This window comes from Lycium barbarum, chromosome 9 (assembly GCF_019175385.1).
Source record: "Lycium barbarum isolate Lr01 chromosome 9, ASM1917538v2, whole genome shotgun sequence".
Taxonomy (NCBI): Eukaryota; Viridiplantae; Streptophyta; class Magnoliopsida; order Solanales; family Solanaceae; genus Lycium; species Lycium barbarum.
In genome coordinates, this window is record NC_083345.1 from 44,703,801 (window position 1) to 44,775,889 (window position 72,089).

Consider the following 72,089-nt stretch of genomic DNA (forward strand, 5'->3'; position numbering starts at 1 on the left):
CTTCCTCCATCAGCATAAAACGTCCATTTTTCATCAACCAAACATATGCCTCTTCACTCACTTCCCTTAGCAGCTCCATTTTTGTAACCCATTTTCTTTGTTGATGCTGCATCGCAGCTCCCCACATCAATTTGTTTACAGTGCAATTTCCAAACTTTGTTTGCAAATTAGCCTTTAATGCCTTAAGCAATATCAATGGTAAGCATGTGGAGGCTGCCACCCTTCCAGAGTACGCATATTGTGCAATATGCCTTTATGACGATCCGATAGGACACATATGCCCTGACGACCCTTAATAACATGAGTTTTTAGATGAGTCAAGAACATCCCCCATGTCTCGTTGCTCTTGTTGGCGGCAATTGCAAAAGCAAAAGGGAATATTGATCCATTGGCATCCATACCTACTGCAATTAGGAGCTTAATGTCATATCAGCCATATACATGCGTCCCATCTATCGATATCACATTCCGGAAGTGAGCAAAACCATCAATACTTGGTTTGAATGCCCAAAAGACTAAGTATAAAATTCTGCCCTCTAAAAGCTGCCACTGTTGGATTAGCATGTTTTAGAGCAGTCATATACCCCGGCAACGCCTGAAAAGAGGATTCCCAAGTTCCAAAGATCATCTCAAAAACACGTCTACGCCCGAGAAATCCCTTTCTCTTGCTTATGATTTTACCATATTTGGAGTGGACCATGCTAATACAAGTTTTGATAAGGCATCCTACATAAGTTTAAACAAATAACATTTAGCAATGATATTTTAATTGCTATAAGATATATAATGTAAACGGTCAGATAAGTTACCTTGGAGTTTCCTCAATGTGTTTAAGTAACACATGAGCAATCATGTTTATATCTAAATTAAAATGATCTGCTCGACTTTGTCCCATATCGCAAGTGTGCTTTGGGTGGAATTTTGTGATTTCCCACAGACCATCAGACTTAACAATTCCCCGAAGCAACCACCGACAGCCTTGAGTATGTCGCTTACAAATCAGCCTCCATACTGATTTGTTTGAGTCATCAACCTTAAACTCCCTTATATCTTTTATACAATACATTCTGATAGCCCGTTGCAACATCTTTTTTGATGTGAACTGCATTCCCTTTGCAAGGACACATTCATCAGTCATGGGATTTTTTTGTTCAATCCACGTTTTTTGGAAACTTTGATCATCATCTCTTGTGAAGACAAATGCATCCTCACGATCTTGTAGACTGTCAAGATATGGAATATAGTCAGAATGCCACTGCATTGGACTGTCAGGAATTGGATTTTCCGCCATCGGAGGTGGTACGTGGTGGTGAGTTGGTTCTGGTTGGTTCTGGGGGCTAAAATGCATATCTTCTTCATCATCGGTTACCTCTGCATTATTAGCTGGTTCATCGCCATCACTCTCTGATGTATCCACATAACTTGGACAATCAGCTCCATCTAAGAAAGGCCTCCTCCTACACGATAAAAAGCATATGTTAAATTCCAAATTCAAATATATTAACCTACACATATTGAGAAAGAGCATGGTGTGGAGAATGATCAACTCCACCAAACTGAAAGGACTGCCTTTCATCCACAGTTGGTACTACTGGCGAGTTTTGATAATAATCAGCTGCACCGAACTGAGAATTATTATAATAATCAGCTCCACTAAACTGAGAATTATTATAATAATCAGCTCCACTTAACTGAGAGTTTTGATAATAATGAGTTGCTCCACTAAATTGAGATGATTGCCCAATATTACTCGTATCAGGTCTATAGCCCCTACAAAGATTTAAAAATGGTTATTTACCAATACATACAATAAACACGTGTTACAGCACAAAATAATAATATAAGAATGCATATTTACCAAGTTTGATTTAATTGTTGGGTAAGATTTTCCAGCGGCACCTGGCCACTCAAAATACCTCCGTAAGAACTAAAATTTCCATACGTGTTAGCTTGACTGGGCTGTTCTTGCGGGACCTCTCGGGGTATCTTTTCAACATACATCTCAAGAACATTAAGGGCGACTAAATGTTTTAATTCTTCTGGCGCATTCAAATAATCCCTCAAAGAATCATCACTGATATAATGCCTACTATAAAGCACTATACCATGGGAAACTGATTGTGGATATCTGCCTGTTATAGAAATTTCATACTCATCTGGACTAACCTTCATTTTTTCATATATGTAAGTGACTAGTGATTTATAAGACAATTCAAGTGAACATTTAACATGAACGTTTGATCTTTTATTGTAACGAACTGCACTATTGTCATCAAGGATAATACCATCCCAATGTATTGAAACCTTAACTGGTGGAATATCTTGAGCCATTTTTGGTAGGAAGTTTGATTTTTTTTTTGAATGACTTAAGAGACTTAAACTTATGAAATGGATGAGTTTTTACCTCGTCCAACATTATTCTTAAATAGATTCATATTGATCCCTATTGTGCATTGAAACGTTGCGTAATATGAATTAAACTCAAATAAACGGTCAAAAAATACAACATTGTATTATCAAATCGGTCCTTTACGTGTCATAAAAAAGCTGAAATTGGCATGCATGATGTGTTGTCAAATCATGTTCTATTACGCATTGAAACGTTGCGTAATATGAATTAAATTCAAATAAACGGTCAAAAAATGCAGCATTGTATTGTCAAATCGGTCCTTTACGTGTCATAAAAAAGCTAAAATTGGCATGCATGATGTGTTGTCAAATCATGTTCTATTGCGCATTAAAACGTTGCCTAATATGAATTAAATTCAAATAAAAGGTCAAAAAATGCAGCATTGTATTGTCAAATCGGTCCTTTACGTGTCATAAAAAAACTGAAATTGGCATGCATGATGTGTTGTCAAATCATGTTCTATTGCGCATTGAAACATTGTGTAATATGAATTAAATTCAAATAAACATTGTGTAATATGATTAACAAACAACTAGTATTCACTTTAAAACGAGTTATCATGACATTCTACACCCAATTTGGTAATCTTGATTCTATTACATGTTTTACCCCAGCAAACATATTTGAAGCAATGGGTAGGACATTGGAACTAGATGATGATGATTTTCATTACTCAAATAACCCTAACAAAATATTCAGTCAAGAATACAATAAAACAATGAGAGATGAGTGGAATTGGCGTGTTAGGGAGGCTGAAGCACTAGAGCAAAAGTTAGCTTCAGTAGGGCTTAAACGCCCAAAAAAGGGTGTTATGTCAATGCCTCGCGGAACTCCACAAGAGTTTAATTTTGCTCTTAATCATTTTCGCGAAGAGAATAATCGAATGCAAATACGTTACCATAGGGTAGAATATGGTATACAGTATAGCACAAGATTTAGATTCAAGTGGGATTCGGACTGTGAAATGTCCGATGAAGATTAGTATTTTTCTTATAATAAGGTAAGTAGGTAGGGTCATAAAGACCCCCCCCCCCCCCTCCCCGAGGGTACTTGGGGGTTGCAACTATATAAGTAGCCCTTTTTTTGTTATTAGACTACAACGTATTCAATGTCGAGTAGTAGAAACTCAGCTTGGTCTTTACTCCTTCCAAAAGAACCAAATAGCAGTGATGATGAGAGTTCAAATCATAGCAGTTTTTCGAGTGATACAAGTGATTTCAAACTAGACGAGCTAAATCCCCACCTTGTTATAGAGCGTAATGATGATTTCTGCAGTGTTAAATATTCAGATCCGCGAGAATATTATTGCGGTTTACGCCGAGAATGGTCACATCGGATTGCCGAATCAGAACATCTTGTTCGTGACTTGAAAAATCTCAACGCTCCAATCCCAACAAGGTACTCAATAACCATGCCTCGAGTAGGTCCAACAACTTGCGAGCTTGCCATACAAAGGATTAGAAAAGAAAACAACAGAATGCTGGCAAGATGTTGTAGATTTTACATGCTAAAGTTGGTCGAAGAACAAGCATCATCAACCGGTAAAGAACTAACATCTCCTGAAAAAAAATGTGTGTTAAAAGACCGCCAATATCGTTCTGAGGACGATATTGAAGACTTCTATTCTGATGACGATTAGGGTCTATTTAGGCTCACTGTCTTAGATTATGGGTCATTTAAGTTTCGGACTAAGGCTGTTAATTTGTATTTTTATTTTATAATGAAGTCATAAATTTGAATTAGTTTGGAATGTTTTTAATTCTTCAAAGTTTATTGTTAAAGTCTATTATTAATTGACAATTTAACAAAGAAACACAAATAAATTAGTACAGAAAGGGTGCGGATTACATTATAGGGGAAAAGGTACAACTAGTAAAAAACATAATCCATAGAAATATTAAACTTAATAAACAAAATACATATAAATAATGAACAACAACAAGATAGCACAAATAATCTTCCACAATTTAAGTTTTTCTTTCAAAGCTATTTTCTCGCGTTGAGCGCCTCTAAGTTTAGCCTCAGCAAAATTCATATTTTTTCGGAACCGGTGAGCAAGACCTCCAAAAGTTCAACTTTTTCTTCAGCTTCCACAAACTTAAATTGCGGTCCAACTTAGCGGTATCTCTAGAGATACGTGAAGTCGCGATATCTCTATTAAAAAGTGGATTTTTTAACTTCGCCGCCACCGTTTTATCCACGTGAATGCTATCTTTCCACCGAAAGTGTTTGCAACCACCCATATCCTATAAATATTACAAGAAAATCAGTTTTTTAAAGTAAAATATATGGATAACGTGAAAAAAAAACACTAAAAAATGTAAAAACACTTACTTCGGGCACTTTACAACGCCAAAAACGGCGACCCGGATTATCTTGGGTCTTTGATGTTTTTAGTTTACAGTAATAACTGCATTCACAAATATCGGGTTGTATAGCAAACTTTGAAATTTCAAAACTTTGAGACATGTTTTTGGGAGTGCAAAAGTGTGTTGAAAGGGTGAAAATGGAGGAAATGAAAGAGAAGAGTATGCTGGAAATGGGAGGGGTTTTTGGTAGGGGTTTCATGCACAGAATCTGTGCGTGAAGCCTAGTTTAGTTCTTTTTTTTTAATAGGTTAGTTTGGTTCCAATTTTTTTTTTTTTTTTTTGAGTTACAAAAGTGCCGGGCTCTGTTATACAACTTCAATCTGACATTTAAAAAAATATCACATGTATTTTTACGTCTATTGTTATTTTATCTAATTCGTTCCTCTTGTGACAATATTTTATATAGAGTTTACACTGGACAAAATTAAAAAATATTATTATTTTTCCTAATATTGGTATTTGAAATCAATGATAATTCTGATTATTAATTTTTCCCTTATTTTAACTACGTCAGAAGTTATAAAATGAGGAGTTTAAAATTGAATAAAATTTACCTTTTGTAGATTTTTTCTAATTTGAACTGTGTAAATAATCAGTATACCTGCCATATGTTTTATGTAATTTTTTCAATAAATGTTCTTGTAGAATGGTAATCTAATCATTCCCTTCATATTGGACTATTATTTGTACCAAAAAAAAAAAAAAGTAGTGTTAGTGAATAACTTATTTCCCGCCGGCATAGCACAATTTACTTATCGTATTGATTTTCTTTATCTGAAGTAAAATATTATTTCTATATTTTTATATTGCTAAAAATATAGCCTATGGAAGAAAGAAAATATCATATCATTGAGAACTAAACTATATTTTACTTTGGCTGTTGATACGTTGCTTTTCCTAATCTTTTGTCCTTTTTATATGAGACTAGCAATACATGCCTGTGCGATGCACGGACCGAACATGTCTATTCACTTTAATTAAATAGTTTTTAAGGTTTGTATTCTGAAAATAACTTTTAAAAATATTCTAATTGTTATTATATATAGCAACATATACAAAATTTATTTTATGTACCATCACTTTAGTTATAAAGGGCGGTGCATGGCCCATGTAACATATGAAAGCGATGCGAAGGGCGGTGCGCAGCCCGTGCATCATATGAAAGGCGGTGCTCAGCCTTATGCAGAAATTACAAAGGGCGGTGCATGACCCATGTAACATATGAAAGCGATGCGAAGGGCGGTGCGCAGCCCGTGCATCGTATGAAAGGCGGTGCTCAACCTTATGCAGAAATTACAAAGGGCGGTGCATGACCCATGTAACATATGAAAGCGATGCGAAGGGCGGTGCGCAACCCGTGCATCGTATGAAAGGCGGTGCTCAGCCTTATGCAGAAATTACAAAGGGCGGTGCATGGCCCATGTAACATATGAAAGCGATGCGAAGGGCGGTGCGCAGCCCGTGCATCGTATGAAAGGCGGTGCTCAGCCTTATGCAGAAATTACAAAGGGCGGTGCATGGCCCATGTAACATATGAAAGCGATGCGAAGGGCGGTGCTCAGCCTTATGCAGAAATGACAAAGGGCGGTGCATGGCCCATGTAACATATGAAAGCGATGCGAAGGGCGGTGCGCAGCCCGTGCATCATATGAAAGGCGGTGCGCAGCCTTATGCAGATGCAGTGCAATGCGGCCGCGAGCATACGCAAGGGCATTTGAAAACAATAAAGCAATGCAGGTGTGGAGGGTAACGCCTTTGCTTCGGCGCGAATGAAGTGCAGAAGGTAAGGTCCTTGGGCCATGAAATGGTGCCTTTAGGCGATGAGAATGATGCCTTTAGACTATGACGCCCTCGGTGTCCTATTGTGGGGCTGGACGAGCCAATGCAGTGTCCTACTGTGGGGCTGGCCGAGCCCGTGCCTTTTCTCTCGAAATGCGCCATTGGTGGAATTTTTGAGGGCCCCCTCAAAAATTCTGTCCTAGTTTAGAAAACAAACAAAGATTTGCATACTTCCCGCGAAATTCGATGTGCACTTGCGGGTTTTTTTTTTTTTAAGCTACTCAAAATGTTCTCCCAATTTCATGCTTCAGTGAAAAAAAAAATACGAGGATCTTTCATGGTAAGAGTAGGGCTGGGCGTTCGGTATTCGGTATTCGGTTCGGTATTTTTAAAGTTCGGGTTCGGTAATTCGGTATTCGGTAATTGAAAGTATATACCAAATACCGAACTTTCAAACTTCGGTTCGGTATTTCGGGAATCGGTAAATCAAATTTCGGTTCGGTACGGTATTCGGTAATACCATTTTTTTGCTAGCAGCTACATTCATTCATCATGTGCAAGAGTTCACATCACAATTTTAGAACAATTTTAATCAAGTTTAAAAGAACAATTTTAGAAAATCATGCCACAGTCATCGTCAAACATAAGATACTTATAGCATTCTAAAATCTAAGCTTTCTCCTCACAGCCCCAGCAGGAAGCAAGATTTTATTATATAGCACAACTGCACAAGAATATACAATCCTATATCTATCAGTAATGAAGTGTCGATCAAATATGTTCAGACACGAGCTTAGAAATATGATAAAAGAAGCCGCAAGTACTGTAAGCTCTGTATTACATTCCACCTAATCTTCTCAAAGGTGTTTGAACCATAGTCAATGCTATAAAACTACAGTGTGTTGATAATATCTTCGACAGTAATTTTTATCAAAGATAGCCTCAAGTCCAAATTAGATACTGTACTAAAGTCATACCAGGCCTACTGATGGAACGGCAGAAGATAACTCAAACTTGTAAGCTGGACCTGCCAGATCAAGTTATGAATTTACCTACAAATTCCAATCACACAAAAGAAAAACAGAAGGATTGGCACGTCTGAAAGTGGAGTAACAATCAAGAAATTATCAATAACATAAAAAAAAAAATACACACACATTCAGATCAGTAATCAAATGAAAATTCAGATCATTGATCATAAGCAGCACTATCTTGGGGCTGATCAGTCGTACAATATTGGTATTTAATTTCGGTATTCGGTATTTACTGAATTACCGAACGGTATAATTGTAAATACCGAATACCGATCCCGAAATATAAATTTTTATAGTTCAGTACCGAATACCGAACCGAATTCCCGAATACCGAAATACTGAAATAGCCGGTTCGGTTCGGTAATTCGGTTTTCGGTATTTTATGCCCAGCCCTAGGTAAGACCAGATGTCGATACCTCGTAGAGTTAGTAACAACACAACAACATTGAACTATATTTACTGTGCAACGATAAAAAAACAAAATTAAGAAAAATAGCAAAATCATGAGAGCAAAATCTAGCAAAAATGATTTTTTTTTTTTAATAACAATGATTTATATAACATGCCTCAACTTCAATTGGTACGAACAATTAGTATTGTGCATAAGAATTCGCCATTATTTATTGTCCAACAAACCAAGATCGACTTATTGGTAATTTCTATAGCTTCAAGTGGTACCTCAGACATACCTAAGGATCGACAAGATTGGTTCATTTTGCTTCAAACAAGGATTATGAACTATACCTATTCTCATGTTTCAAGTGCCCTCACCAGAAAGAAAGTCACTTTTCACACATATTCAGTATTTTTGAACTTTGGGACATCTAGAGAAGTACACTCAAACTCAGAAAGATGTTCAATGCTTGCAATTGTAATACCATAAGCTTGGCCGTCATGTAAGTATCCACTAATGAGAAAAACTTTAGCATAGAATCACGTAGGGCTTGTTATGGTGTTGTAATGTAGGCTTGGGAAAAGGGTAGGATATTATTTGGGTAAGGAGTGACTAATCCTTCCCTAAGCGTTGCACTATGTCTGTGCTCAGTATTTGTGTGCTCTGACACTTTGTTTTATTGTCCCTTTCTTTTGTACTTGTGCGACCTCTTTTGCAAGTTAAAGCCCTTTTTTTTTTTAGTTTAGGGTTGCATGCCCGCAACTCTCTGGGATTAAGGGAATTGACCTGGGTTGCATGCCCGAGGTCTTGATAGTAATTTCAGGTTGTATGCCTGAGCGTGAAAAAAATAAAAAGAAATAACGGGTTGTATGTCCGAGATTCTGAATGACTAAGTTTTTTTTTATTTTTTGTGAGCTCTTTCTTGCTTTAGAGGTCGTTCTTAGCCTTTGTTTTTCTGGGACGGTCGAATTCCCCTTTTTTTTTTTTTTTTTTTTTTTTGAAGCTTCAGCTCAAATCTCTATCCGCAGTTGCACGTTTTTTAGTACGCTCAGGGAGGTTGGGCCAAGAGAGAGATAGTGCATGTGAGCACTCAGAAATGGTATAGGCTTATGATGTGGTGGTAAAAGAAAAGGCTTCAGGCTCAAAGGGGTAATGCTAGGGATAATGTCATTGGTAGGCTAGAAAGGCTCAAACGGGTCAAAGAAGGCCTACGATCCTTTTCTATGCTGAGTGTTACTCATAATTTCGCCTCAACAGACATTCAGGTCAAGTTCTAGATCACAATGCAATGCAATTGAACGCTATCTAAAGCTCACCACACAATGCATATGAAACAATGAGATGGGTTTTGTTCTTGTCTTACAAGCATGCAAGAGAATTTTTCAAGTGTCACTTAAAATGTGAATGAGAGGTACCAAAAGAATCTATAGTTTACCACGAAGTCAGTCCTCCCCATCATATTGATTGTTACTTGTTTCTTTCCTATGCACATTCCTAACTGTGTTGGTACCAACCAAGTCAAAAATATGAATCTAAAAAAAATATTTTTGTATTTTTTGAATAGGGGTACCGAACCCAAAAAGGGTTGCCTACGTATCTCATCTTTGATGAGAATCAGGTGCGCGTAGTTCGTTCAGATAAGATAGAAAGAAAGAAATAAAATATTTTTGTGATTTTTCAAAAATAAAGTTTTTTTTTTTTGTGATTTTTTGAATAATGATTTTTTTTTTTGTGATTTTTTGAATAATGAATAATGAATACCGAACCCAAAAGGGTTGCCTACGTATCTCATCAAAGAAGAGAATCAGGTGTGCGTAGTTCTTGCAGAAAGGATAGAAAGAAATAAAATATTTTTGTGATTTTTTTTTCAAAATAAAGTTTTTTTTTATGAATAATGAATACCGAACCCAAAAGGGCTGCCTACGTATCTCATCAAAGAAGAGAATCAGGTGTGCGTAGTTCTTTCTGATAGGGTATAAAATGCATGATTGAAGAAAAAACATTTTACAAAATGCAGGGTTCAACGCAAGTCAACTAAAAAATAGTTAGATAAAGTGCTAAGGTAGTGCAAAGCAAATAACAACAATATTTATTTAAAAACAAAACATGTAACAAATAAAGAGTATGTGAAAAATGAAAAAAATGTTCGAAATAAAAGATAAAATTCAACCTAGCTAAAAATAACTGCAAAAATGGGATGTACAGTAACCTAGGAATTCTAAGAGTTGGTTTTCCTATGACACAAGGCTCCCGAGCGGACTACTCGAGTGAGAAGGCTACGCGGTCCCCGTTACTCGGGCACCCCGCGCATACGCCAACTCTCCTAAAATTTGAATTCTTCGAAAAAAAATCGCGGGTGCGCAAAACACACCTCGTGTGTACGTGTGATAGTGTGAGTTTTCCAGAAGTGGAGGAAATATGAACGGCATGCCATTTTATATAAACCGATAACACATATAAATATTAATATAAAACCACCAAAAGATAGCAATCAAAGAGAAACAGTAAAAGCAAGATGCATAATTTACAATAAAGTAAAAAATGAGTATGGTAAATAAAACTTGCTAGTAAAAAAGGCAATAATACAGTGTATGAAATTAAAAGCAGATATGTACGTAAACAAATAAGGGAACAAGGGAAAGGATATACATGACGAATAAATACAGGCAATTAAAATAAAGAAAAATTCAAATAAAGACAACATACCTCGAATAACAAATTGAGTCCATATGGTTAGAACCTAAGTGTCCCCAGCAGAGTCGCCATGTTGTTGCACCCCATTTTTACCAAAGGCTAAACAAAGCACAACTTATGGAGCTCTGAAATAATTAATTATGTACAGAGCCGCCACCTAGCATTTAAGGTATACTAGGGTACCTATAAATTATTAACATATACAGCTTAACATGGTCTACGAAAATAAGTGAGATTCTAGGTAAGTGTTCAAATTATTCCGAAGGGAAGGTATTAGGCATCCTTCAGAATCCACAAATGTGGTTCCCGGTTGGACCAATTTAACTATACGAGAGATGTGTAAAAGGTTTTATTATTTACAAAAATTAATAGAATTTAGACTAAAGAATAATATGAATATTCACATAAATAATCATGCAATACGTATTTTATACATATGTGATATAATAATTATTATAAAAAAAAGTTATGTGCAACTTAGAAGCTTGGGTATGTGACAAAGGTATAAAAAAAATGGGCATGAAATTATTTTGCACTCGAAGTGAGTTAACTAATTTAACTAACTAAGTATGTACGCTTAATCAATTAATTATGAGAGTATATTCTAAAGCCTAAATATTGAGGCAAATCACCCTATTTATTTAATTAAGTGTGCTAAGCTATTGAATTAAAACTTTAGCAAAACATGATAACTATAAGAATATTAGCTACAAAAAATAATAACTGTCTAATATTAATTTGTCTAAAACACATAAAATTTAAATTACCTAAGCGGATCATAAATAAATACCACTAACCTACACCCTAAAAAAGTAAAGTTTCACTATATTTTATGCTTGCATAATTTAAGAATGCAAAAAATATAAACAAAGAAATTAAGAGGCTATTTGAACTTCTTTTGAGTGTCATCTTCCAAAAATAACTTCGGATACCTGCATGAGACTTAATAAAAAATGTTAGTAAGAGAATAAATAATTATCAGATAAATTAAAAAATAATGAATAAACTTAAAATAAAAATCCGTCTTTGTACATGAAAAGCCTTGGAAATCGACGGAAATTTCTTCATCGGCCATTCGAATTTAGTATTCACCCAAATTATTTTAACAAAAGCGATAAAAGGAGTAACGATGTCAACAACATTGTCGGGCAGCGAGCTCATAGCTAGTCAGCTAAGAAAGATTAAACACAGTGCCAATGGCCACCGAAGTAGTATTTTCCGGCACAAAACCATCATGATACTATCAAAATAAATGTAAATAAAATACCATCTAAAATCGTAAAGCGGAGGAGCAACAGTGGTGCTAATGAAACAGCAAAACAAAACAGAAACAATAGCATATCCTATAACGTGATAACAAATCGAAAAATAAGAAAAGGTAGCAACAAAAAAAAATTGAAAAAAAATAGTTGTGGCAATGGTGCTAGAGAACAACAGAAGCAAACAATGGTAAAACTAAAGAAAATGACACCTATTAATGCCCAAAAAAATGAATCTGACCATAAACCATACACAATAGCAACATGAAACATCAACAGTTAATGTCGAACAAAAAAAAAAAAATCAGTCAAGAAGATAAATAGAGCTCAATATATTGTTGTTAATGGAGTTTCCCGATCAGATATGAGTCTGTGACCAACCATGTCATTTTCCGGTGTAAATCAGTGGAGAAAAACAATATAAAAATACAAACACATATATACTAAATGCATGGAATGAACAACATGGCTTGATTCCAATCAGCTTTGCACGTTTTTTCGGTGGAATCTTTCAAAAATTATAAACACAAAAATAAAAATATGAGGAGAAAGAAATGAGGTGGAGCAGTTGGTGGTGTTATTTGTTGGTTCGCGTCAATGGAGAGAGACAGGAAGACGAAGTAGCGGGGAAGAGGGCTGTGATATCATTGTGGCTGTGTGAGGGTGGTTTAGGTGCGTCGCCAGAGCTCGAAGCTTCGGCGTGGAGAGGCGGCGGCGGCGATTTTGTAAGAGAGAAGGGAGAGAAGAAAAATTAGGTTTAGAAGAGAGAGAGAAAAAAAAATTGTGTTGTTCTTGTGTGTGTATGTGTGTAATATATGTGTAGAATATGAAAAATTAAATGAACCCCCTTTTTTCTTATAATATAAATAAACACCCCCCTTTTAGCCCCTTATTTCTTTTAACTAATCAAAACCTAACTCATCATCTCAAATGTTAACTTTTTAAAAAAAAATGTGACGAGACCTCAACTTGACCGAATTTTGCTCTGCATTTAAAAATTAATTGCTCTAATTTTCTCTGCACTGTCGGGTTGTACTAAAATATAGTTGATTAATACATATATAAATAATAATGTAAGTATGAAATATAAATATTAATATATAGGATAAAAAAAAATGTATTGCTATAAAATTAAGAAACAATTAATTGCACAAAAATGGTAGTATTACGCTGTACATGTGCAAAATAATGATTCTTGAAAAATGACAATAAATTGAGGAAATTCCTAAAATAAGAATAATCATCAATAAATTGTTAAAAAAATGTGTAAAAAATGTATTTCGTGCTCTTTAACGAATCAGGGCCCCCCAAAACGTTAATTTTAAGCACGTCGAGCCAAAATTAGGTGTCAATAATAATAATAATAATAATAATAATAATAATGTGAAATATATCCTATTTGAGAACTAGTTATGTGAATGTATCCTCTTTCGTACTTCATCACTATGTGATCCATTTTCAGACAATTTACACATTGTTAACGACAACATAAAGGATCAACAGTTAGTGTGTGTCTATGTGAGAGAGAAAGGGGGAAAAAAAAAGAATATCCCAAATCATTTTAGTTGACACAAATATTTATAATATGTTATCCCCTATCTGTATTTTGATGAAAACAAAGAAATGTGAGCCTAATTATTCTGGATCTTTCTCGATCTAATTCTTGTTTTGTTATTGAGGACAAATCTGCTTTCTAGGTGAGGTAACTATGGTTTATTTATTTTGGGGTTTTCAAGATATCTAAAATAATTGAGCCACTATACTGTGTTTGCATGTAAATGGGGTTTTCTTGAAAACAGGTTTTATTGGTTTCTTGAAGCTAAATTTTGGTACGAGTTTGAATTTTGATGAGATGGGGTTGTTGAATATGGGCTTTTTGCTGTGAAGAGTGTATAAATTAAAGGTGAGAGCCTATTTTCAATAAATTGTTGAAAAAATATAAAAATGTGTAAAAAATATATTTCGTGCTCTTTAACGAATCAGGGCCCCCCAAAACGTTAATTTTAAGCACGTCGAGCCAAAATTAGGTGTCAACAATCACTAAACCCTTCTTCTTATTCTTCATTTCAAGAAATCCATCAACCCATTTTCTTCCTCCATTAACACACACACATTCAACCCATTTTCTTCCTCCATTAACACACACACACATTCAACCCATTTTCTTCCTCCATTAACAACACACATTCAACCTATTTTCTTCCTCCATTAACACATACACATTCAATTTCTTTCATCAATCATAAATATCTTTTCAAGAAATCAACCAACCCATATTCTTCCTCCATTAATACACATACATTCAACCATTTTCTTCCTCTATTAACACACACACATTCAACCCATTTTCTTCCTCCATTAACACATACACATTCAACCCGTTTTTCTTCAAAATAAACAATAAAGAAACTGCACGAACTGCCCTTCAAATGGATTGGTTGCTCAAAAATATTTATTGCATGAACTGCCCTTCATTGTTTATATTGTTTATTTCTTCAAAATAAACAATGAAGAGATTGCATGAACTGCCCTTCAAATGGACTGGTTGCCCTTCAATGTGTGTGTGTTAATGGAGGAAGAAAATGAGTTGAATGTGTGTGTGTTAATGGAGGAAGAAAATGGGTTGGTTGATTTCTTGAAAAGATATGTATGATTGACGATAAAATTGAATGTGTGTGTGTTAATGGAGGAAGAAAATGGGTTGAATGTGTGTGTGTGTGTGTTAATGGAGGAAGAATATGAGTTGATTGATTTCTTGAAAATAAGCTTTTTATGATTGATGATGAAATTGAATATGTGTGTGTTAATGGAGGAAAATCGATTGATTGATTTCTTGAAACGAAGAAGAAGAAGAAGAAGACGACGACGACGTGGCAGTGACGTGGTGCCAATGTGGCGGAGAGTGTGCAACACTCTCCACTGTGCAACTGGGCATCAAATTTTGATTGTGCCACGTCAGCCGAAAAATGGTACAAAAATATAGAAAAATAAGGCCAGGGGGGGTAATAGGTCGCCCGCAAAGGTTGGGTGCGTCATAATTAATCCGAGTATACGTTAAGGGGGGGGGGGGGTTATGTATTTTCCCGTAAATAAGTAAAGTATTAACAATGAAGGAAAACGGGGATAAAAGTCACTCCCTCCCTTTACTTTTACTTGTCGACGTTAACATATCAAGTAAAAAAAGTTCTTCTTCTTATTTTACCCTTTACATTAATTATTCATTTTCAAATCATTTTCTAAGGCTATTGAGACTATATATACCAATAAATATGGATATTATGATAAATATATACTTTATTTATTAATTCTCAAAGAACGTGAAAAGTCAAAAGTGAACAAGTTATGTGTAGGAGAGTTAAGATAACTTTTGGTACAAATTTGCATTGCTATTGTTCATCCTCTCTTCACGTTTAAAGTATTGACAAAGAAGGAAAACGGGGATAAAAGTCACACCATCTGTTTACTTTTACTTGTCCACGTCGACATATCAAGAGAATGAAACTAATATGGTAATTATTAATTAGTATGAAACTTCAATTATGTTGATTGTGTATAAATATAACGACTATGCATATATTATAGGCACATATTTGTATAAATGTCATCCTTTTTCTTGTATTCCTTTATTTATCATGGGGACCATCAAGTAAGGCAACGCAAGAAGAGTGAGGAGAATCATGCAGAAGGGGCTGGCCATTAATTTTCATGGAATTAATAAGTGAATATTTGTGTGTTCTTATTATTAATTTTACCCTTTAATTACTCATTTTCAAATTATTTTCGAAGGCTACTGAGACTTACACCAATAAATATGAATATTATGCTAAAATATATACTTTTTTCTATCCCATATTACTTGTCACTTTCCCTTTTGTACGCCCCTTAAGAAACCATAAGTAAAAGATATATTTTACTATCTTACCTCTATTTCTCTCCAATAAATACATTCTAATCAAAATTGACTATTTTCAAGAACATTTATTCCTAAGGGTAAGATGGGGAAAATTTAATTAATTTTATCTTATAATTTTATCTTGGTTTTGTAAATGAACAAGTAATTTGGACATATATTTTTAGTAATATTACCAAGTAATATGGGATAGAGAGGATAAGATGTGAAAGATTTAATTAATTTTATCTTGGTTCTGTAAATGAACAAGTAATTTGGACATACATTTTTAGTAATGTTGAGTACTTCATTTATGAACAAGTAAAAGTGCACGGACGAAATAAATATGTGTCGGACAATTAAAATTGAAGTGCATACTTCTATACATGAGCAGAGAATAAATATTCAGTAAAAAAGTAATTTAGTAATGTAGCCAACTAATATGGAATGGAGAAAGTATTTCATTTATTAATTCTTAAAGAACTTGAAAAGTCAAAAGTCAACAAGTATAAGTGAACGGAGGAAATAAATGTGTCGGAGAATTAAATTTGAAGTGCATACGTGTATACATGAGAAGAGACAAATATTCAGCACTGTGACATATGACCACGTGGGATAAAAAAGTAGTTGGTTAAAATGTACAATTTATATAGCTTGTGGTACAAATTTCTATTACTGTGCTAGTCTTCTCTTCACACTTAGATACATTAGAAATAGAAAAGAAGAAAAATATAGAATAGAAAAATAGACATATATTTTTAGTAATGTGGCCAAGTAATATGGACGAAGGGAGTACTTCATTTGTATTAATACTTAAAGAACGTGAAAAGTTAAGTATAATAATGTGGCTAAGTAATATGAGACGAAGAGAGTACTTCATTTATTAATTCTTAAAGAACGTGAAAAGTCAAGTAATGTGGCCAAGAAATATGGGATGGAAGGAGTATTTCATTTGTTAATTTTTAAATAACGTGAAAAGCCAAAAGTGAACAAGTAAAAGTGCACGAAGAAAATAAATATGTGTCGAATAATTAAAATTGAAGTGCATATATGTATACATGGGAAGAAAATAAATATTCAGCAAAAACGTAAAAAGTCAAAAGTGAACAAGTAAAAGTGCACGAAGAAAATAAATATGTGTCGGATTATTAAAATTGAAGTGCATACATGTATACATGAGAAGAAAATAAATATTCAGCAAAAACGTAAAAAGTCAAGAGTGAACAAGTAAAAATGCATGGGAGAAATAAATATGTGTCAAAGAATTAAAATAGAAATGCACACGTGTATACAAGAGAAGAGAATAAATATTCAGTACCATGGCATATATGCACGTGGGATTTATTAATTCTTAAAGAATGCGAAAAGTCAAAAGTGAACAAATTAAAGTGCACGGAGAAAATAAATTTGTGTAGAAGAATTAAAATTGAACTGCATATGTCTATAAATGAGAAGAGAATAAATATTCAGCTAGAACACGAAAAGTCAAAAGTGAATAAGTAAAACTGCACGGAGGAAATAAATGTGTCGGAGAATTAAATTTGAAGTGCATACGTCTATACATGAGAAAGAAATAAATATTAAGTACTATGACATATGTCTACGTAAGATATAAAAATAATTGGATAAAATATATAAGTTATATAGTTTATGGTACAAACATTCACTATCTGTACAATTTATGAAGCTCATGATACAAGCTGAAGGAGCGATGTTCGTCCCTCCTCCACGCTTATATATAATAGAAAAATTTGCAATTTTTGAGTGGGTTCTCTCGCATGTGCCTATTTTTACTCCTGTGCAGAAAAAGTTTTATAGACATTTGAGCATATTTGGGACATTTCTCATGGAAAAAAGCGTACGAAGTTTTGGGAATGATAAAAAATCATTGAACAACTAAAAATTAAGTACTTTTTATCATCAACTAGGTTTAACTCATTGATAAGTGCGCACACATTTTACTACTTAATATACTTAAGAATGTGAGGATTTTGTCGTGCTCACATCCTCACGTCATCGTATAGAATTCTTACATTTGTTTATTGACTGATTTGATTTGTTCTTGCTAAATTTCATTTGTTTATTTTTGCTCTCATTATCAATGAGACCACTTTCACATGGGCTTTTATAATTAGCGTGTTGTTTGATTTTTTTCAAAAATCTCTTCTTGTTGCTTATTAGTTTATCCCTTTGATCTGTATTATATGTTGTTTTAATTTTTATATTTAGTTTAAAATAATTAATTATTTATATAATCAAGCATGTATTATTATTTTTTCAAATTTACCTTTATTTCGATAAGTGAATAATTTCAAAAGCAAGAAATAGTATTCAATTGAAAGTATTTAATTAAGGATTAATTTAGTCAAAAGATTTCTTACTTTTTAGGGGTGCCAAACTAAAAACACCATATAATATGAATCGGGTGAAGTACCTTTAAAATTATTTGTCCTTACACCAGTACAATTTAGGTAACATTAGAGCCAAATTTTCTTTTTTCAACTGAAACATTTATGACGTCTTACTTTACATTTAAGCATTTCTCACATCATATGTTCCTCTATTAGTTTAAACCTCCAACATGTTGCTTATTTAGTAATATTGTATGTGATTACAAATACAAAAAGTAAAAATTATTGGATGGTATTGTATAGTGTTAAAGATGAAGGTAGCATTACCAGTCAAATTCAAAATTAAATTATATTCATAATCTCTTGTTTGATTAACTAAAAACTAATTATATGAAAAACTAAATTGATTCTTGAGGCTCATTTTAATGAATTTAGGTTGTTTCTTGAATTTCATCTAAAAGTAAGGTTAAAACCCACATCTAACTAGAATAAAGCCTCGAAACATAAAATAAATGAGTGAAAATTTAATAAATAGTTAAAGATATCTATCTATAAATAAAAATCGCATTCTCACAAAATCATAAAAATACTAAATGATCTTCATGTAGTTGTAATTATCATGCTCTATCATGTTTATAGAATATCGAATCACTTGCGTCCCTTTGATATTTGCTAAGTTTCCTACCAAATTTGCTTCCTCATAAATAATTTTTTCTTTAAAAATTATACAATTATTATGAAAACTTATCAATAAAATATATTTAACCTACAATTACATTAAATTAATTATGTAGCAGACAAATGTAACATAAATTATACTTATTTGATAAAATTAGCGTGCTATTTTTATATTTTAAATTTGGGCCCGAGCTTAGCACGGGCCTCCCGCAACTAGTTATATATATAAGCACGACGTGCCTTCGCAAATTATCCTTCGTATTTTACCCTTTAAAAGTTGATTTCACACTAGACAACATTAATTGGTTTATTATCTAATTAAATTAGTTTTAAAGTCATAACTATAAGAAAATAATTAGATGATGTATTTTTTTAATGTGAAATCTATCTCACGTGAAAAATAATTGATCAATGTTTTGTATAAAGGATTAGGGATAAGAAAATGGTGTATTTATGTAATTGGCCGCATGCAAATAACATACTTTAGAAAGAAATTGTAGGTTGAATAATACAACTGTCGATCTGAAAATTTATAAGGACGACTAATAATTATTTAATTCAGATGCCAGTCTGTCTTCTAAGGTTGAATAGAATAGGGACATAAATTTGAGCACTCTCGTAAAATGAGGAAAATCACTACAAAAAATTAAGAATTAACAACTGACAAGTTATGTAGCTAAACAATAAAATCCATCGCTAAATTCAATTTTGCTCTTTTTCAAATTCCTCACATTAGTAAATTTATTTTTCAAATTGACAAAATTCTTAAATATATAGATATGTTAAATAAGAAAGAAATTAGAAATAAAGCAAAATCAATTATAGTATAACGTTAAATGTCAAATTGTAATGCAAATTTAAAGCAACAAAGATGAAATAGTAGAAAACAAAATATATATTCTAAATGAATTGTCATTATATTTTTTTGTTACATTTATTATAATGAAAACTATTAATATTCTTTTATATATTAAGTTGCTTCACTACTAACATAAATTATGACGGAAAGTTAAATAGTAAAATTCGTCGTTAATTTGATTTAGCCATAGATTAATAACGAATTATCAAAAAACAAATTTAACTACGAGCAATTTATCAACGGATTACTGACAAAGTTGGTAGCAAAATCCAAATTATTTTCGTAATGTTTGTTGTCAAATAAGATACGCGTTTTGGTTATGTATATATATATATATATATATATATATATATATATAGAGGGAGATAGATAAGTTTGAAAAGTGTTCTTTTTGGTTAGGTATTATTTTTATTAGGTTGAAAGTGCAGTTATAAAAGTAGAATTAAACAAAATTTGGTGAGGTGCATATTAGGGTTTAACGCGGAGGCCGAAAGTATAGAGAACGCATCACACATCAGAGCAGAGGGGAGGTAGAGAGAGACAGAGAGAGGGATGGGGAAGAAGAAATCAAAGAGTTCAAGGAAAGGGAAGAAAGAATGGAGAGCCAACATAAGTACTGAGGATATTGAAGATTTCTTTGATAATTCCACTAAAGATGCTCTTTCTGGCGGTTCTCTCGCTCAACTTCCCAGTGATTCTCTCTTTTACGTCGACAAATCCACTGGTAAACTATTATTTCTCATCTATGCTATTGGCTGGATAACTAGATTGCTGCACATGTCAAAAATGTTTCTTTCTTTAAAAGTAATTTTAGCCTTCCTTTGGTAGGATCTATTAGGCTAAATAATACATGTGTTAGGTTTGCTGTTTGGTACACTTTTCAACCTATGTATAACTAATACACCACATAGCAAACATGATATTACCAATACCAAGACTTGGTAAAAAAAGTCAATTTTGAGAGCAGATTGAATGTTCATGTCAGTTTTAGACTTGCAGAAATGTTTGAGGAACAGGTCAATGGGTCACGTCCAATTATTTGGTGTAATATGAAGCCTGGCGAAATTTGGGAGATAAGTAACTGACATTTTAGTATTAGTAGAGGGAAGTTTAGAATCGCCTTAAGTACTATATTGCTGGAATATCTAGCAGTTGATGTTCATGATGGCCGCAATTTCCTTCTCCCTTTACTGCAGTTACGTCGTTTGTTGTTGGTGAATCCTTCTTTAGGATTAAGTGACAAGTTTATGTCTATGATCCAGATCTTTCTGTCAAACGGAAAATTGAAAAAAAGCGGGAGAAAGTACTTCGATATGAAAGTATGCTACAAAGGAATGCCTTTGTTGAAGCTGTACCTTCTTCAACTGTGAAAAAGTCCAAGAAGAAAAGTAAAGAAGGTCAGATAGCCAAAGATACTACTGCTCAACCGGGTAAAAAGGTTGTTTGCTCTCTTTAAATGCTCAATTCACTAATTGCAAAATGTTATGGCCGCTGCTTTCTTGCCATAATGCCCTTCCCTCAATAGGGGAAAAATCTATTCATTTGAGTGCACATCCCTAATGGATCCTCATTGTTTATCTCTTCTTAATTTTGTGTGATTAGGATCTGGCTGGTGGAGACTCTGGCATGGTTGACATTTGGGATGATAAAGGTGTCCTTTTGATTAGAGCCTTTCTGTTTCTTTCACTTCTTTAGTAAAATGGCTTTTCTAATACAACTTTCATTGTTGTAGGTGAACTGGTCATCAAAACCAAAAAGGTAGACTGTTTTCTCCTTCCTATATTTGAATTTTTTAATCCCCACCATAATTTTAGTGTCCTTATACATGAAAAACATATTTGAAAAATCAGCTGAATTTTGTCCTTATAAGTTGTGATGCAATATCTGCTATAGGTTTTATTAGTGTACCTGCCTTTTTCTAACTATGTTCGTGATTGATGCATAGTTGATTAATTGATTGATTCAGGCATTCAGCTAGTTTCCTGTTCACTCAACACATTCTCAACACTTTATTTGACGAATTACATTATGTAGATACAATAATCTGCAACAGATACAAGATTTCATCGAAAAAGATAACAGGCATCCAAAAAGAAAATCTAACTTGGATTGTTTTTCATTTTGCTCATTCCTCGACTTGGCAGTTTGAAATCCTTCCTTTCAGCATCATTGATGCTCTAGGCTGTCTAAAGATCTTGATCAAAAACTGTGATGCTTTTTTGGATTGGGGTTGCATTTTAGGGATTTGGTTTACTGTACTTTCAGCGGCTGGGTTGGGTTGGGTGGTGACACAAGCTCGTTTTGGTTGCATTACTAAGATGTTATAAAACCAGGATTAAAACAACTAAAATGACCAAAATAACTGTCATTTAGTAAGCCATTATCTAAAAGTAAACAAAACACATTTAATCCTACAATATAATTCATGCTTTATTAATCCCTGCATTACAATCCTTGTATTTCTATCCCTAAGATACAATCCCTGCACAACTTGTCTCTAAACCAAATGACCTCTTGGTGCATATTGTTTGTACCTCCATGTCTTCTTCTTCCTCGATCCATTTCTTCAGTATCGCAGTAAACTTATGACTTCCTAGAACAATTTTGCATCAGTGTACTTTTCAAAAAGGGAAAAGACAAATTTGCATGGTATATGTAATCAATTTAATATGCATTGCCTGCGACAGAAGCCGAAAACTACTGTTATACCTGCTGTGGAAGTTGAGCCTCCAGGATGCTCATTCAATCCGCCGTCCGAAAGTCATCAGGTAAAATTTATGTCTGTATGTCATATTTTGCTATTACCAAGCTCCTAGTCCCTGCAATTAATAACTCACTCTGTATCTTCTCAATTCAGGATGCATTAGCTTGTGCTGTTGCAGATGAAATGCAGAAAATTTATAGAAATGAATTGGGGCCGGAGCCTATTCCATTGGTTGTTCCTGGAGAAGCAGTTAATGAAGAAGATGTGAGTTTAAGCTGTTACTGTCTTGTTAGTACCTTGACCATGGCCCTTGCATATGCTTTATGGGCTATGTTTTCTTATACTCGGTGTATGTATGAACTGAATATTCATTTGCCTCAGATGTATTTCCTTGAAGCGGACAGTGGGAGTGATGTGGAGAATGAAAATCTATTGGAAGACGGAAACACAGATCTGGAGAAAAGGTAAGCTTCTGTTTGTTGCTTGTCTGTCGTGATAGTTTTACCTATTGAAATGTGTTCTTTTCTTTGCTAGGTCAGTATTCAAGAGTATTTAAAACTGTATTACTTAATAATCCAGCCATCAAACTTTGAACTATGTAATTTACTCATCTGTGTATATTCATAGTTGTGGCCTCCCCTTAAAATAGTGAATAGGGGTTTCTTTGACAATCTTTAGGCTTTTGTCTTCAGAGAAATAAAATGTGACAATTAGATGCGTTTAATCTACATGATTAATTATGCTGACAGTAAAATTAATTACATTCCAATCTCTGGACACTGGTTACACCCAATTAGCTGTAAGTCCTAACTTTTTTACTATTAATTTTACAAGGATAACATGAGTTGTCGTGTCCTCGTTTTTATACTGGCTCACAATTGTCTTTCTATTTTCAATTCCTCATCAAGATCACTAGAAATGCAGTTTCGTTTATTTATGTGGCTTTGCCTGTTTAATAGTTTTAACAAAGTTTTAAGCTGATGGATGTTTATGAGGTCAAATGCAATATATCTACCTCAATCACTGATGGTCTAAGACCTCATGCTCCCTTTGTCCTTATTTATTTGAACCCTCTTTTGCCCTATTCTGTTTGGTTTACTTTTTGGGAGTTCTTATTTCCAGCATTAGTAGCTTTTATTTTCTTCCAACATTTGTAGCTAATGCAGAAGTTCGACTTATTTTTATAAATGAGCAATACTGCAAATAGGGAAAAAAATGGATTCAGTTTTTGTGGGGTGGAACTTGAGCTAGTGGAGAAGTTCTTATTTCCAACATTTGGAACTTTATTTTTTCCAATATTTGTAGCTTACATGGAAGCTTGCATTAGTTTTTTCTGGAGGTGAGATATAGTAAATTGTGATGATAAAATGGTGCTGGAAGTCTGGAACTAGAAAATGATTGATTCAGTTTTTTTTTTTTTTTTTTTTTGGGGAGTATTTTAGAATTTGAGCATCGAATCCAAGAATTTTTAATTCAATGACTGACTAGGTGAAGACCCTTATAGAAACTTTGGAAACTTTTTGAGCAGACAATATGAGACACTGTATAGCGTATATCTCTAACAGTGTCCCACTCATTTAATTTGGTTGGAGGTTTCATAGGTGACAGAAGGTCAGAATTACGGATGAAGAAATGGATTTATCAAAAGTTTATGATATCATGTAAAAAAAAAAAATCATTTAACCCAATACCTTAAGGCGAAGGATAGAGTTGCTCAAGAGTCTTTCCCCTTTGGAAATTCTTTCCTTTGTATTTAGTTTATGAGGAAAGCCTGTGATGAGCTCTTAAATGCCCGAATGGAACATCCTTTTTTTTTTTGGGTTAAAGATGCTGAATGAGTGCATTGTATATCACTAACATTTGGTTGCTTATGTTCAGTTAAAATCATGTATAATCATATTAATAATGTGAAGTGGTTTGATCCTTCCTTAATCTAGCTGAGTTAAATTGTGAAACTGTGTCCCGGGTAAGCGTGATAGCTAATAGGGAAGTTGTTTTCGTCCGACTTCGTATCTGTTTCTTTTGGTGGTAATGATCCTAATCTCGTAATGATGATCAGTTGTAGAGTGATCAATGTTCAAGATCTTCTTTTGTGTAAGTCAGTTACGTGTCTGACAATTTGCAGTGCATTAAGTTTAGCTTCCTTGGCAATCCATGTTACGTTTAGTGCATTATCACAAGTGGTCAGGTCTTACCTTCTTTTATTATTTTAATAATAAATGAAATTACACATCATTAATTTAAGCTATATACAGATCTCGAAAGCCCAAAATGCTGACACAAGTTGATAAGAATCGACGGGCTAGACGCAAAGAAAAATTGAAAGCAGAAACTGAAGCCACAAAAGCAAAGCAGCTCTCCAAAGAGATTGACAGGTTTGCTATTTACTTAGAATATCATTTTTCTGGTTAAATAGAATTTGCCTTTCTTATAGATTCTGATCTGTTTTGTGCCTGCAGCTTACCGGATATAATTCAAGAAATAGAGAAAGAGGAAGAAGAAAAACAGAAAAGACATCTGCGTCGTGTTACTGCTAAGAAAGAAAAACTAAAATCTTGTCCACCATGTTTGGGAAAGCGCAAGTATGTGCTGTTTCATTTTGAAGTGAGGCTTAACTAGAAAAAAATGACTTTCTAGAACATCAGATTTCAAAGAGATCTTTATGGTTATAACTCTTAAAAATGTTTCAACTTCCAGCTTGGGGTTTGAAAGAATGCTGATTGCCTGATCTGAGCAATGAGAGTCGTTTTTCTTGTGCTTTTGCTTTATTTTCTGCAATAACTTTTGATGTTGACAAAAAGATAAATGTCATCTGTCATTTCAGGTTCGAGCCTACTCCTGCTCAGGTCTTATTGTCTGAAGAGATTACTGGTTCCCTCCGTAAACTGAAGGTTGCGTTCCTAATTTCGAATTTGTCCAAATTGGTTCTTGTCGCATTTATTTCAAGGTCTTTTCTCTTATGTGATTTGCTTTCTATTTCGAACAGGGGTGTTGCACCCTTGCAAGAGATCGGTTTAAAAGCCTGGAGAAAAGGGGACTAGTTGTTCCTTCTAAAAAGAGTAGCAGGTTAGTAAAGCTTGCTTGTTTGGAATTTAAGCCAGGCTTTCTGGTCTGCTCGCTTATTATTTGAAATTAAAGTATTTCCAGCCCATCACACTCGCACTGCATGTTGTCTTGAAGTGGGGTGTCCACCATGCAACACTCACACTATTGTGGATTGTTCTCTTCTATTTTTGTTTAAATTTTTTGATAGTGAGCTTTGTGCATGTTCCTTTATGGCATCATAGTTGATCATAAAATTAGATAATATACCTTGGGGCTAGGAAAATCACCAAGAATTGTTGCCTCCCCGTATCCTTGCTGAATTTGGCTACTTGAATATTCTGTCATTTCAATGTAATATTAAAGCTTGTCTTTTTTTTTTTTTCTGTAAAAAAGAAAAGTAATGATGACAATTCATCAACTTCCCTTGCTTAAGGGTGTCAAGTGGGCCGGGCCAGCCCGAACCTGGCCCGGCCCAAGCCCACTAATAGGTGTAAGGGGCTGGGCTAGGTGGGTTTTATTAGGGGGCTGGGCCGGACAAGGTGGACAGCCCACCAGCCCGGCCCACCATAAGCTTGGGTGATGGCCCACCGGGGCACCGGCCCGGCCCAGCCCGTCCCACGTCAAATTAAAAAAAAAAGATAAGTATTACATTTATTACTAATAATAAGTATTTTAAGAACATTGTATCCCAATAAAATAGTTGTAGCTATAATTGTGGGATTCTTAAAATTTTGGAAGCAAATATATGAAATATTTATTAATTATTCAAACCATAGTTAGAATCTTACTTTAGTTAATTAAAACTTAACCATTAATTTTAACTCATGTAATGTGTCTCTTATTCAAGTAAGAACTTGAGAAAAATGGAGACAATAAAAATGAAGAGGAATCGAATTCGTTAATATTTAATTGCTACTAAATGAAAAATAATTTACCTCTGAAATTGCTGATGCGTGAAATGAATCAAATACCCCTTTTAAGTTACTATCTTGCTGTTGGCTTACACAAGTTCAAAAATATTTCAATAGGTTATACAGTATACTATATAATAATATAAACTATTAGTTATATATATAATAATATATTAATATAATCTTATTAGTTTCAAATATTTTATATATAATAATAATTAAATATTTTTTAGCATATTGAAATGTCTCCACCGATGATGGAGACGTGACAATGTGCACATGACATTAGGACTTAGGATCAGATGAGATAATTAAATTAAGAACTTTGGTTTTGTATCAAAACTAAACCAAGCCCGGCCCACTTAACTTACGGCCCGGCCCACTTGACACCCCTACTTGCTTTAGGTTTTAAGTAACAGAACTTTTTTTCTTTTTCTTTTTCCAACTATGCAATTATGCAATACTGTTTCAAAAGAAACATGCATCATCAAAATATTTCTTGCTAATTGTTTCTGGGATGGGATGTCTGCAGGAAATAGTCATCAGAGTTAATTGCGGGATTACATGGATAAATTGTTTTCATGATTGCTCTGATATCACCCTGTGCCCTTGGATGAGAGACGCTCTAGACAGCAACGTCTTGGTTTATGTCAAGCCGATCAGATACCCAGGATCTGTTCCCACTAATGCAAATTTGGAGTGGGAGAGCTGACTGCTCTTAATATTAGCAAACGAGATGTAAATCTGTTTATTTTACTGATGCATGGTTTATCACACCGAATATTTTATAGTCATGGTTATCATTTGCTTTGGGAGCAAAATTTTGGAGACGATAATTGACGACTAAATTTGGCAATGAGCAAATACTAATATATTTGGAGGTAGAAGAGTGGTCTTTTATGACTTCATCATTACAAAATTTGGCAGTTTCCCATGCCTGTACTCTTACGTCTTTCGCCTTGATGAGCCAAATTGATTTTCTCAGTCAGCATTGTTGTCATTAAAAGGACTTTCTCATAATTGAGATGAAATGAAAAGAGATCACCAGTCATAGGATCATTCCTTTCTGATCACTGCTGGCGTGATGATTCTCTGAATGTAGGGGCCAAGTGGCTTGTTACAATGAAACACTTATATCAAAAGATTGAGCTTTGCAAGTCACAGAACCAATATTATAGCTTATCATTTGGTTGCTTAGTGCAAATTACTGTTCTGTATATATTACTGTTCTGTCGTTCACTTATGCAAATGTGATGTGCTGTCGAGAGAGTTTGTAACTTGAAGACTTCGGCATCAACCTAAAAAAAAGGGGCAATCAGTGCAAATTACTGTTCTGTATATATTACTGTTCTGTCGTTCGCTTATGCAAATGTGATGTGCTGTCGAGAGAGTTTGTAACTTGAAGACTTCAGCATCAACCTAAAAAAAAGGGGCAATCCGGTGAATTAAGTTTCCGCTATGCGTGGTGTCCGGGGAAGGGTTGGACTATAAGAGTATATCGTATGCAGTTTTATCTTGCATTTTTTTTCTCGGCTTGAACTCGTAACCAGGAAATCACATGGCATCAATATACAACTTGATAAATTTGGGGGGCACATAACACCAGCAAGATGGGTTCGTTTCTGAGGAAGAAATATGTCATGGCAATATGAATTATCAACTAGTTAAAAATCGAATGAATGTGGATGTCTCTTCAGTAACCTTTTTGGTAATTCTTGTATCAATTACATAAACTTATTAATTCTCATAATTTAGGAGAACACTCTGTTTTCTATAAATAGGAAGGCATATTCTTATGAAAGATATAATTAAAAGACAATGTAAAATATAATTCTGTCTTTCTATTCTTGTGATCTTTAATAGCAATATTCTTGTTGCTTGTTTGTCATTATAGCATTTTTTCAGCTACTATATATAAGGGACAACAAAAGGGCTTTTGTAGTCCTCACAAAACTTTCTAAAAAATTATTAAATTTTTCAATTAATTACTTCTAGGCCTGATCTTATTTTTTAAAGTCAAATTTATTTTCTGTTCTTATGGTCTACTTTTTAAAAGCTGTCGAACAGTCTGCCTTATTTACCTGTTTTTTATCCGGTATCCGGTACCTGCATTAGAGCTCGCCTAATTCAGATTCGCGTCGCATAAGGCCCAATCGGGGGAAGCGCTCCCTACCAAGGATTTTTCATACCCAGGCTTGAACCTGAGACCCTAGTTAATGGAGGAACAACCCCATCCGCTGCACTTTATTTTCCCCGTTACTCTCTTCTATTGATCTTATCTATTAACCTAAAAAAATAGTTATTTCTTAGCTAGATATTCTTGCTCCTTGTTGCTCTTTGTTTTCTTCTCTTTCATTTGTTGCTTATTATAGATTTTTACATATAAACATTTATTTTACTTTATATTTGTATTATGAAATTTGAGAATTTCTGAAAATTCTTTTACTCATATGTAGGCATTTTTTTTACTTTATATTTATAATACTTTAATGAGCTCATATGTGTTTACTAAGATTAGTACAAAAATGATTTTCAAATAGTTTTAAAAATTATTAAATGATGCCATATAATGTCAAAAATGAAGACAATATTATCAGTCAAGATCGGGTTATCTTTAAAATCTTTGGTTTGGTTAACTAAAATTAATCTTTTAAACACAAAATGAGTTTAAAGTAGGGTGGAATTAGAGTGTCAGCTACCGATTTGATCAGATTCAGTAGCACTTTGGTTCAAATTTTGTATTTGTCTTAAAAGTTCATTAATTATGTATAAATTATTAATTTAGAACTAAATAACTTAAAATATTAGGATTCGAAACTCATACATTTCAAATTATGGCTCCGCATTTAATTTGAAGTAAATAATTTCATCAAAATGAAAGTTAAGATAGTAAAGGAGTGAAATAAAATTTTTGCTTTTATATATTGAAAATATACTTATTTGAAGTTTAATTATTACCAACATAAATTATATTTCTTTAATTAAAATATTACTTTTTATATTTGGAATTCCTGGACCTCGTGAAACTAGTGTTATCAACGCGTGGCTTCAACCATTCCCTTTTTTTGATGTTGAACCTACTTCATATAGTATGTCTTTATAATTCTATTCCGACTTCTTGTTTTTTTAATGATATACTATACGTCTACAAAATAAAACGCTTTTACGTCAATTTTATACCAGTTTCGAAAGAAGAAAGAAGAAAAGAAAAAGATGGAGGAAAGATGAGAGGGAATCACAATTTAAAATTTGAATATGTAAGGCTAATATATATGATTCTTTTTGAAATTTCGAAAACAAATTTAATAATTTCAAAGTTATTGCAATAAATTCTGAAGTCCTTACAAAAACTATCATGTTTTATTACATTGGAACTGTTACATCCCGTGTTTTCATGCGTTGGAAAGTGTACGAGTTAAATGATATTAGTAATGGACATGAGGTTATCCCCCAAGGTTATAGGTGGTTAGATTGATGGTACAAATGTGTTGTAAATATCAGAAGTTAAACAAATAGAAGAAAATAAGTTTCATCGAGGTTTAAAATTTATTTGAGTGAAATATGGTCCAAGCTATGATATTCCGTATTTTTGGACTAGGAAAGTGAACCGTCCAACATGAGGAAATTTATCCGAATCCGGAGAATTTGGTTATATTTAAGCATGAAAAACAAGAACTTGGTATATGTGAGGAATGAAGTCCAAAAATAATTTGGGTCTTAACAAGTGTAACGACGGTGATTGGAAATTATATTTTATGTATGGCAAACGAGGCTGTGGACTAGTGTTATATTACATGGTCATGATAATGGGTATATGAAGTATATAAAAAAAAATGATTACTATTTAAGTGAATTGAGATCAAGAAATTAATCATGCGGATAAATCATTAAGTGTTGGATTTTAACGGGATATTATTAAGTTGACTATCAAATTATGGATGGGCATCCACGTTGGGGCCATGGAAATGGGGGGAACTGGTACATATTATGAGGAAGTAGGTGGCATCTTTATCAAAGAATGTATTTTTTATATATGTAATGATTAAGTTTTGACTCCATTATTATCCAAAAAAAAAAGAAAAGAAGGGATGGTGCATTTAAGATCTGACTTGGGGGACAAAATGGAATTAAGTAGACATTAAATTGGACAAGTATTAAAGTACACCTTTCCACGTGGGCTCATTTCATGAAATAAAGGAGATGACTAATATATATGTCTGTACACACGGATGAAAATGTTTTGTTTCCTTTAGAATTAAAATGGCACCATTGAGTGTAATAATTAAGGTGGGCCCACTTTGATTTAAAAGTGGTCACATTGATGTCTTATGTAAATTTAAAAGGCACGTACCAGCAAGAAACAAATACAAACACTTTTACATTTCAGATGGTTCTTTCTTCCACTTTGGGAAATTTTACATAAACTTTAAGTAAATTCCTTGAGCATGAACGTTTCCAGCAATTTAACCTCGGGGGGAGGTTGTTTTGAAGAGGAAACGTGACTAGCGATATAAGGTAAGAATTTTCCTACTCTTGATATATTTAAATTCATCTCGGTCATAGCTATATTATGAGATGAGAACTACGAAATTAATTGCGAAAAATCGGATAAATTGTTGTTGTTATGATGTGGACTGTTTGGTGGTTGTTATAAATTGTTTGGTGTGCTGGAATATCGTGGGATTGGCTGTAGTTGTTGTTGTTATATTATGGATATACGGAAATAAAGAAGTGTACACAAGTATTGGCATTCGAATGTATATTGGGCTGTTTTGGGAGTAATTTAAGAATGGATTTAATCCTAGTTTGATATGAAATTGTTGGTATTGTTGTTGTTGGTATTTTGATTGATGTTTGGCTAAGTTGGAATTTCGAGGATTGTTAAGTTTACAGGGAAAATGCTGCCCAATTTTCTCTAGAATTTACGACGCGTTCTTATAATCGATTAACTAATGTTAATACGAATTCTCCCGTGAAGGTAACGACGTGACATTGGGAGAGAGCAAGTGAACGATAACATAGCTAAACGACAAAGGTATGTGAAGCTAGTCCTTTCTTTCTAATGGCATGAATCTTATAGCATAAGTTTTTTTCCTCTTCATGAGTTCCTATTTTCCGGAAAGCTAGAGGCCTAAGTCCATAAATGTCTATATAAGATAAGAGATAAGAGATATGATACGATGATGCCATATTGATAATGATGCTATTTATTTCTTACACCCACCTTATGTACTAATTCCTTCAAGGTGAGGCAGAATGTCAATAATTGCTCCATAATGAAATCGGGGGATCACGACCGTACGTCACTCCGACAGAGTACAGTTGATCTTGAGTCTTATGCATGTACTATGATAAGCATATTATTACAAGTATTTTTTTATGAGCATGTCATGATCATATTACACCGCGCCTAGTTGGCCGGGCAGTCACCGCCAAGGCGGGCAGCTATACGGATACACCATGACCTTTTGGCATGGGCAGACACCACTAGTGGGCGGCATGAGATGGTACCCCGGACGCGGGAGGCCTGGACGCGGGCTAATATTATTGATTATCACACCGTTCCGATATGGACGGGCAGCTTGCATATTATGCATATATGAGATTATGATGAGTATGAGTAAGACAGCATGCATTACTTCTTTTATGATTGTCATTCAGATTCAGATGTTTCATATTGATGTTCACATTATATTATCACTGTCTTTCTTCATTGTTTATGCCTCTCATACTCAGTACAATGTTCGTACTGACGTCCGTTTTCTTTGGACGCTGTGTTCATGCCTACAGGTAGACAGGGAGGTGAGCTTGGTCCAGACCCTTAGTAGCTGTCAGCTGATTGAGAGCACTCCATTGTCCGGAGGTGCTTATGATTCTTCTTTTGGTATATATGCATATTTTGGGCACGACGGAGTCTTGTTCCGTCTATATGTTTAGTATGTCAGTAGAGGCTCGTAGATACGCAGTGTGGGTCAGATGGTCTCACAAGATGTTATTATTATGTATATATTATTTTGATGACCGAGAGACAAATGTATATAAGTATTTATGTTTCTATATAAAATATGATTTTCCTACAATTCGTGTATAAAATTGGTAAAAGAGCACTAAATGAGTAAGATGAGTATTAGAGCGAGTGGTGCTCGGTGGCTAGCCCCGGGTACCCGTCACGGTCCCTAGCTGGGTCGTGACAGGAACAACTACAATGACTATCAAAATTGTTGCAAAAACTGCTAACGTTATTGTTATTATTGCAAGATTTCAAAGTGGATAATTATTATTACTCCCCCGTCCCAATTTAAGTGTGTTACTTTCCTTTTTAGTATGTCTCAAAAAGAGTGTATCTTTTTATATTTAGTAAGTTGACAATTCAAATATCTTACATGATAAATTTATAAATACAAGATTCAAATGACATTTTAGCACATTATACACATCGCTAATTTAGGATCACAATATTTAACACTCTCTTTATTTCTTAAATTCCGTATCTAATTATACTAACACACTTAAAATTAATAGATTTCAAAGAGGAGGAGGAGAGTGGCATCTATACTAATAATAGTCACTTCTGAATTGGAGTCTCAATTTTTTTATTTTTTTTATGACTCCCTTATAATTTAAAACTTTGTAATGAGCCATAGTCCCCCAACGCGAGGGGACTTCACTATACAGCAACTCTGACAGGGGTTGAGTATTCTTTGGGCTTGCAATATGCGTACGGTAGCAGCGCGACTCAGCCCTGTACGTTCTATTCCTCAAATTATGATATTAATCAATTCCCTTTTCTTGTTTTCACTTGTTAATGTTAATGCAGTATTTATGGAGGAGAAGGCCTATAAATTTACAACCCATAAGGTTTTCTACTTCCAGCTTTGGTAGAGGTAACAATTATATATGGGTTTTAGGGCTACGCCTCAGTTACTTCATATTTCCACTTCTTCAATTAGACTTATTTATTCAAGATTCTTTTTAGATGTATTTATTGACCATGAGCCGAGCAGTTGAGCAGATATACCAGGCAAAAATGTTACTATCTTAGTTTGACTAGACACATAGTTTAAGAAATAAAGAAAAACTTTTGAATCTTGTTGTTATCAACTCGCCATGTAAGATGTTTGAATTGTCAAGATGCACTCTTTTTGGGACATAGCAAAAAGGAAAGTAACACACTTAAATTGGGACGGACGGAGTATTCCTGATTTTTATTCTTGAAACTGGAATCTTGTTACTTCTTCAGTGTTTCTCTAGCTGTTTCTTAATTGGTACTCCCTCTGGTTCTAAATAAGTGTCCACTTTAGCGTCTAACACACCCCTTAAGAAAATACTGACTCCTGAAAAAAAATAAATAATAGACATTTTGACTAAACTGCCTTTAATTGATAAGATTCTTGATTATTTATTGCATTGAGTACATAAGGGAAAATTTGAAAAAATAAAGTTAATTCCTTCTTGATTATGTAAGTGGACACTTATGTTGAACCAAAATAAAAAGGCTAAGTGGACCCTTATTTTGAACCGGAGGAGTAATATCTGGTTACAATTTGTACAATGATGCTATTCTTGTGCGTTTATACCACTGGAATGGTTTAAGATTTATTTTGTGTGATCTTGTAGATGAACAGTCAATAGAGCAAGAAGCTGAAAGAAAAGTAGGATGGCTCTTAAAATTAATATTTGCTGGGACTGCTACGTTTATTGGGTATCAGATTTTCCCATACATGGGTAAGGTCTCATTTCTATGGTTAAAATGAATCAATTATACCATATTTGTTTTCCTGCCTTTGTCTGATTGGTCTTTGGCATACTAATGTCTTATTTACATAGGAGACAATCTGATGCAGCAGTCTGTCTCACTTCTACAAGTCAAGGATCCTTTATTTAAAAGAATGGGCGCATCCAGATTAGCTCGTTTTGCGATAGATGGTATGCTTTGCGTCATAATATTTGGACATTGAGACGTTATGTATACGCAGTTCTTTAATGGGTTAAAGTAGTGCACAATATCAGGAATTTGATGTTATTAGTAATTGGTGCAGATATGTCTTTGATTTAGGAGTAGTAAGGAGTTATCACTAAGCTTTAAGGCTGGTGGAAAGATATAGCAGTAAACAAAAACTATAATTGGTATCTGAAAGCCAAAGCAACAATTCTATGAGTTGCGAATTCAGTGATCACCCTTTTGTGTTGTTAGGAGCTCATTTAAATTTAACTGGTACTGTTAACTTCTGTGTATCCTCTTTTATATTAATAATCTACACGCTGGACAATTTTGTGGAGCCGAGTCTCTTTCATCTGGATGCTTTCCCCATTCTTCATGATTTACTTACTGCCTAACCTTCCTTGGAGACTTAAAGGTAATGGAGCTCCCTACTGGTTAATTGTACAAAATTAGGAAATTCGTTTCATTGTCCCAATATAAGATGAGAGAGACTACTATAGTATCTTAGATTTTAGTATCCTAGTCAACCTGTATTTGATTGCTGATCTTTTTCCTGGTACTATAACGAGGCAGCTGTGTTTCGTAAATAGCATTTTGCTGGTCTTTAAATATCTAAAACATTATACAACTTAATAGGATCTGCACACTGCTTTATTTCTATATGATATCTAGTAACTGACCAATGACGTAGTTTACAGTTTTTGCTCAAAGTGCAATATTTGAAGTTTGTAGTCAAAGCATATTCGACAGCTGTTTGGACCAATCGTGACATTTGTTAGATTCTTATCAGTGTATCTTTTATCCTTGTGCTTTGTTGTTTCTTAGACGAAAGAAGGATGAAAATAGTTGAGATTGGTGGGGCTCAAAAGCTTTTGAACATGTTAGAGTCTGCCAGAGATGATCGGACGAGGAAGGAAGCCTTGAAGGCTCTTTTTGCGATATCAAAATCAGGTCTGGCTTCAAATTTATCTGCTATTTGTGTAATGCTGTAATCATGATGCTCAAACTATATGGGGATAAGCTAGTATATGTAGGAATGCTCAAGCTGCTATTTATAAAAGTTGAAGAATAAGCAAGGACTTATTTGACAATTATGCGGACATTCGTTTTACAGTAACAAGTCATTGATCTGTCTATTTTCTTCTCTCTTTGCAAATCCAAATAAAAGAATAGTGAGCTTGATACCATTATAAAATTATTACCGCTGGTATTTACACCACTTAGTTATCTGTTAGCTTGGTGTCCCAAAGTGGATATGTTTAGCTACTTTTATTAGGATTCTGATTGTGTAATTAACTATACACTTACCAAAGTTCTATATACTGTAATTACTATAAATCCCAACCAAGCTTGCAGGAATAATCGAGCTTCTCTTTTCTATCATTATCCCTACTCTTTATCTTAGAATAACACTAGGGAAATGCCCGTGCTTAGCGCGGCAGTAACAAATCTCATTAAAATTGTGAAGTAATATTTTCCTAATATTCTAATATTAAGAGTAAAAATACATAAATTCATGTAAAAGCTTAAAAAGCTGATGAAAAAATACATCCAAAGTTTAACTTCTAGTGGTATATGCGTGCGTGTAAGGTTAAAAGTTATTTGGTCTGAATTATAAATATAAAGTACTTGGAAATATTATGTGCAAATTTCAAGAAACCTGAATGAATGATTTGAGAAGAGTATTACTCTCGATTTATTTTATCTTCTTTATATTCTCCACTCATAACATTTGTTTAAAAAAAAAAAAAAATTTCTTTCTCAATATTAATTGATCTCTTTTATAATAACCAAATATAGCTTCTTCTATTTTTTTTTTTTTTTAACATTTGTATTCCATCCAAAAGTATCAACATTTTTTTGAATGTTGATGTGAAACTTCACAGGTAAAGCCACCAAAAACAGTGGCCAGGAGGTAATGATGCTAGTTACAACTTACACATTGCCTAGAAAATCTACCAAATCACCTACTTCCCCCACTATATCTTGTTTACACCAAAAATAAAAGAAACTAAGACACTTCATTTTAACTATCTGGATGGAGTTAGCTTTATCTTTAAATTATCTTGAGTTTCTTTCCTTCCAAATTGACCACCAAATACAAGCTGGAATGGATTGCCACCAATCTTCCTTCGCCTTCCTTCTTCCAATGTCTTTCCAGTTGCATAGGAGTTCTAGAGTTGATCTTGGTAACACCCACTTCACCCCTAGGATACAAAAGAACATGTGCCACAAATGTGCAGTTATCCGACAATGTAGGAATAAATGCTCATTTGTTTCTGCATCTTTCCCACAAAGTAGGCATCTTGAGCATATATGAAGACCTCTTCTTTGTAGAGCCTCTTGTGTTAGACCAGCCCACTTCAAAACTAACCAAACAAAAGTAGAAACCTTATATGGAATTTTAACTTTCCAAATAAGTTTCCATGGCTAAACCAGAGATGGATTTACAACCTTGTTCTTCTCCCAATAAACTGATTTAATAGTGAAATTCCCTTTGCTGCATAGTTTCCAAACTGGTTTATCTGGAACATTAGTGGTTCCTATGAAGGAATTGAGTACCAAAAGCAAATCTGTGACTCCCCCTATTTCCCAATCATTTAGTGCCCTTCTAAACAAAAGATTCCACCCTTGGTGTTGTCCACATTTGGGATGCTTTGTCATTCTCTTGGAGACTGAGAATGTGTAAGTCCTGGAATAAAGTTTTGGGATTACAGTGCCCAATCCAATGATCTTTCCAGAAGGAAGTTTTTGTCCCATCCCCCACCTTTATGCTCAAATTTTCACTGCATTTATTCCACATTCTCCTAATAGTCTTCCAAACACTGCATCTGGAAGTAGTATTTACTTCATTTGTTGTCCACTGATTGAACAAACCATATTTTTGAGCTATGTATTTCCTCCAGAGAGATCTGTCTTCCTTGCAAAACCTCCACAACCACTTCTGGAGTAGACTCTGGTTATGAAGTCTGAGATTCTTAATCCCCATGCCACCATGTTGCTTGCTGAGCGTCACAATCTCCCACTCCACTAAGTTATAACCTTTCTCGTCTTTGTTACCATGCCACAAAAATTGCCTTCTTACTTTGTTAATCTTCTTCCCTATGCCCGTAGGAATAGGAAGCAAAGACATCATGTTGAAGGGAGTGTTCTTGCACTTATATTGGACTCCATGTGTAGCTCATTGTATAAATTTGATGTTCACGGACATTTTAAAGAAAGACCTTCACAGAAGTCTTCACTAAGGCAGTTAGGGTACATTCTTCCAGTGTTCAAAGGCCTTTGTTATTGAATTTGATGAGGAGATTCACAAAACAAAAGAACTTGGTGAAACCTGGCAAGACTAGATTTGCTACTGCTTTCTTGACGTTGCATAGTATGCACACACAAAAGACCAATTTTAGAAGCTTGTTCATTTTAGAATAATGGAACACTAGTAAATTTGCAAAAGAAGTTATGGGGTATGAAGTTGCACACACGGTGCTTTTTTATGCCTTTTGGAATAATGTTGTTCATGCTTTTAAAGTTGGTGGTTACTTGCTTAAGGAATTTCGGTTGGTGAATGGGGAGCAAAAACCACCAAAGGGCTACCTTTATGAAGCTATGGATAGGGCTGAGGCTATCTGAGCGGAATTTAGTGATGAGCGTAAATATGCAAAGGTCTTTGAGATCATTGATAGAAGGTGGGTGGCTAAACTTCATCAACCTTTGCATGCAGTTGGGAATATTTTGAACCCATCTCATAATTATCAATTCTATGTTGCTCGGACTCTATTCCAAAAGGCACAAGAAAGCATTATTCGTGCAACTTCTTTCCCTATAACTTCTTTTGCAAATTTACTAGTGTTCCATTCTTCTGAAATTTAACAATCTTCTCAAATTGTTTTTTTGCGTATGCATACTATGCAAGGTCAAGATAGCAGTAGAAAATCTAGTCTTGCCAGGTTTCACCTAGTTCTTTTGTTTAGTGAATCTCCTCATCAAATTCCGAAGGCCTTTGAACAATGTAAGAATGTACCAAAACTGCCTTAGTGAAAACTCTTGTGAAGGGTTTTTCCTTGAAAATGTCCCCGAACATCAAATTTATATGCAATTAGCTGCACATGAAGTCCAATATATGAGTGGGAACACTCCCTTCAACATATCACCCACTTCAACATTTTCAGCTGCATTATCTGTAACAACTTGAAGAAGATTCTCTGCACGAATCTTCTCTCTAGTATTCTGAAATAAGGAGAACATTTTGATTGAATCAGTAGACGAGTCGCTCACCTTAATGGATTCAAGAAATGAGCTTCCTTTTGGAGATTTCACCAACACATTGATGACTATTCTTCCAATTCTTGCTATCCATTTATCCATTATAAATAATGGAACATCCAAACTTGTTCTATTCTACTCATGTATCTTCCACAATTTTTTGTTTTCCACTTCTTTAGTTGGATAAGAACTACTAACTTCATGATAAGTTGGGGGCTTCATTCCTGGACCAAATTGACCGACAACCTTAATGAAGTCTCCAAAAGTGTCGGTATAATTGACACAATTGAAGGAGAGCCCTGCATCGTATATCCATCGTGAAAAAGCCTCAACTGCACGATCCTTCAAAATATTCTTGGCAGCATCATGTAAACTTCTCTTACCGCTTTTCACTGCATTATTTACTGGCTTCTGTGGAAAGTTACGAAGACCTTTCCTACCGGTTGATCCACAACTTGAAGAGACTGTTGCATTCTTTGCCCGTTTTTGTGATTTTGTAGGAAGCAACAACTTCACCTTCTTCCATTTCATCATCAAGATTAGTAACATTTGGTTGATGTAACTTCTCGGCACTTTGCACAGCGTGCAACGTCACTATCAGTACCAATAAGATGTTTGTGACGAAAGATTCCGCCGTTAGTTGTCATAAAACAGACATACAATTGTGGTCCTATTGGTCTCACTAGTTTTCTTCCCATATTTCCAAGCCGGCTCAGACATTTTTAATCACTGTTAAGAGTTGAGAAAAATATGAGCATTATCTTTTAAGCATTGTTAAGAAAAAAATTCAGCAACATATAATTTTTCTCTTTAGTAACATATAAAATCAGCCAAATAGAACATTCCTAAACAAAGCAGAAGAAAAAGGAAAGAAGAGAGTAGTAGAAGAAGAGAAATTACCTGAAGGAAGAGAAGAAGATTTGAAAACCTAGCAGAACAGAGCAGAAGTAGAACAAATCTGGGAGCTGCAAAATGAGACTTTCCCGAAGTCGGGACTCTTTTTTCCTAAGTTGCTCGGACTCGGCTGCGGGTGCCCAATACGGGTGCAAATCTAGAGGTCAGATCCTTCATGAACTAAATTTTAAGATTCCCAGGTATGGATACGGTTGTGGGGATTCGGCTAAAATAATTCAAATATCTAAAAATAGAATTATAAACCATAAATTATGAGATATTATGTGAAAAACTTGAGAAGAAAATATTGTTCAAGAGGAGAAACCCGGAAGGAGATAAAAGGAAAAGGAGTAACATAGAAATTTCAACACACAAGGTATTCTGTTTCTTCAATTCCACCTTAGCTTTTGTTTTGATTATAGAAATCATTGGATATGTCCGGAATTTCTCCGTCGATTTTGGTCAAAGTACCCAAATCGGTTGACCAAATCGGGTACAGATCCTACACTCACACCTATGTCGTGTCGACACGGGTGCGGCACTGAAAGTGAAGAGTGAGCAACTTAGCATTTCCCCCTTAAAATCGACCTTTTAAACTTAAAAAGTGTAAAGCGGTGCTTCACCTTGCTTCTAGCATCGTTGCGCTTCAGCCTTTTAACCGATCGCTTTTCTTCACCTTCATCGCTTCAGGTTTTCGAAGCGCAACAACTGAAGTACTCACTTTCCTAAACACTGGTTCTAAGTCTAACTTGTAGCTCATCCGTATGTGAGAAACTAGAGCGTGTTTGAACTTGTAAGAACCAAGAAGAAAGATTTAGTATATTGAGATAACTAAATTATATCTCAATTGTCTTAATTCCTACAAATTATTTGCCACAACTTATTTGCAAATTCATACCAAAAAGAGGAATAGACTAACCCTAAAGCGCCTCAATGACCTAGTGTACATAAAATACAACAGAACATTGAGGCGTCGTTACACCGCTCGCAATGTAATTGATCCAATTCGTTTTGACAATGTTGATGATGCCAATGAATGGCTAACCGGAGTTGAGAATGTGGAAGATGAAGCAATTTTTGAGGGAGATTTTGATTTCACTTGGGTGTAGCTGTGGAGGCAAATGGAGTTGAGGAGAAACATTATGGCGAACATAGGAGGGGAAAAGAGTAGCTACAAGTCTATCCCTAGTTGATGAAGTTGAAAAAAATGATGATGGAGTTGAGGAAGATGACGAGCAATATAATGATAATGGAGGAATACAAGATTTTGACAATCTTGTTAAAGTAGAACATTAGAAGAATAACAATTAGATGTTGAACCATTATTAGCTTTAATTTTGTTTGTCCTATGGTATGAAGGAATTTCTGATATCTACTTTTTAGTTTTTAATTTGAACTTTGCTTATATATATCGTCTCTTTTTATTTTGGTCTTTTTTCTTTTAAATTGGTCTTCGCTTCAATGAAGCAAGCACTTCACTTCACGCTTTAAGTGAAGCAGGGCCTTGTCGCTTTTTTCCGCTTCACACTCCCCTGAACACTGAATACATGCTTCTGTGCTATACACTAACTTTTGTACTTGATGTTTCCTTGGAAAAACTAGCCCTAAATGCCTTTAGTTACACCGCCAAACTGTTAAAGCACAAAATAAATTGACAAAATGAAGCAGCTAGACAAGTAAGTCTTCTGTAATTTTGATTTTGTGAACTTGGCAGTTCCTCCTTTATCAGTGAAGCTGTTAGGATAGTCAAATTATGAACTACTTTTGTCAGGCAAACCTCAGATACTACCTGGATTGATTACATAATGTCTGTGACTACTGACTATCCTGTATTCTGTTATGATGCATAGTGATTAATATCTCTCTTCTTATGAGCCCAAAAAAAAAAACATGAAAGTCATTTTAATGGCATGGTTTGCTAGTAGAAGCCCGGTCAAACCTTGATGCTAGTACTTACGAAATCAACCCAGGCTCAGGAATTCTCAGCTTAAACAGGAAACTCTCTGGTGCTTGTGTCCTGTTGTGTATTTTAGGCAAAAGAATGATGTACAACTTGAGTCAGTTTTGCTTAATATTTACCTTCAGATGTACGAAGACATCTTATTTTATTTGTATGGCCCTTGCTACCTTATCCTATTTTGGCTAATGAAAGTAATCGGACATTAAGACCAATTGCCTGATGATACTTAATGTTGCTAAGGCTGATGTTCTATAGCTACAGGTTGGCGTCAAATTGGCACATTTCATTAGTGTCAGATGTTACTAGAATGCCTTGCCAAGGGACTTGTTATCTGTTCTCGTATATCTGCTTGAACGGATGTGGTATTTAATGCTCATTCTTATACTGCAGATGAGGCTGCTGTGGTCTTACATCAAGCTGGAGCCATATCAATCATCAAGTCCACCCTCGAGTCCGCTGAGGATGCTGAAGTCGGGACATACAAGTCAAATTTGCTGAGTCGATTTCAAGATTTATCATATGATATTAGGTCTTGAGATTACTATTATCAGGTCTGATATTCCCGTCACTTTCTTAGAAGTTGGCCATAACGTCTTTACATAGATGTTTTATTACATTGCTGAACTTTTACACACTTTTTCTGAAGAAAGTTGAGAAAATCCCTTTACCTTCTCCAAAAAAGAAAGTTGAGAGGATCCTTACATTGTTGTTACATGTAATTCGTGTTACATGTCCACTAGAAAGCCATGGTTATGCTAGGTGAAAGCTCCCTTGTTTAATGGGATCTTAAACATTGCTAGCGAGTGAGTCAAGCTATAATGTTGTAAACCCTTCAAGGGGCATTAGAATGGAAAAATAATCCGGATGCCCCATGCAAAGTTGCCACTGGCACACAAGATCCTGTTGTTTTTCGTATGAATCGTCATGGTTCTATCACATATGAAGAATAGACAAGTACAAAAATAAATGCCATTTGGATTTTTAGTTCGTAAACGGATTGATGAATTTTGATTTAAGTTCTAATCCAGCCCTTGATGACCTGAATTCAGGGCAACCATCTGTCACAATAGAAGATGCACTTGGCAATACTACGGTTCGGCTTTCTCTTTAATGCCATTGTGTCGATAGTTTTAGCAAAATCTGTGTGATACTTGAACTAAGCTAAGATTTAAATGACTAGAATTCTATATCACTGAACATGAAACAAATAGGGGCCATTAGATTTGCTTTCAGATGTCTGGACAAGTATCAACAGTACAATGTGTTTTGGATTCTTTGTTCGACCCACGGTCCAGCAATGTAAACGAGTATTTTGTCTATGACCATGTTTTCTGGTGCTCGATGAATTTGTTCCTTCAGTCAATTTGACAAGAAGTCGTAGCAAGTGGGGAACATACATATTCCTAATGTCTTGTAAAACAATGATTCATGTGCATTTCAAGTTTCAGGATCTTATAATGACCCAAATATTCCTTGAACAGGTGATCAATCTTGCGTGAGATTGTCAAACAAAAAAGTGAAAGAACCCCCCCCCCCCCCCCCCCCCCACACACACACACACACACTCTCTCTTGTTACCAATGGTCCTCACACTACAGCCTGTGCTATCCAAGATTGGGTGGGAAGCCAAATTGTTAATTTACAATACTATCTCAGAATAGTGTTCTGTTAGAAGAGTACAAAAAATCAAAGCTGTACAGAGTTCGGTGGCTCATATGGGAGAGAAGATTATAAAAGGTTTTGCTGGGAGAATGTATGTATTTAAGAGGCTATAAACAATAGGGCCACTTTTGCGTACTCATTATAGTTGAAAGTTGAAAGCAGAGGAAGCGTTTCCTGGAAAAATAAAAAGAATAAAAAATTGCAACAACTAATTTTCAATGTTGAGGAAAGGTTGTTAATAACTTGGCTGAGTCTCTCGTCATTTGGTGACATAGGCCCCCACCATTCCCGTACATTCTCTCTTTATGACTCAACTTTTGCAATTTAAATACAAGTTTGCTTTGTTTTTCACATTTGCATGTGAATGTACTTTCCCGAGTGGTACTCTCCCAACTCACGTGAGGGCTTTTTCCTGAGAGTCTTACAATTTGTAGTCTCAGGGGTAACTTTTGCCTTCCCTAATTTCTAGTAATTATGTTTTGGTCGTCAAATTATATTTTCTCTTTCTTCGTTTTTTGGGGTCAACATTCCACTTCCCTTAGTCATAGATGCTCGTTGTATTTTGGTTTGAATGGCCGGGGCTCCGGAGTACATAGCCGGCCCTTCGGATGGTTCGGTTATACAATAACGAAAAGATGATAGTTTTTAACATACCCTTGAGTAAAAAGTCAATCCTCACCAAAGGAGGAAATAAAATATAAACAATCTACCTTCTTTTTTCCTTCCCGTTGATTCCCCCGACAATCAAGCTGCACTTCCTTCTAACAAGTGATTGAGAGTTAGCAAGCAACCTTAGCTGTTGTATTTGAAATTTTGAACTAGTATACGTACCCGCGCGATGCGCGGATAATTTGGGAAAAAGAGGGGAGAAAGTATGTGCCATAAATTATAGATTTAACCATCAGTTATTAGTTAGATCCGCCTCGGTAATCAAAACAATTGATGGCATTCTAAAAATGAATTACAATCTTTCATACTAATAAGTTTCCCGAAAAGGACTGAATATTACATGAGGATGTGACCTAATACTTAATCATGTATGCTCATAGTGATAAAGTGAGTTCAAGTTTACATAGAAGTAAATTTAAATCTGCTGCATACATTACATATCATACCTATAAGATGAGCAATAGCATGTAGACAAAGTTTAAGGCCTTGAATTAAGAAAAGAATAACATGAAAGAGCATATGATTGTGAGTAAAATATTATGAGCCCTCCTCCAAAGCTCACTCTTCCTTTTATAGAAGTTTAGAAGCAAGGTGCAGAATCAATTAAAAGTACAAAAAACAGTGAGGATAACAAAATATTACAGAACACACATAAAATCAACATCCCATATCCAAGAACATTAGCTACATTTCAACATAAGAAGGCAAAACAAATTATTTTCTCCCAACTATTCTATACGCACTCCTTATATGTCTTAATAAGTGAAACAATTATTTTTAATGAAAAAAGTTCCAAAATATTTATTACAACTGAAGAAAATTTATCTTCTCTAACCATTCTATACATGCTTCTTCTTTCTCTTAATAAGTGAAACAATATTTGTAATCAAAGAATATTTTCAGAAATATGAATATGTCATTCGATTGAATGACAATTCTGAAGATAAAATTATACTATGTGAATTTATAGCTCAATCGAGCTCTTTATTGGCTTCACAAAATTATCATACATAGAGGCTCTTATTTAGACTAGGTATCCTCTAACTCTTTTTGTCGTTTCTTGTTTCAAACATAAGCTGATTTCGTTAATTTTGCTATTGCTAACTATTTTGTGACAATTATCAATCGTGTCAATACCTAGAGCGGTATCAAAAGTTGCATCTTAGTTCTTAATTATAAATTAGGGAAAAGGGTAAAAAATTCCCCCCTATTTTGGAAAAAGGGTTGAAAATATCCTCTGTTACAAATTTCGGTAAAAAATATTCCTCCCGTCATTAAAGTTTTCAAATATAACCTGATTTTAATTTTAAATTCGATCCATTTAAACCCTACCCAACTATATAAAAAACCCATATGCAATCAACTTGTTCCTGAGTCTTGCATCTGGAGCCACTAAGTACATGAGCGGGTAACTCATACAGGTTTTTTATTTAGTTGGGTCGGGTTTAAATGAAGCAGTTTTAAAAATGAAATCGGGTTGTTTTGGGACATTCTGTTAAGATAGAGGTATATTTGAAAACTTTAATGACGGGAGGAGTATATTTTTGACCGAAATTTGTAACGGAGGATTTTCTTAACCCTTTTCCCAAAATAGAGAGATATTTTTGACCCTTTTCCCTATAAATTAACTAGACACAGATTTCTACGTCTCCTACAACCTTGAGTATGGAACCAAAATGCCCAAAAAAAAACCATTTTGAACCAAAATACCCCAACAAAAAAAAATGTTACAAAATACCTTTAGCGCAGTAAAATACTGCACTAAAGCAGTTCACGGAGACGGAGCCGTTAACTGCTTTAGTGCAGTATTTTACTGCGCTAAAGTTTTTTTTTTTTTTTTTTTTTTTTTGCATAGCGTAGTATTTTACTGCGCTATAGCTAGCACTAAAAAAAAAATTTGGTAAACTTTTTTTTTTGCAACACTTAGTGTGTTCTTTCATACTTTGACTAATAATTAGTCGTGTGTCAAGATTCCGAAACGTCAATATTTTATATAGAACCTGATAATTTTTTCTGCGTACAATAATGTAGGCCTAATACATCAAGGATACGTAGACGTTCGGATAGTCATTTTAGGGGCTGAAAAGGTGCCCGAAGTAAGTTTTGTTTGAAAAAACTTAGTGTTTTTTCCATACTTTGACCAACGATTAGTCGTGTGTCAAGACTCCGAAACGTCAATATTTTATATAGAACCTGATATTTTTTTCTGCATACAATAATGTAGGCCCAATACATCAAGGATATGTAGACATTCAGATAGTCATTTTAGGGGTTGAAAAGGTGCCCGAAGTAAGTTTTGTTTGAAAAAACTTAGTGTTTTTTCCATACTTTGACCAACGATTAGTCGTGTGTCAAGACTTCGAAACGTCAATATTTTATATAGAACCTGATATTTTTTCTGCGTACAATAATGTAGGCTCAATACATCAAGGATACGTAGACGTTCGGATAGTCATTTTAGGGGTTGAAAAGGTACCCGAAGTAAGTTTTGTTTGGAAACTTTAGGGTGTTTTATTTTTTAAGATTTTGATTTAAGCGTGTTATTTTTTAATCAAGACATAACTTTATTTTGAATATAAATCTAATTCAATTTGATAAAAAAGTATTTAAAAAGTATAGGGAGAAAAGCTAGTTGTAAAGTGGTCAAACTTTAGATGGTCATAACTTTGCGCTCGGACGTCCGATTTACGCGTTTTTTTTTGAACTTGCGTATTTTTTCGAGATCTATGTGGACAAACCGCAAGGCGGTTTGGCCGAGCCGATTTAAAAAAAACACCTTTTATCCCATTCAATTTCAATTTTCCCCCAAATTGGCGTGAAATTTTCAGTTTTAGTTACTTATAATATGATGATACGCAATAGATTTCAACGTAAAAATCCCGGAGTAATGTAGCTGTGAATGTCAATTTCACTTCTGTGGTTTCAATTTTTGAAAATAAAGCTGACTAATTTTCTCGACATATAAAGTTGACTAAAATAACCTTACAGTCAAACACTAAGTTTTTTCAAACAAAACTTACTTCGGGCACCGTTTCAACCCCTAAAATGACGATCCGAACGTCTACGTATACTTGATGTATTGAGCCTACATTATTGTACGCAGAAAAAAATATCAGGTTCTATATAAAATATTGACGTTTCAGAGTCTTGACACACGACTAATCGTTGGTCAAAGTATGAAAAAACACACTAAGTGTTGCAAAAAAAAAAAAGTTTACCAAATTTTTTTATAGTGCTCGCTATAGCGCAGTATTTTACTGCACTATGTAAAAAAAAAAAAAAAATCTTTAGCGCAGTAAAATACTGCACTAAAGCAGTTAACGACTCCGTCTTCGTGAACTACTTTAGCGCAGTATTTTACTGCGCTAAAGGTAGTTTTGTAACTTTTTTTTTTGTTAGGGTATTTTGGTTCACTTGGTTTTTTATTGAGTCATTTTGGTTCCGGACTCTTCAACCTTACCGTGATTAAACGTATTGTATCATATCTCCGAGATTTCGAATGAGGGTGAAACTTTTCTCCTTATACATCCCTGCTTGCAGTGGCGTACACCTAATTTTGCAAAGCGACATCAACCTATTTTGTCGCAATTTATTTTGATCTGCGTTTAGGTCTGTGGTAGTTTTTAAGGTATATAGTACTTCTTGTTTCAAATCGATACTTACTTGAGAGGATTATTTTTACATGATGTCAGGCTGTTGCCTGTATACATATTGGTATTTAAAGAATACTATCTGCACACATACATATATGAGAATGATATTTTGCGTGACGGTATCAAATGACACCCCTTAGAACAAAGGCAAGCTAGTAATGATATGACAAAATTACAGAGAGGAAAGAGGAGAGATACATTTATTAGTTTAAGGAGGTAATAATTAAGAAAAGGGGTTAGAGAGGGAACAAAATAAACAGAGAAATTGGGAAGAGACAAGGGTAAATGTATGGAGAGAATTGTTTTGTAGTAATGATAATTGATAAAGGGAAGGGTGCACATGTGAAGAGGTTGGGTACGTGCATTTGTCTTGGAGGAATGGAGACAATATTTGAAGCAAGAACCTTATGCCAACTTCCTTATTAATGAACTGTTCCTATTTGCAATACTGATATAACATCTCGTGACAACCCCCCCCCCCCCCCCCCCCCCCCCTCTGTGGAGATATATTGGATACTAGCTACCTCTCCTAGATCTCCTACTATATTTCTTCTTTATATTTTTTTGCATCTCTTTTAATCTTCACCAGTTACTTCCAAACCAACCTCATGGGTCGTTTCCACTGTTTTCTTGATTCCTGTTGCCTCCACGTTTTTAGTTAATTTTTAATTTACGTAAGATATAATAAGCTTCTATTAATGTATGACAGTGAAGAATTTTCCATATTATTGATTATTGAAGATGATGGCGTTACCCAGAACTTAGGGGACTAAACGGTAAATACTAAAACTTAGACAGTTAGTGGATTAGATACTTAATGAGTTAGTTAGTCTGTTAAGTGGTTAGCTTAGCTGTATAAATGTGATTTGTACAACTCATTTTTCAGTACATGAAATCAGTTCTCCATTTCACAAATCCTCTTCTTCTTCATTTTCTCTCAACTTGCTCGAGCTTCAAACTCCATTAATGGAGTAATCTATCATGGTATCAGAGCAGTACAATCACTAGACTGATTATCCGATCCGATTTCAAAGCTTTGAAGCAAAGTTGAGAGATTGCAACAATGGTGGTAGATAATACACTACCAGAAAACCTAAATCACAATCATCCTTTATATCTCAGTTCAATAGAAAATTTTGGAGCAGTTTTGATTGCCCTACAGTTAACTGGTGCAGAAAACTACTCAATTTGGAATCGAATGATGAAACTTGCTATTCTAGGTCAAAATAAGCTAGGGTTCATCAATGGAACTTGCAAAAAGGAGGATTATGCTCCAAATTTGACATATTTGTGGGAAAGATGCAATGCAATTGTACTCTCATGGATAATGAACTGTGTTTCAGGGGAATTGTATGGTGAAATTTTATACTCGACTGATGCAATTTAAGTTTGAGATGATCTCAAAGAGAGATTTGACAAAGTGGATGGTTCTTGAACATATTAGTTGCACAAGGAGATAACAACAAATCATCAAGGTACTGATACATTTTATGCATATTTCTCAAAATTGAGAGCACTTCAGGTAGAATTTGATAGTATAATACCATTTCCTGGTATAATACTCAAGATGATGTGAAGTTTATGAATGGTCTGAAACTGTTTCAATTCCTAATGGGACTAATGACACCTACGAACAAGTTAGGGCACAGATTCTTATGATGACTCCTCTTCCTACCATTAACAAAGCCTGTTCTATGTTGATTGAAAGAGAGAGTCAGAGAAACATGAGATTAATGACTTAATTGCACTGTTAGCCCTGAGAAATGCAAATACACAGAAACAGAAGAAAAACTATAACTACAACCCAAACTATGATCCAAATGCACAATGTGATCACTGCCAGCTGAAGGGACACACCCTGGCGGTGTGTTACAGACTTGTAGGATATCCTCCTGACTACAGATTAAAAAAGAAATGACCTTACCAAAATAATAACCAAAGCAACTATCAAAATGACCAGAACAACTATCAGAGGAACCATAACAATCCACAAAGAGAGTACAGAGGAAATGCACATGCTGCTAATAATGTTGTGATAACACATGGTGAATCAAGTCAACCTGAATGTAGTGCTAGTAGCAACCTAAGGGGTCTTGAACAAGCTGTGAATAACTTTGGATTTGGTATGGGATACAATAAGGAGCAATATGGTCAGATAGTGAATTTACCGAATCATGAAGCTGGTCAGTCTAGTCAAAGAGTGAGACTAGTCAAGGTGATGCTTCAATCTCTGCCAATGCTGCAGGTATTACCACTTCACTCATGGTTGACATTAAACAAGATAAGGATATGTGGATTGTAGAATCTGGAGCTACAAATCACATGACCTCAAAAACTAATATACTCACAAATCTACAGAAGGTAGATAATGATCATAAGAAAGTTCATTTGCCTAATGGGGATAAAACTAACATTTCCCATATAGGATCATGTACCATATTTGATAATGCTACTCTGAATAATGTGCTATTCATACCTGACTTCAAGTTTAATCTATTGTTAGTTTCACAAATCACAAAAAACTTACATTGTTTTGTCTCTTTTTTCCCTGATTTCTTTGTATGCCAGGACCTCTACAGTGGGCAGGTGAAGGGGATTGGTAGAGACTCCGGTGGACTCTACCTTCTACCTGTTCAAGCTCTAAGTAGAGGCATCTCATCCTCCTTAAAATCCAAAACTACAATACATTCTCTTGCTGCTCAGAATTCCAGTATTGTACATAATGATACTCAATCTACCATCTCCATTGCTGATATCTCTCTTTGGCATAGGAGGCTTGGTCACACCTCTTCTAAAGTTCTTACTCATATGTTTTCCTTACCTTTGGTTTGAGGAGATTTAATCGCCATGTAGAAATCAACATTAGGTTATACAACGCGTGGTTCCTCCTTTTAGTTTTTCTTATAATAATACATGCATAAGTTATGTGAGAGCATAAATATTATTTTAGGCGAAATAGAATGTGTAATAAGAATGCAAGTATTAGTAGTATACGTGGACTAAAAATACTTAACTGATAAAACTAGTCCTCGTAATAGTAAGAAAATTTCTACTTTGCTTAAAAAGTATTCAAATATTTTAGAGAAAATTACATGGTGTGTTAATTGGGGCAACAATGCTACCAAAATTGACCCCTTTTTTAAATTTTTACAAAAAATGACCCAAACTTCTCTCTCTCTCTCTCTCTCTCTCTCTCTCTCTCTCTCTCTCTCTCTCTTCTTATATGTTTATATATGTTGATATAAGTGTTTGTATAAGTATCTGTACATGTTTGTATACGTTTGTATATTTTGGGCTATTTTTTGTAATGTAGATTGTAGGCTATTTTTTGCAATGTAAGTGATCAACTTGTATATTTTTGAAATTTTCCCAATATTTTATTCATATAGTACTATATACTACTTTGTGAAACATTCAGCAAGAGTAATTTCTGCATTACAACCTTTATATTACTCATCCATGCATTATTAGTCTCTGATATACTAATCTCCACACATAACTCAATACCGAACCAAACGACCCCGAAGTGTATATGATCACGAGATGTCATGATACTGCTAATAGTAGTGAGTACGGTAGAAAGGTAAAAAGCAAATTGATCATGCATTAGGCATATTCAATTATATACATTTCAAATAATGATACGTAGATATTTATTTGAAAAAAAAAGGGGAAGAAATAGTGATGGAGGAAGAAAGGCACGTGTAGAAAGAGAGGAAATGGAGGAGGACCGAGGAGTGAAGACAAAGGTGACGGCTGGAGTAAAGGAGGAACTCCAAATTTCCCGTGAAAACTATTTGGATTCATCCAAAATTCACAAAAATATAAACATCCACCCAATTTTTTTTCCCTCCACTACTTTCCATAGTATAAATGGCTCCATTTAGCTATTTATGCATGGATTACTATCACTTCAGGTCCCATCCCATCTCAACGGTAGACGGTTCTTTTAAATTTTAACATAATTCCACTAGACAATCTGATTATTGAGTACTGCTCCCTCCGTCCCAATTTATATGAGAGTTTTACTATTTTGGGGGGGGGGGGGGGGGGGGGGGGTTAAACAACTCTTTTTTTGACTACGGTTTTCTTCAACTCTTTCCATATATTGTGAATTTATAAGTATGCAAACTTATAGTGTTTTTCGATATATAATTTTTAAATATGTAAATTTTATTATAAAATGCTCAATGAATCTATATTTGAAATTGAGTCAAAGTTTAACTGCTTTGACCCTCGATTGCACACTGAATTCCTACATATGAATTGGGACAAAGGAAGTATTATATTTTCACCGATTCGAAAATTTTGAGTTATGATGAATAAAATAAAATCCAGTTGGAAAAACAGTCTTGTCCATCGTAATTCCATACTTGACCCCCTAGGTTGTTAATAATAGCTAGCATTTTGAACTACTTTTCTAATGTATTTAAATTTTTTATATACTGATAGCATAAGAGATTTTTATACTATTAACGTAGTTTTACTAGTGGTAAGAGATCGTTTATCATCTTTTCTAGGTTACCGATCCATACTTGATACAAGAAGTTCCATGTAAATGGCATTTAATGACAATGTAAACATTTTACGACGTCGATATATATAGTATAGAGAGCTATATGCATGATATGCGCACGTCAGGAGGTCAAAACCTTATTATCGAACCAAATATGATATTTAAGTGGAGAAGGGGTAAAATAACGGTCCGTTATCACTGACTTCCATAGCTGATATTACAGATTCTTAGACATAGAAAAAAGGTTTTATTGATAAGCTAAACTAGGAAAAACAAGACACGTTATATATATTCCCCTCCAAAAAAGAGTGTCAAGTCATAACAGAGGCATAATAATTACGTACTATTGCATTGATTATTGCACATCTAACTCTAGTAGTGAAGTAACCATATGTCCATATTCAGTTACATTTAGCAATCATATATATATATATAGTATCCACTATTTACCATATTATTAACTTAGATAACACTTGGTAACTGCTCCTTATCCACAAATTATTCATTTTATACCCTTTGGAATTGTTTAAAATGTTTTATCTTTATTTTGTCGTCATCAAGGAGAGTGAATTATTTTTGTTATGTTTCTTATCCAAAGGGCATCTTTCCTAGTTCTTGATAATAAGAAATAAAGAGGCAGCCAGGTGGGAAGCAAAGAAGAGTTGATATTGCTATGAGAGCTCCTTCTCCCCCTTTTTAAAGAGACCGAGGAAGAGAAAAATAGAGAGAAAAAAGAGGGACACAAAGAAAGAAAGAAAAGAAAAGAGAATGGTATCAAGGGAGCAGAAAAGAGGGGCAGTACTGCATGAGAAGTTGCAACTTCTTCGTTCAATCACTAAATCTCATGCTGTAATTCTCTGTATTTCTCAGGCTTCAATTTCCTCTCTTTTCAATGGATTCTACATCTATATATCAATCATATATTTATTGAACTATAATAGTATTATTTATATATGGCGTGATAAACTACTCCTTTATTTTTCTTCTTTCAATTTCTACTCTCCTCTCTTCTTCCCCCTTCCTCATTTTCCTTTAGAAAAAGAAATACCATTAATTTTCTCTTCATACCTTCATTCTTCAACATTAATTTTAATTTAATTGATTTAGTACTCTTTTTGTGCCAATACCTTCATCATCTACACCCACCTCAAAGAGAGTAAAAAGGGAATTAAATATGACATGACATGACATTTGTTGTTCTTCTTTTCATTTTCTAATTAATACTTTTTGCAGTAAATAGGCAAATGAATATACAATTACAAAACGAACTTTGAGGTTTCTTTTGATCCTCTGAATTGCAAGTTTGCTTCTTTGTTGCAATTTCCAGTGTGACTGCGCGATATTTTCATGGCATGCAGATCAGTGAAAGCTCAATCATAGTGGATGCATCAAAGTATATTCAAGAATTGAAACACAAAGTGGAAAGGCTTAATCAAGACATTACTACTACTGCTCCTCATACTTCTAATAACAACACTACTTCATGGCCCGTAATATTTCTTCAACTCTACTTAGTATTATTTGTAACTACTTTTGAGTGCTTATAACTTGGGTCGACATTCAAAAGTGACATTTAATTCTTTCTCATTCTATTACAGCAAGTTGAAGTGGAAACCCTAGAAAAAGGTTTCTTGGTAAATGTATATTCAGAAAGAAGTTGCCCTGGCTTGCTTGTTTCCATATTAGAAGTTCTTGAGGACCTTGGCCTTAACGTGCTTGAAGCTAGGGTTTCTTGCACTGACACCTTTCGTTTACAAGCATTTGGAGGAGAGGTAATTAATTATCATGCATTCTTAAATTTAGAATCCATTCTTCTTTGTTTGAAAAAAAAAAGGTCCATATATTATAAACAAGAACTATGTAAATATTTCATTTCTTTCTATGGAAATAAAAGAAGAGCGTTCTCTTCTTTCATGTGACTCAAGTCTTTAACTAATTAATTAGTTACTTCTTGCATTGGACTAACCAAAATTCGTTTTGATGTTCCTCTTGTAGAATGAAGAAGCTATCATTAATGCCCAAGTGGTGACGGAGGCAGTTTTTGAAGCTATTAAGAACTGGAGTGAAAGCAACGAGCAAGGCTAATTATTAATCAATCAATGTACCTTAGCTATTACTATGATCTCTTTTTCGTTCTTAATTTCTCTTCAAATTTAATTTCCCCCTCATCTTCCTAGCTATGTATTATAGTTATATTAATCAGGAATTATTGGATAGTCCATTAATTCATCCATATTAATGATCAAAGATCATTCATTTTGCCCAGTCACATGACCCTCGATCGATACTTGAGAGATTTTATTTTCACGTAACATGTTGACAATCGGGGGAAAAAAGAGAGGAGAAAATGGTATTCTTACTTATTCTGTATAGTCTAAAGTTTTAGCCAAAATTTGATTCTTTGTGTATAAGTTGAATAATTAAGCCCTATAATGTTAACTCTTTTAAATAGTACTTATTCAAATTTAGTTTCCACGAAAATGGGAAAGGTATAGGCCTTCTAATTATGGGTATATATGACAAGAAGTTAATAAGCTGTTTATTCCGTGATTAATTAAATTGCTTAAAAGGGTGTGCTTAATTTAAGCAGCAAACTTAAAAATTGTTCTATTGGTTTTTAAATTTATGACTTGAGGTAGGTGCAATATATAATATACATCCTTGTCTGAGGTACATTAGAAGAGAATTTGAAGTGTGTGATGCATGTATGTGATTAAGACACCTCCTGGTGTTATATATACAATAATTTAAGATTCTGAGTGATAAAACTGATATAAAAAATAATTAATGCCATCACAAAAACTCGCTATTTTACCAACTTTCTCCTGACAACATTTGTTTGAGAAGCGCAAAATCTACATTTTATGAAGTGCAGTTGGACTATTATTTCTGGCCTAATACCTGTGATAAATGCCAAAAGGTAATCTTTTACATTTAGAAAATGGAACCCTAAGCAAAAAAATACTCTCCCTGTTTCAATTTATGTGAAATCATTTGACTGGGCACGGAGTTTAAGAAAGAAGAGAAGACTTTTAAACTTGTGGTCTTAAATGAATCAGATATATTTTATGTGGCTATAGATTATTGCATAAAGGTAAAGTGTTTCCAAATATAGAAAGAGATCATTCTTTTTGGCACAGACTAATAAGGAAATCGTTTCACATAAATTGAAATAGAGGGAGTATATTTTAGTGGAAAATATTTGGTTTTTTCATTTAGTCGTTCAATTATTGACGGTTAGCCTTTTTAATTTTCCTCCTCGTGATACTAGGCAGCTATAGTAGATTATTAATTCTTGACCAAATAATTACCACGTGTTACAGTATACCAGGGTTGCTATGGTATAGAGCGCCCCGGGGCTCGCCGTGAAAATGTCTTTTAAAACATAGGATATACAGCTCTATATCGAGTGTCACATAACTCTATAGATTGCCTAACTTTCTAAAGTTTTATTATATTTTTGCCAAAAGGAAAAAATCTTTATCGAATGTCACCCTTCATGGCCCGTAATATTTCTTCATCTCAACTTAGTATTATTAGTAACTACATTTGAGTAGTTATAATAACTTAGTCAAATAAGTATCAATTATGGAAATCAAAATTAAAATTTGTCAATAATTGAAAGATCAAAATCGCTCGACATGCTTGAATTAAGAAAGATGATTAAAAGGTATTCCTTTTAAATGTTTGGTATTGTCATGATCAAGGTTAAGGTGTCATGTGCTAAATATGATATGGCAGTAGTTTAAGCTCTGGAGTCATGTAAAAGCTTTATCTTAAGTTAAATCGAATTTAAGTCACAATACACATTATTAGTGTAAATTTTCAAGTTACCAAAAGGATATACACGATTTTGTCTTTTTAAAATGGAGGATTTACATTCGTGAGAATAAGACAGACCTGTTAGGCTGCTACAATGAGTAAATATGACCTAATTTGATCTCACTAATTGTCAAACATGAATTTCTGGGGTAGAAAGGAAAATGAAAGGAGAGCCATGGTTTAGCCCTTTTATCATTCCTTTCTTTTTCATTCAAACATGACACACTGAATTAGCACCATCACCATTTTCTTCTCCCATTTTTCTACTTGTTATTTTCCTTTTATTCCTTTTCTATTCAGACAAAACTAAGAACTAATAACTAAGAAAAAGAAACTTCAATTTCACTTGATGATCCCCTGCCCGGATGATATCTACTCATTGCATCATTATATATTATAACACGTCAGAGATTATGGCGAGTTCTATGGTTTCAATTATGTATATACATATTATTAAGATCACACTCAGTCAACATTAATTCTATATTCTGAATTCACCTCGTTAAAATCACCAATTAAGAAATTATAGAGTGCATATCCATATTTCCGAACTTCCACCACATATATAGACAACAAGGTTTCTGGGTCTTTGGCTTGGGCAGCACAAGGTTATGGCCTATTATATGGCTTCAGGCCCAATGTTGAAGAACGCTGGGTCATTTGCACTTCTGCTCCTATTTTTGGCTGGTCCTTAATTTTTTCCCTCAAAGCAAACAACTTTTTCACGAACATAAGTTTATATTTTCGCATCATAATATCTCACAAGTTATAGCCCATGCCCTTAAACAACTTATGCCCAGCTAGGCATAAGTTCGATTTTGAAGGACAAATATTAAAGACCAGCCCACTTGAAGGACAAACCGTGCAATTTCTTCAAGAACGCTACCTCCAAGCCCATGGAGCACATAACTTATCGGGCTGAAGACTAATGCAAGAAGAGATTATGAAAGTAACAAGGAACCAATATTGTGATTTGCCAATTTCCTTCATCTCATGTTACCTCTTGAAGGTGTTATTTGTGTACGTAGCATACAATTAACACCACAATCAAATAATGTAATCTTTGACTGTTCTAAAATTCAAACACCAAGCCTTCTATTTTTAATGTCTATAAAAGAAGCCCTAGTGATCTGTACAGTTAGATGAGGGTTCTTGAGTGCAAATGCATCAAATCTAGATGTAAAAACAATGTCCTCCATGTTCTTAACAATGAAGTTTAAGGATGTCTCCTTTAAAGACAGGTTAGAACAAGTGTCCGAAATCTCTAAAACATCGAGAGCATTCGATGTGTTCAATGATCCCAACATTTGGTGCTCGCAGAATTTCTGTAAAAAGGGGATTTCATACTTGTCTGCTGCAACTGACAATGAATAGACGTGTTTTTCGATCTTTTCTTTAGGCAAATCTCCACTGTAGAGGAATTCTAATAGAGACTCTAATTCATCGTAGTTTAGTTCAGGCAAGGTTATTGTGTCACTTGGTGGAGCTTTGCACCCATCTGAATCCAATATGTTCTTGAAGATATCAGATCTTGCTGCCTGTCAATTAATATACATGGTTCTTATCATCAAATTTATAAGGTCATGCACTTATAATAATTAGCTGAAAGGGTTGATGGCATACTCCAAAGAGGCTCTACTAATAGTGTAAAACTTTTTAATGTACTGAGATATAAGCCAAAAATCCAATTTATTAATGGGAAGTTTACAGTTTTAGCCGGACGGCTAAAATATCTATGCGTGTCTAGACATAACCCTTTGTAGCCGGCATAAATGTATATTTATTGTATAATAGGTGTATATCAAATGTATGATAAGTGTATAACAATTTGTATAATGGTGACTATACTGACTAAATTTTGTTATAAATAAAATTAGAGTTATATTTTTAAAAAGGCCACTTTGGACTGCTGTGTGAAAATCTCTTTTCTTATTAATACATGCCACGTTCTACTAACACAAATTTGTGAGACCGGTTATCCAATTTAACAAATTAAGTAGATAAAATGGATCTATTCATACATTTGATAGTGAAATACATGAATTGATTATTGAGGAAATAAAAAAGAGATGATTAATTACCAGAATAGCTCTATGGGCTGGTATGGAGGGAGCATCATTGCCAGGCTTAATTAAAATATCGGTATGAATATGATCTTTAAAGGCAACAACAAAACCACTAAGATAATTCAGCTTCTCGTTTAATTCCTCCTCCATCTCCTTCATTTCTTTCACCCATTTTAATGCATTTGCAAATCCCTGTAATTCCAACAAACAAACAATCAATTATTATGTAACTTCCTATTAAGATCCAACCGTGGAACAAAAGAAGTGATTGGTCAAGTCAAAATATTGAGGTCACTTCAAATAATTGTTTAAGATATAGCTTTTCAGTTTCTCAAGAATTTAGTTTTACAGTAATATTAAAAAGAATGATGTAATTACTAGTTGGAAACTCAGACAATTTTTTTTTTTTTGGTTTTATTCAAAATGTTTTATAAATATTTCTGCTTTTAAGTAACAATTCTGCAATTTCTAAATATGTGAATTGTGTCTAAAGAAAAATCTAGAAAACAATATCCATATCTACATCTACATTAACAATAAAGCAAAAGTACACATGCTCATCTTTCTACTAAATAACCTTGTCATTGTTTTGGAACAGAGGGAGTGGTTCTATTGAAGTAGTATAGTTAAATCAATTAATGATATACATGCAAGCAAGTAAAACAAAAAAGTTGAAGCAACATATTGGCTTTTTATTAGAGCATAGGTTTTCCTAGGGTAGAGTAACAAAATTAGCACATAAAAATATGATCCGTTCAATCTATTAGCTCAGTCTATTTTGACCCGCAAAATTCAGCCCATTTAAAAGTTGGGCTGATATGTAGCCCAAATTGAACCATGATAAATCTTGTCAAAATATTTTCAAAAGAACCATTTTTTTGTTTGATATTTTATATATAGATGTAAAACAAGTTTTATTAGGTACTTAGAAAGTTATAAAAGAACAAATAAAGAAATTAAAACTTATTAAGAATTGGGAGAATTGGGTTATGACCCGCATTTTAACCCAACTCATTTCAACCCAAATAGCTTTTGGGTGGAGTTACAACGACCCACCCATTTATTAATTCAACTCATTGTAATCCATCAAAATTCAGGCCGACACGTCCATTTGACACGCCTACTATTGGGCTTATTCCGGTATTTGCCGGCAAGACTGGGTGTTGATGGTTGTTGAAGGATTTGGCAGGACAATAACATGAAATTGTAAAAAGAGAAAAAAAAAAAGAAAAAGAAAAAAGATTCTCTGCTTGGGGTCGAAATTAAGTGTTTTTATTTTTATGTGTTCTTGGACAAGAATTCTTGACATTTATGATGAAGGAAATCATTTCTCGCACCAAAAAAAATTAAAGAACAATTAAAAGAAGAAGAAAGAATTTATACACCATTTACATGCATGGCATCAATAGAACAGATTAAATTTCTTAAATTCTTTGGTTTTCTCTTTGCCCAAGACCGAAGAACAATTATGAACAATATATACGTGAGCAAACCTTGTATTATAAGCAACCAAGACAAACTGACAAAGAGATGAATGATACCTTAATAGATGGATTGGATGAAGAAACAGAAAGTCCAGTTACTGTTTTATTATCATTTCCTTTTGTATTTTCACTGTTATCAAGCTTGTTGGTGGTCAACGTAATTATTGTTCTGGCTCCGTCGTAACAAGCTACACATATTGTATTCCTCGGTGGCCTTAGAATAAATGGCATTGCACTACATATTGAACAATCCATATCTTAATTCCTTTTTTTTTTCTTCTGATGAATATTAGTAGAAGAAACTCAATAAAATGAAGAAGAGATGATGAAGGAAAAGAAGAGAAGTGACTTAGAATGATGGCGCTGCCTTTTTCATATCTCTATTATTATAAAGTTTGTTAGACTTTATGCTCCTTTATATTAAAGAAGTGAAAAGCGGAGGCAAAATTATTTCCATGCTTTCTTTATAAGCTGACAATTATTAATTAGTGGCAACTTATCTCCGTTTGTGTAATTAATATGATTGATTCATATGTATGTGGGGTAAGCTAGCTAGCTTGTATTATGTTCCTAGTTTTATAAGTGAGTGTAAATAAATGCTTTATACTTAATTCAAAATATATAAAGTGTATTTCGCCCTTCCTCACCCCTTATCCAGGTGGATGAATAAGTTACTAAAAAAAGTAGAAGACATTAATTAGAAAAATTAAAGAGAAAAGTCTCAATGTACCCTTTCGAAAAAGATGCAAGAATAATTTTTATTAACTCCTAAACGAAACTATATGTGATTCGAAGAATGGAATATTAAACCAATTTATTAGCTTGACTTAATTATTAGTTCATGTAATCCACCAGCTAATTTGAGGGCATCATTTAGTTCCAGCGAGGCAGGAGTATTAAATATTGGCTAAAGTTAAAGAGAATAAAAAAGAATGGGTTCAAAGAATTGATTAAGAAAAATAATTGATGGGGGGTGCTGGTTGGCCATGTCTCTTTTGAGTAGGTTTCAAGAAGAAAGGAATTGGTTAAGAATTACGGTGAAAGAATATAAAGTAGGAAGTGGAAAACGACTTTCCAACCTTACAAACAGCGGAAATGAGGTTAGACAAGCACGTCCTTCAGTCTAAATTAAACAAAACTCCCACTCTTCCCAGGGGCGGCAACGGGGCGGATACAGGGCGGGTGAGCTTCTATGCGGGTGCTGCGCAGCGGGTTCTAATAGATGTTTTAAAATTTAAAGCGGGGCGGGACGGTTGCGGATTGAAACAAATTGCTGAAATTGGGCTTTAGGAAGACCCATTTGAGAAAATTCTTTTAGGCAATTCGCAGGACTGTCCTTATTTGGGGTGGTCTTTAATTTTTGGTCTTTGCCTAATATTATGAGGTTAGGAAATCGAATCCTGACTTAATTAAAATAAAATAAAATCGCAAGACAGAGTTTTATAGCAAACTTAGGCTTATTCGGGCCAAAGTTAGGCCTGCAGACAGAATGTTGCCTGCTTCAGGCAGAGTTTTGGGCAAAACTCCGCCTTAAGACAGAATTTTACCTCAGGCAGAGTTTCACAGGCAAAACTTTGCCTTGCGAATCCAAGTTCTACCTAGCGATTTTTTTAAAAATTTTTGACTGAGCGGGAGTTCGAGCCCAGAACCTAGGCGCTTTAGGCGTAGGATAAAAATTAAATTAGGGACAAAAAAAATGATTGTTTTACAGCTCTTGAGTTTTATATTCTCAACCACTTTAGAGTTGTTAATTAGTCTACAATTCAACAACTAAAGTACGTTTACCAGAACTGAAACTAAAACGACTTATTTGGATCGTATTGTTTAACTTTGTCAGCTAATGGCATAAACAAAAGTCATTTTTTTGCGCGGATTGTCTTTTCTTTTGGGGGTGGTCTTTAGATTTTGCCTCTCATATTTGTGATCTTTAAGTTTTGCCCTTCGCATAGAAATCTTGAAGTTTTGGGTTTGAACCTCCGTTCAAGCATAAAAATAAAAAATAATTTCGTAAGGCAAGACTTGGGAAAGTTATGCCGGAAGTGGCATACGCGCGCTTGAGGCATGACTAAAGTTATACCGGATCCGACAAAACTTTTTGCATAGTTTAGTTGTGCCTTATGGGGCAGAATTTTAGTTAAGACATAACTAAAAGTATGCCCCATAAGGCGGAATCTTTCCTTAAGGCACAGACTTTGCATTATAAGGAATAGACTTTGCCTTAAGGAAAAGTTCCGCCTTATGACTTTTCCTTAAGGCATAGTTTAGTTTTGCTTTATGGGGCAGACTTTTAGTTATGGCATAACTAAAAGTTCGCATTGCAAAGTAAAATAAAATAAAATATATGCCTTAAGGCAAAGTCTGCCCCCTCCGGCAGACTTTAGTTATGCCTTAAGCGCGCGTATGCCGGCTCTGGCATAACTTTCCCTCAACCTTGCCATGCGAAATTATTTTTTATTTTTATGCCGGAGCGGGAGTTCGAACCCAGAACCTCAGGGTTTCTACGCAAACCTCAGGGTTTCTACGTGAAGTGCAAAATTAAAGACCAGCAATTTGTGGGGCAACAATTAAAGACCACCCCAAAAGAAGGGCAATCCTACGAATTGCTTATCTAAATTTCAAAATGACCATATAAAACGGGGTCTGCTCACTCATAATTTCAAGACACACTTTATACTTTTAGTTTGTAGCATAAAAATGTTAGCCTTTCCAATATATAATAGGTCAAACCCATCGACAGACATATGTGGTCGTCCACTTCTTTCACTTGAACACCTCAAGTGCTCCTTGTTCCATTTAGACACCTGAGGTAGGGCTAGACGGTGTCATTTAGCCACTTTTTGCTGACTTTGCAACTTGAGTGAATTGCACCACAAACAGGCGCGTAAAGACCTTAAATTTTATAATTTTTTATTTTTTTTAACGGCAAAGGCTCAAATATGCCCCTAACATTTGCGAAATTGTACACATTTGCCCATCATTAAAAGGTTGGTGCAAAGATGCCCCTAACGTTTTTTTGGCCATACATTCCCTTGAGTTAACGAAAAATATTGGAGGACATATTTGTTCAGTTTCGCATAGTTTAGGGGCATATTTGATCCATTGAAATTCCTGAATATTATGGCAGAATATATCATTGCATTCCAAAACATAAAAAACATTTGTAATTACAATCTATCCACCATTGCATTACATCAAAATTATACAACTAAAAGAGCAGATGCAATTACAACCATCTTTTAAAGACTGTTTTCACAAACAAGAGCAACATTTCCCCTTTTTTACTAATGATAATACCATTTTTATTTTTCAATTTGTTGATGATCTGGATAGTTCTTTCTGGATATTTTTCGTCTTCTCAGTCCCAATATCTACACGATAATGGATGCAACAATTGCAAACATAAACATAAAAAAGGAGATAACTTACATTATACTTATGACACATGAAAAAATGTCTCCCACAGTGCTCAAAATTTTGATAATAATAATAGAAAGAGTACCACATTTTAAGCATTTATACAATTTCTTACATAACATTCAATGTGGTTTGACCCTTTCGCGAATTTCACGCATAAACGAAATTTAGTAGAATTATTTGAAGTCTATAAGTGAGATGGAGTGCAGTAACTCCACGTCCACAAACCCTTCCACAACTCCACGTCCACAGACCCTTCCACAACTCCACGTCCACAAACCCTTCCACAGCTATTTGAAGAACTTGAAGCTTCTGACATTTCATAAACAAGTGAAAGAATAAGAGAGAAAAGTGAGGGGTTGTACGATAAGTGTGGAGTTTCAAAATGCAGTTGCAATAAATCATTGGCTAGCATAAAGTGTACTACAAAAAAATCTGAGAACTATTTGTGCCATAATATTCAGGAATTTCAATTGATTAAATATGCCCCTATACTATGCGAAACTGAACAAATATGCCCTCCAATATTTTCCGTTAACTCAAGGGCATGTATGGCCAAAAAAAATATTGGGGGCATCTTTGCACCAACCTTTTAACGATGGGCAAATGTGTACAATTTCGCAAATGTTAGGGGCATATTTGAGCCTTTGCGTTTTTTTTTAATCTTTTCTTCTTCCTTCTCTCTCCTTCCAACCTTTCTTCCACCTTAAACGACCACCTTCTAGAAGAAATCTCCTTTAACAAGAAAAAGAAGAACATAAGATTCTTTGAACCTGTTATTTTTTTAGTTCTTTGGAACCCGCTTTGTCTCGCCCTTCTCCCAACTTTTCCCCTTTACTTGAGTCTTTCAAATATCCATTAACAAGAGAACAAAGAATAGAAGATTCTTGTGTACATCTACTAATTTTGGCCAACTTTTCACCAATCTCGTTATTTCCTCCCACCATTTTTAGGGAAAAACTTATTCAAGGAAGGAGATGGAGAACAAATTACCTAAATTCGGTCCAACAATTGAGATGAAGAAGAGTCAAAGGGGCTGGGGTGGGAATTTATCGGGAAGAAGAAGAGGAGGGTGGGTGGGTGAGAGGGGCTTAGAAAATAGGTTTTTTTTTTTTTAACTAAATAGTTTTAAAATAATTTTTGCTACTCATATTCTATTTTTTAACAATTATTTTTGGTATATATGCCACATGTCTTCATTTAATTTGCCATTTTGGCACGTCATCGGCGAGTGTGTTACACTCACTCTATATATTTGACTGATTCAGCAAAAAGTGTCTAAATGCACAGTCTAGCCCTACCTCAGGTGTCTAAATGGAACAAGGGGCACTTGATGTGTTCAAGTGAAAGAAGTGGACGACCACATGCGTCTATCGATGGGTTTGACCTATATAATATTTATAGTGAACTACTGATATGTAAGTAGCAACGTAGAAAAAAAGAAAAATTATGTGGGTTTATGCGGTGCGGGGCGGGTTTATGCAATTTTGGAGGGGGGGGGGGGGGGATTGAAATCACAGAAAAATGCCATGTGGTACGGGGTGGGGCCAGTTATAAGTTTTGCTGGTTAAGCCAAACTCGCCCCGCCCCACTGCCATCCCTAATTCTTCCCGAGTCAAATTCGAAAATAATTTTCCTCCTCTCATTAATTTTGGGGAGCTTTTCCCAACTTACGTGCTCTATGTGACTTGTAATGTGTGGGTGTAGAGTATATATAACGTATTGAGCGTATATATGACTATCCAATTTAAAAGGGGATTACTTGAAGTGCTAACTGTAGTTTTGTTTTTCATATTCACATTTTGATGAGTTGAACATTATATTTATGCCTTGTTGATCAATTTGAGCTAATCATATAGTAGAAAAGCATGTTATATTTCTATACCTGTTGGAATTTGTGATTGAACTGCTATATGTTGTACGTTGTGTGATTTCTTTCTCTGCTCCTTATTTGTGATTCGATATGTGGATCTTTAAAAATTAACGAAGATTTGGGGACAGTGTGAGTCCGATATTGACACATTGTTGAGGACAGTGTGAATCTAATGTGATATACTAATGAGGACCATGTGAGTCCGATGTTGATACAGTGATTGGACCCGTGTGAGTCCTATATGATACAGGGATATGCCGACTATTGAGTTCGGATTATGAAAGAGATATGTGATGACGAGTCCGTGAGATCATAGATATGATCATGTGCGTGTGTGGATACAGATCCGTACCTCATGAGTTACCAACTTGGTATCTCCCTTGCATTATGCACATTGAGGATGCCAAGACGGTGACTCATGAGGTATGCTCCATATCCATAAGTGCACATCCGGACTAATTCCCACATATAGCTCTTTCACATCCGGACTCAATAGTCCCCACATCTCTATATTAAATTGGACATGCACAATTCTCATTAGTATCTCAATCTCAGACTCACACAGTCCTCATCAGTATATCAACATCAGACCCACACGGTCCCAAACACTGTATCAACATCAGACTCACACGATCTCCAATATCTCCGCTTCATAACAATGTCACATTACTTATAAGGATCAAAAAAGGAAATCACATAGTAGATTTGTTAAATCATAAAATTCAACAGATACATACAGATAGCATGCTTTTCTAGTATATAACTAGCTCAAATTTATTAACAAGGCATAAATATAATTCTCAACTCATAATAAATTATGAAAATATTTTTTTTAGACTATTTTGGGCCTATTAATGATGAAATTGAATGTATTGATATCATTAGAGTTCGTTTGGTCGGAGTTTGACATTTCAAGTGAGGTTTAATTTGACTATTGTAAATCAGGCATGCGAGCCAGTAACTCCTAGTTTGCTTTTTTTTCATAAAAAATATATGCTATGTGATGTCTATGTGCATTTAAATTATTTAGTTCGTGTGACTAGGTAAACATGATCTAAATTGGATAGTTTTCAAGTGTCTAATAAATTCTCGTAAGAGTCTTTTAGGGTGTTTTTTGCTAATTAGATACTTGCAACAGATACAGGGATAAGATATGATATTACTTGGATGTTTATCCCACTTTATCATCTCTTCAGATGAGCATAATCTGTCTGGCCCCGAGAGGTATTCATTCGAAGGTAGATGCTAGAGTGATAGAAACCCGTGTAGGACTGTGGATAAATAAACCCCACTATGAAAGACGGGATAATACATGAATAAATACATACTACGTCCTACGAGCAAGTTTCAGATTCAGTATATGCATGCATCATTTGTTTGTATTCATGATTTTAGAGTTACCACAATATTTGTATATTATTCTTATACTTGTATTGGTTTATGTAGTGTTATGCATTACCAATTGTTACGGTTCACTTTTATGCGGGCGCATAAAAGCTAATAAGAGGTTGTTGGTGCTCTAATTAGATTTCGTATTTTTAGAGTCGTCACCTAATTTATTAAAGAGAAATTAGAAAAATCGGGTAAAAAAGGTTCATTCAAACAAGAGAAAAACCATTTTTAGATCAAAGTTAGAGGTAAGGGTTCTGGTGATCCTCTATGAAAGGTTTTAAACACCCTAGTATTAAGGATCCGTAGTATACAGTTGACCTACGAGCTTCAATGTGTGATTAATGTGATTATTTGCTTAAAATGTTTACTTTATCGCAAAATGTCAAACTTATCATAAATTTAAAATTTTGGGAAAAAATAGTAGGAAAGGGGATTTTTGGTTTCAAAAAATCTTTATAAGTGTTCAACTCACTTCATTTCTAGACCAAGACACACTCGGGATTTCTCCCAATTAGTGTCACTACTATTTTGGTCCTAATGATATGAGTTTAGTTCTTATAGGTTTTTATTCTCCTTTTTATAATATAAGTATATAAAGGTTTTGTTAAAGTCCATTTATTTATCCATTGAAGCTCAAAATCAATTATATTCCACTTTCCAAAGCCATCTTATTCTCAAAATTGGTCCAAGTATAATTCTTCTTGTTTTATCTCTTTAAGTTTGGGCCTTTGGCCCAAAATGCCTTTTTTCCCCCCTAAAATTATCCTAAGTCCAAACAAGTTGTAAAGAGATCAATTTTTACTTAGTAAAGAATCTGAATTTTGATTCTAAGTCATTCTCCAAGTTTACCCATCTCAATTTTTCACAAGTGAGCCTTATATCCAAGTCATTTTTAGGTCCAATTCCAGCTCAATTTAATACTAAGTCCCAAAGGGGGCAAAACAATTATATGTTTGGTTCGAAACAATCCATCAACGGGCTTAAGGCCCAAAAACCGATTTTTTATTCCAGTCCGTTTCATTTTCAGATTCACGAAAAAAAGGGGGAGAGGCCCAAAAATTACAAATTAGTGCCATTCAATTCTCACTGTCTTAATCCGTATCATCAAACTATTTTTAAATTTGAAAACTTACACAAAGTTAAAAACCGATTTCATGCATGTATAGAATTAAGCGAATTTGAAAATTATTTGGGCGACTTTCTAATAATATTAGCGTTTTCCTAAGTTCTAACATTCATAAGGGGTTTCAATATTATACAACATCTTTACAAACACACTTTCAAATAAGTAATTGAGAAGGGTTTAGGTTGGTGGGCCTACCTAAGCCCACCAGTTGCCTATTTTTACCCATAGGTGGGCCTTCAATATATTAGCTTCCTTTTCTCAGATTTCAGACTCGATCAAAGGAAGTTGAGCCTTGGGCCCAACAAGTTTAAAGAATAAGAGTCGGCCCAGAAGAATTGTCCCATGCAAACAAAAGAAGGGAAAAGGGGAAATGCGGTTAGGAGGTATCTAAACTTATATACTAAACTAACAAAAAACTTCAACTAAATGAAACATTCAAGTCATGTATGTATATTACACATAATTCTGAGCAGACTTGAGTGATATATACTCAGCATCTTAAAGCCCTAAGTGAATAGACGCAAACAGGCCTAAGCAGTAGATAAAAACAAGCCCAGATTCTTGGCAATCCACAGAAAAACAACATTAAAGAATGGACTCGGCCCAAATCCCATTTAAAACATACAAGATCAGCCTTTAGGAATTTATATCGCATGATATACAAAATAACATGATATACAAAATATACACCTTGTATACACCATGATGTATACAAGTCTCGCATACCTTGTATATGCTCAGTTTATAGCACACATATCAGCAGCAGGCATGGGGAGTGGGAAGGGATTTTCGCATGATTCTACTTCAAGACATCTTAACAAACTTAACTGCATTAAATTGCCAACACAGTTCATGCACAAGTTCAGTCAAAAGGGGAAGGGGATGTGGATTGTGCATGGTGGAGAATTCAAATTTAAGACTGCACAAGACTTGATCTCAAAGTAAAAGAAAAGGGGGTAAAGAGCCATGCTAGTCAACAACAGGTTCACTTCAATTTTTCTCAACAAAATAACGAAGAGGTCAGAAAAGGAAAAACAAGGCCAAGACGTGTGGTGTTTGGGAAAAGGGATCAAGACTCATAAACTCCCTAAGATTTTCAGATGGTCATTTTCACAACAAGTTCTTTTCTTATCCAAACTAAGTATCCTGAACTATTGAAGACTTAACGCATTTAAACCATGTAGACAAAATACTGACTAACAAGAGATCAACATAGGCAGCTAGGTTTAGGAACATGCTTTCAAATTTGTGCCAGCCTAAAGGTTATACTTATAGGTGCAAGAACAGTTAGACAGGGTATCCAGGAATCATCCTAGGCCTTACTAGTACTCATAATCCTAACAATTCAGCAAAAAAATGAGGGAATAAGGGCAGGGATGGTACAGTTCTAAGAGATCAGTAAAAAAAAAAAAAGGAAATGGGATGAGTGACAAAGTATCAGTTTAACATATAGGTCATTTTCCTTAATTTGGACATCCAAAGCTCTTGAACAATTAACTATCTTTAAGAAAATCCCAACTTGACATTTCTTAATCCTATTCTTTACTTAACTGATTAACCTAAGTGATTCTTGATTTTACACCTTTAAGCCATATTTGTTCTAGTCCTTTATTTCATTGATTATCTAAACTAAAACATGAATCAAAACCATGTGAAGTGAAATCTGGAGAATGCTTGCACCCAACCATATCATTAAATACCAACAATTCATATTTAGCCTATATTGACACTCAACCACTCATATTAACCCTTTAGACTCCATAAACTATAAATCATTTATCAATCAAACATGTGACTTAGCTAAACCAGTTTAACATGATATAGAGATAGGATTTTCACGACCCAAATAGCCGTGAGTGGCACCCACACTAATTCTTCTAGTGGGCGAACCAATCATCATCTAATTAATCAATTTTAACACATTTAAGGATATAATGATAATAAAAATCTCCAAACTGCCTAGTCATGTCATAAATAAATAAAGGCGCGGAAGTCCCAACTATTACAACCCCAAAATCCGAAAGTCATCATACAAGGACTCTAAGACATAATTATCTAAAGAATGAAAAACTGTTTGAAATAATCATAAATGTCTGAAATGAAATAGACATCTAAAATAAGAAAGATCTTCAGACGGCCCGGCATGGATAGGAGCTCACCCTCAAATCTGTCAAAAACCGACCTCACGCTAAATATGAGGTCGAGTAGACGTCTCTGGATCATAATCTGTATGCAAAAGAATGTAGCAAGGTAGTACCAGTACAAATATTATGTACCAGTAGATATCATAGGTCGACTAAGATTAGTATTATGCATACAATCACAAAATCAATAGAATAGACAGATAGGCATAACAACACATAACCATATGAAACTATCAACAAGAATCACCCAATACCGAAATAAGATAAGCCTACACAAACAGTAATCAATAAAAGCAACTCGACTCGTGTCATTACCAACACAACCGTAACTCACAAATTTTCTCAACTCTATCACGTATCCGTACACACATGCTAAATGGTATTGTTTGTCCAAATAGCCATGACCCGCAGGGGACCCATGGTGTCCATGTACCACTTGCTCTGGAACTGACCTCGGATCACGAGCCCGTAACTAGGCCACATCCTCACCTCCTGTCAAATGTGCCTTTTCATAGTTATATTATCTTTCTCATCACAATGTATTTTCGTTCCAGAATCAATAAGGAATGTGAACAATCAATAAATCAATATCAAGGTACACAAGTCGTATCAAGACCAAGAATCAATTCATCACTAGCATGAATAAGGGAGTACTCCAAGTAAAAAAGAAGAGTATTCATTGACTCCTTCTTTATCATATCATAATACTTCATCACATAATAAATCAATCAATGTCAAACTTAGGAATTTCCAACCACACCTTATGTTCGAAGCCCTAATCATGCTTCTCCGATCAATTTCATAACATATATAATTAACTATTCAAAGTCTAACTCAAGTAGACCGTAACCTACCTCAAAGCTGAACTGGAACAATGCAATCACTATGCAATAGCTTTCCCCTTTCGCAAAGCTTCAGACATTCAAAGTCTAGCAATCATAACGCTACATGAGTAATGGATCATCTACTTAACAAACAACAAGTTGGGGAAGAGAACCCAACTACTTCTACCCTTTTTCAAATGGGTGGACTACCACTAAGTGTGAATTCATACTAACATCAATCCCAATAATTCTATTCTATCTATTCATGGGTTTTCCACTCAATTCAACACCTTTCAATAAGTTTTTAGGCTAAAGCTTCCATTTTTTTGGAACCCTAAGTCTCAATCAACAATTTTCACCATTAATAACCAATTTCTCACCCTAAGAAGTGATAATATATACTCCTAGATGATTAAACAACAATAAAATCGATAACCTAACAATATTTAAGGGTTTGTAATTTCTAGGGTTCTAACCTTTTCTTCTACTATTAAAGGACCCTTAATTCATGTAGGACTTAAGAAGATGATGGAATGAACAAAGTAAAGAATTGAGACTTACCTTTCAAGAGTGTTTTATCCCTAGCCTTAGAAATTCGCCACAAGAGTTCTTCGAAACTATTAGAGTTATGTGGGAATAGGTTCGGAAATAAGAATATAAAACACTGATTCTGCCTCCTCTCAACCGTTATAGCAGTCGATGTCTCGTTATAGCGGGAAACCTCCCGCTATGGTGGACCTCATTTTTCCCGGACTCCCTGCGGTGCGAGCCTCGCCCCGCTACAGCCGTCCCACCACCGCTACAGCGGTCCATTTTGACGAGTAGCTCGGGTTTCTCTACCCGTTTTTCATCCAGAAATTCCAACACCAATCCGAGGCCCAACAAACGCAAACCAAACATGCATATATATATATATATACGCCACAGACTCACCCGCGGCCTCGAAATTTCCAACTTATATATATATATATATACATATATATATATATATATACACATATATATATATATATATATACATATATATATATATATATATATATATATATATATATATATATATATATATATATATATATATATATATATACGCCACAGACTCACCCGCGGCCTCGAAATTTCCAACTTATGTCTAGTTTTCTAAGTCATCCTCCCATAACGACCTAGCAGGTCATCATATCAGATACCAATTAAACACTCGTTCGTCCCCGAACGGAAAAGGAAGAAAAATAAGGGAAAAAGTACCTAAATAGTGAAAAGCTGGGGATAGTTCTTTCGCATCGGATTCGGTCTCCCAAGTAGCTTCCTCAACAGGATAGTTCTTCCACTGACGCTTTTTCTTTTGATCTCGACTTACAAATCTCTCTATCTAGAATCGCAACAGGCTCTTCCTTATAAGACATATTCTCATCCAACAAGACAGAATCCCAACGGATGATAAATGAACTATCACCATGATATCTCTTCAACATAGAAACATGGAACACTGGATGAACACTTGACAAACCTGGGGGCAAAGCCAACTCATAGGCAACATCCCCCATGCGATTAAGGACCTCAAAAGGACCAATGAATCTGGGACTAAGCTTACCTTTCTTCCCAAACCTCATCACACCCTTCGTGGGTGAGATCTTCAATAAGAATTGTTCTCCAATCATAAACTCAAGATCTCGAACCTTTCCATCTGCATGCTCCTTCTGTCTACTCTGAGCCTCTAAGAGCTTTTCCTGAATCACCTTGACCTTATCTAATGACTCTCTCAAAAGATCTGTACCCCATGTCCTTACCTCAAATGCATCAAATAACCCAACAGGAGACCCGCATCTCTTCCCGTGAGTAGCCTCGAACGGGGACATGTCAATGCTCGAGTAGTAACTATTATTGTACGCAAATTCTGCTAATGGTAAGAATTAATCCCAAAGGCCATCGAAGTCATTCACACAAGCTTGCAGCATGTCTTCTAAGACCTGAATAGTCTGCTCAAACTGGCCATCTGTCTGAGGGTGGAAAAC

The 72,089-nt window shown here is 34.7% G+C and overlaps 4 protein-coding genes and 1 long non-coding RNA gene across 7 annotated transcripts; 4 read left to right on the top strand and 1 right to left on the bottom strand.

Moving 5' to 3' along the window:
- Positions 1 to 20,130: 20,130 nt before the first annotated feature.
- LOC132611504 (ribosome biogenesis protein NOP53) lies at positions 20,131 to 27,263 on the top strand. The gene is made up of 12 exons (XM_060325921.1): positions 20,131 to 20,440; positions 20,979 to 21,154; positions 21,319 to 21,367; positions 21,449 to 21,474; positions 22,404 to 22,484; positions 22,574 to 22,684; positions 22,802 to 22,884; positions 24,676 to 24,795; positions 24,880 to 25,002; positions 25,245 to 25,311; positions 25,407 to 25,486; positions 26,909 to 27,263. The coding sequence occupies exons 1-12, from the start codon at positions 20,269 to 20,271 to the stop codon at positions 26,913 to 26,915; spliced, it is 1,095 nt and encodes a 364-aa protein (XP_060181904.1). The 5' UTR covers positions 20,131 to 20,268; the 3' UTR covers positions 26,916 to 27,263.
- A 3,349-nt stretch (positions 27,264 to 30,612) lies between these two features.
- Positions 30,613 to 32,772, top strand: LOC132610573 (uncharacterized). The gene is made up of 3 exons (XR_009571175.1): positions 30,613 to 30,891; positions 31,355 to 31,411; positions 32,167 to 32,772. It is a non-coding gene; the product is annotated as an uncharacterized LOC132610573 (long non-coding RNA).
- A 190-nt stretch (positions 32,773 to 32,962) lies between these two features.
- On the top strand, positions 32,963 to 42,425 carry LOC132611505 (uncharacterized). 2 transcript variants are annotated; one of them, XM_060325922.1, is made up of 6 exons: positions 32,964 to 33,120; positions 33,194 to 33,260; positions 33,994 to 34,101; positions 34,204 to 34,302; positions 35,144 to 35,269; positions 41,823 to 42,425. In XM_060325922.1, the coding sequence occupies exons 1-6, from the start codon at positions 33,091 to 33,093 to the stop codon at positions 41,966 to 41,968; spliced, it is 576 nt and encodes a 191-aa protein (XP_060181905.1). In that variant the 5' UTR covers positions 32,964 to 33,090; the 3' UTR covers positions 41,969 to 42,425. The 2 variants fall into 2 exon arrangements, with proteins under 2 accessions (XP_060181906.1, XP_060181905.1); XM_060325923.1 differs by lacking the exon at positions 34,204 to 34,302 and having other exon boundaries at positions 32,963 to 33,120.
- A 10,077-nt stretch (positions 42,426 to 52,502) lies between these two features.
- On the top strand, positions 52,503 to 54,201 carry LOC132610238 (transcription factor SCREAM2-like). Of its 2 annotated transcripts, none has more exons than XM_060324544.1 (4): positions 52,503 to 52,781; positions 53,260 to 53,422; positions 53,531 to 53,704; positions 53,928 to 54,201. In XM_060324544.1, the coding sequence occupies exons 1-4, from the start codon at positions 52,738 to 52,740 to the stop codon at positions 54,015 to 54,017; spliced, it is 471 nt and encodes a 156-aa protein (XP_060180527.1). In that variant the 5' UTR covers positions 52,503 to 52,737; the 3' UTR covers positions 54,018 to 54,201. The 2 variants fall into 2 exon arrangements, with proteins under 2 accessions (XP_060180527.1, XP_060180526.1); XM_060324543.1 differs by having other exon boundaries at positions 52,517 to 52,781; positions 53,291 to 53,422.
- Positions 54,202 to 56,735: 2,534 nt separating this feature from the next.
- LOC132610531 (BTB/POZ domain-containing protein At3g56230) lies at positions 56,736 to 59,672 on the bottom strand. The gene is made up of 3 exons (XM_060324850.1): positions 59,362 to 59,672; positions 57,836 to 58,012; positions 56,736 to 57,292 (listed from the first exon to the last, which is right to left on the bottom strand). The coding sequence occupies exons 1-3, from the start codon at positions 59,557 to 59,559 to the stop codon at positions 56,834 to 56,836; spliced, it is 834 nt and encodes a 277-aa protein (XP_060180833.1). The 5' UTR covers positions 59,560 to 59,672; the 3' UTR covers positions 56,736 to 56,833.
- Positions 59,673 to 72,089: the final 12,417 nt, after the last annotated feature.

Coding starts and splice junctions, on each gene's coding strand:
- LOC132611504 (XM_060325921.1), top strand. CDS start 20,269: ATGGGGAAGAAGAAATCAAAGAGTTCAAGGAAAGGGAAGAAAGAATGG. Junction 20,441..20,978: donor TTACGTCGACAAATCCACTG/GTAAACTATTAT, acceptor TCTATGATCCAG/ATCTTTCTGTCAAACGGAAA. Junction 25,312..25,406: donor GTTCCCTCCGTAAACTGAAG/GTTGCGTTCCTA, acceptor TATTTCGAACAG/GGGTGTTGCACCCTTGCAAG.
- LOC132611505 (XM_060325922.1), top strand. CDS start 33,091: ATGCGTACGGTAGCAGCGCGACTCAGCCCT. Junction 33,261..33,993: donor TACTTCCAGCTTTGGTAGAG/GTAACAATTATA, acceptor GTGATCTTGTAG/ATGAACAGTCAATAGAGCAA. Junction 34,303..35,143: donor AGCTCGTTTTGCGATAGATG/GTATGCTTTGCG, acceptor GTTGTTTCTTAG/ACGAAAGAAGGATGAAAATA.
- LOC132610238 (XM_060324543.1), top strand. CDS start 52,701: ATGGTATCAAGGGAGCAGAAAAGAGGGGCAGTACTGCATGAGAAGTTG. Junction 53,423..53,530: donor ACAACACTACTTCATGGCCC/GTAATATTTCTT, acceptor ATTCTATTACAG/CAAGTTGAAGTGGAAACCCT. Junction 53,705..53,927: donor TACAAGCATTTGGAGGAGAG/GTAATTAATTAT, acceptor TTCCTCTTGTAG/AATGAAGAAGCTATCATTAA.
- LOC132610531 (XM_060324850.1), bottom strand. CDS start 59,559: ATGGATTGTTCAATATGTAGTGCAATGCCATTTATTCTAAGGCCACCG. Junction 58,013..59,361: donor CATCCAATCCATCTATTAAG/GTATCATTCATC, acceptor TTGGAATTACAG/GGATTTGCAAATGCATTAAA. Junction 57,293..57,835: donor CAGCCCATAGAGCTATTCTG/GTAATTAATCAT, acceptor ATTAATTGACAG/GCAGCAAGATCTGATATCTT.